The sequence below is a fragment of the Lepidochelys kempii genome, chromosome 3 (assembly GCF_965140285.1).
Source record: "Lepidochelys kempii isolate rLepKem1 chromosome 3, rLepKem1.hap1, whole genome shotgun sequence".
Lineage (NCBI taxonomy): Eukaryota > Metazoa > Chordata > Testudines > Cheloniidae > Lepidochelys > Lepidochelys kempii.
The window spans coordinates 121,321,775-121,379,732 of record NC_136382.1 but is presented as its reverse complement, the minus strand read 5'-3'; the positions used below and the strand labels follow the sequence as shown (position 1 = coordinate 121,379,732).

At 43.2% G+C, this 57,958-nt stretch overlaps 1 protein-coding gene across 3 annotated transcripts; it reads left to right on the top strand.

Annotated features, from left to right (window-relative positions):
- Window positions 1-19,998: 19,998 nt before the first annotated feature.
- RSPH3 (radial spoke head 3) lies at window positions 19,999-53,537 on the top strand. Of its 3 annotated transcripts, none has more exons than XR_012158104.2 (9): window positions 19,999-20,333; window positions 21,704-21,791; window positions 24,870-25,011; window positions 26,803-26,948; window positions 27,864-28,067; window positions 29,556-29,718; window positions 33,813-33,899; window positions 34,299-34,648; window positions 36,904-36,989. XR_012158104.2 is itself a non-coding variant. In XM_073337816.1 (9 exons), the coding sequence occupies exons 1-8, from the start codon at window positions 20,194-20,196 to the stop codon at window positions 37,056-37,058; spliced, it is 1,125 nt and encodes a 374-aa protein (XP_073193917.1). In that variant the 5' UTR covers window positions 19,999-20,193; the 3' UTR covers window positions 37,059-37,085; window positions 53,274-53,537. The 3 variants fall into 3 exon arrangements, 2 of the variants coding, with proteins under 2 accessions (XP_073193917.1, XP_073193918.1); XM_073337816.1 differs by lacking the exon at window positions 34,299-34,648 and adding an exon at window positions 53,274-53,537 and having other exon boundaries at window positions 36,904-37,085; XM_073337817.2 differs by lacking the exon at window positions 34,299-34,648 and adding an exon at window positions 50,119-53,267 and having other exon boundaries at window positions 36,904-37,085.
- Window positions 53,538-57,958: the final 4,421 nt, after the last annotated feature.

Here is a 57,958-nt window from a genome sequence, read left to right as displayed (position 1 = left end):
TGTCCCTATAAAATCGGGTCTTTTTCTTATATAGGCTCCTATTACCCCCCGCTCTGTCCCGATTTTTCACACTTGCTGGCTGGTCACCCTAGACAGAGCAGAGCACCACACTAGTGACGTCGGACGGCATTACTACTACCCAAGAACTACTACCCAAGTTTTATTCATGCTTGGTCCCCTCTGACCCTGACAACACTGACAAATAAGTTTCTTACTTTGATACATTTACCTTGCTTTGAAGATTGATTCTTTTGGATTTTGTCACTATTCAGTAATTAATTCCGAGAAGTAGGGCTTGCAAGTTTTTTACTTTACATGATATAATTTACATTACAAAAGAACTCTACATCCTGCACTGACAAACATCACTAGAGTTTTAAACAGGCTAGTATAGGAGACATTAACATCTTGCTGGCTTAACAAGGACTCTATCTCGGTAGGTCTACACTGCAGCTAAAAACCCACAGCTAGCCCATGCCAGCTGACTTGGGCTCACAGGGGGTTGAGTTAAGAGGCTGTTTAATTGTGGTGTCAACGTTGGTGCTCAGGCTCCAGCCTGAGCTTTGGGATCCTCCATCTCAGAGGGTGCTAGAGCCTGGGCTGCAGCCCAAGCCCAAATGTCTACACAGCAATTAAACAGCCCCCTTAGCACAAACCCAGGCCAGCTGGCATGGGTAAGCTGTGGGTTTTTAATTGTAGTGTAGACATACCCTCTGTGATGGGATCAGAGTACTTCATAGGCTAATATGCATTCCATCCAGCTGCAAACTAAAATGAAGCCACATGATTTCTCAAGATTTTTTTTTTAAGTGAGATTGAGGTCTCCATAAAATGTTGAATAAAAAGGAGTCTGAGAAACTAAGTTTTCCTCTAGGTCCAGACACAAATTTACCAAAAGTGCAAAACTATACTTACCCAGGGTTCCAGCTTAGGCTCATGTGTACGTCTGAAATTTGAAAAAGCCAAAGCTAAAATTACTAAGGGCACCTGTTTACATACACAAAACAGTTCCATACAGCATGCTTACTGCACAGAGTTCTCTCCTAAGCTAAGGCATCAAATACCTCCAATGCCAATATAAAGAAGTACAACATAAAACAAAAAAGATTTTAAACCCCAAAGGAAAACCCCAGTCTGTGTTATTTTTAGACAGACAGGGAGTTTCTGTTCTGTCTCCAATCAGTTCTGGTTTTTGCTACCTGACCTCTATATCACAGCTGTGCTTCCACTGTTTGATTGCACACCAGTACATGCTCATGCCACCCCCATGGGCTACAGATCACAATTTCAGGCAGCCTTCCAGTGCACCTGAGCAGAACTCTTGACTCAGAGAAGGAAACTCTTGTCCTGTTGAGTACTATGCCGCAAAGACACTCACATACCTCAATAATGAGCCCAATACAAAAGTCTAGACAGAAACTAGGCACCTGAGTGAAGTAGCAGGACCTATAAGAAAGGTTAAACATGAAGATATTTACATACTGGCCTCCAATGGCCTAGTTGTAAGTCACAGAGCTGCATTCTGAGGGCCTACCAGAACACACAAGGACAAAGAAGAATAATTCCTTTCCACCTCAGGGAACCAAAGATAGAATCATAGAATATCAGGGTTGGAAGGGACCTCAGGAGGTCATCTAGTCCAACCCCCTGCTCAAAGCAGGACCGATCCCCAACTAAATCATCCCAGCCAGGGCTTTGTCAAGCCTGACCTTAAAAATATCTAAAGAAGGAGATTCCACCACCTCCCTAGGTAATGCATTCCAGTGTTTCACCACCCTCCTAGTGAAAAAGTTTTTCCTAATATCCAACCTAAATCTCCCCCACTGCAACTTGAGACCATTACTCCTTGTTCTGTCATCTGCTATCACTGAGAACAGTCTAGAGCCATCCTCTGTGGAACCCCCTTTCAGGTAGTTGAAAGCAGCTATCAAATCCCCCCTCATTCTTCTCTTCTGCAGACTAAACAATCCCAGTTCCCTCAGCCTCTCCTCATAACTCATGTGTTCCAGTCCCCTAATCATTTTTGTTGCCCTTCACTGGACTCTCTCCAATTTATCCACATCCTTCTTGTAGTGTGGGGCCCAAAACTGGACACAGTACTCCAGATGAGGCCTCACCAATGTCGAATAGAGGGGAACGATCACATCCCTCGATCTGCTGGCAATGCCCCTACTTATACATCCCAAAATGCCATTGGCCTTCTTGGCAACAAGGGCACACTGCTGACTCATATCCAGCTTCTCGTCCACTGCCACCCCTAGGTCCTTTTCTGCAGAACTGCTGCCGAGCCATTCGGTCCCTAGTCTGTAACGGTGCATTGGATTCTTCCGTCCTAAGTGCAGGACTCTGCACTTGTCCTTGTTGAACCTCATCAGATTTCTTTTGGCCCAATCCTCCAATTTGTCTAGGTCCCTCTGTATCCTATCCCTACCCTCCAGAGTATCTACCACTCCTCCCAGTTTAGTGTCATCTGCAAACTTGCTGAGGGTGCAATCCACACCATCCTCCAGATCATTAATGAAGGTATTGAACAAAACCGGCCCCAGGACCGACCCCTGGGGCACTCCACTTGATACTGGCTGCCAAATAGACATCAAGCCATTGATCACTACCCGTTGAGCCCGACAATCTAGCCAGCTTTCTATTCACTTTATAGTCCATTCATCCAGCCCATACTTCTTTAATTTGCTGACAAGAATACTGTGGGAGATCATGTCAAAAGCTTTGCTGAAGTCAAGGAACAAAACGTCCACTGCTTTCCCTTCATCCACAGAGCCAGTTATCTCGTCATAGAAGGCAATTAGATTAGTCAGGCATGACTTGCCCTTGGTGAATCCATGCTGACCATTCCTGATCACTTTCCTCTCCTCCAAGTGCTTCAGAATTGATTCCTTGAGGACCTGCTCCATGATTTTTCCAGGGACTGAGGTGAGGCTGACTGGTCTGTAGTTCCCAGGATCCTCCTTCTTCCCTTTTTTAAAGATGGGCACTATATTAGCCTTTTTCTAGTTACCTGGGACCTCCCCCGATAGCCATGAGTTTTCAAAGATAATGGCCAATGGCTCTGCAATCACATCCGCCAACTCCTTTAGCACTCTCAGATGCAACGCATCCGGCCCGATGGACTTGTGCTCATCCAGCTTTTCTAAATAGTCCCGAACCACTTCTTTCTCCACAGAGGGCTGGTCACCTCCTCCCCATGCTGTGCTGCCCAGTGCAGTAGTCTGGGAGCTGACCTTGTTCGTGAAGACAGAAGCAAAAAAAGCATTGAGTACATTAGCTTTTTCCACATCCTCTGTCACTAGGTTGCCTCCCTCATTCAGTAAGGGGTCCACACTTTCCTTGACTTTCTTCTTGGAAATGCCACAGAGATTTGGGACAAAAGGGGAATGGAAAGTAGCATGCTCACTCTTCACTCATATCTCATACACAGATGAAGGCTTGAACGGAATGAAATAGAAAAATTCTCTGAACTGCAGAGGATTTAAAACTGAAACAAAGGGTCCTGGGGAAAAGAAAAGGGAACTCCTACTCTCCTTTTCCAGGAGCTCCAATCTCAACCATTCCCTAGAGAAAAACATGACTACATAAGGGCTGTCAGGCACCTTATGTCTCTATCAAATCTATTGGATTTCTCTTGAGAACCTCCTTTCCACAGGATCCTCAGGAAAAAAAAAGCCACCTACATCAAACTAACAGACAGACACACAAAACCAACACACAAAAGAAATTTGAGTAGATCACACTGCCAAAGCCTCCAAAGCAAAAATACTATTCTCTCCAATAAATCTCTCCTCTCCAATAAACCCTTAATCCATTCCCTCTAATGGAAAGAAAATTAGAGAGAGAAAAATGAAAAACTGTGATTCAATTGTAACCCTTCTGCCCGTCAGAGTTGGCAGCAACAAGGGCCGGGTTCAATATCTAGGGGATCCATTCCAATAACACAATGCAAACCGGCTCAAGCCCCCACCCAGTGACCTGGGACAAATATATACCACCCCTGCTGGGTGCCTCCAAGAGGCAATACTTCCCGTCTCGCAAGCACATAGTCTGAGTGTAGCAAAAAGCCTTTTAATAACAGAGAGAAACAATGTGGCATTATGTTGTGGAAACACCACCAACAGGATTCCTAACACAACCCATGAGCAAAAAACCCACCCCAAGCAAATTGGGGCATGCCCTTTCCCTTTGGTTCTTGAGTCCAGCAACCCCAAATCACCCAAAGTCCCAAAAGTCCAACAACCCAAAAGTCTCTGTCCCTGGTCAGGGCAGCCCCAGAGTTCGAGAGTTTATCTGCAGAGCTTTACCTCCCAACCTGGGTGGAGATGGGGGCGGGGGTAAGAGGCACCTTACATGATCTGAAGCTGACCGCCCCATAGCTCCATAGGCCTTCGCTCCGCTCTGCTCCGCCAGCTGCCCCATAAACTGCTTTGCTCCACTTTGCAGCCCACAAGCAGCTCCCGCCATCCGTCCCGCAAACTGCTCCACAATATATCTTCAGGCTCCCCCACTACTTAACACAACGCTCAGTGATTTCAGCTTGTAGTAGGGGAGCCTCAGTGCTGGTGCACCATTAGCCCAAAGCGAGCTCAGCAGCCTGTAACTAGACTCCTAATGAAATCAAAATTAACTCTGATATTCTACAGTGGAGAGAGAAGGCAGTGCAATTAGCATGTAAGGCCCTCACCAAGGGGCCCATGCCACCAAGTATTAATACTTGTCCCCAACCTTTCTCAATTCACAGAGTTTTGGAACCCATGACCCTTGCCTAGCGAGTGCTACTTAGTTGATGGTGAGTCCCTCCATCATAACAAAAGGCCCAGTACAGTTCCAAGCACAATTCCCATAATCAGGGTAATAACAATTTATTCTTCCTGCCCCAATAACAGAGACACTGGGGATCCCACAGCAGCCAAAGTGACCATTTGGGCAGCTATGGCCTCATTCTAGGCAGGGTGGGTGTGCCTACGCAAATGAGATCGGCCCCTGAAGTTCTTTTCCACAACTTGCCACACCTCACCACCAGATGTAAGGGTGAAGCTCATCCTGACACTGCTTACACAATATAATTCAACGTTTTTATTCAATATAAATCACGTTGCCAAGTAATATGCACTCCAATCATTCCACCTCTCTACTAATGCTGCAAAATGGATTCTGTTAATAGAACTACTTCCCCACTGCTTTCACCTCATGTGGTCACTTAGACCTGTGCAAAGTGGGTGGCAAATGCTATCACTCTGCTCCAGTACTATTTTTGCACTCTCTTTGCAAGTGACTACATGAGGTGCAAGGAAGTCAAGAAACCAACCCTCAGGTCAGGGCCTACTACAGCAGAGTCAGTCTGCAGGCAATCTAAGGAGCACATCTGGCCTGCAGTAGGCTGTCTGATTGGTTAGAAGAATTAGCAGACTGGCTCTTAAGCCCAGCAGCTGTTCAATGGCAGCTCAAAGCATTTGACCATGGCTGTGATTTTTCATGTGCCAGTTTACCCCTAGCCTTTGGTTCTAACCCTTGGCTCTGATTCCTAATTACCAACTCCTGTGCTAACCACTAGGCATGACTCCTGCTCCAACCAGTGGGAATGATCACCCATGTCCTTGCCACTGACACAGTGACTCATTTAGATATTCTGATCTCACAAGTGTTTCAAACCTATAAATCACAAAGTCCAGGTGCAGATCACATGCAACTATTACACATAGTATCTCCATTAATTTTTGTTAGCAACAGTAACTCCTAATTCTATCGTATACATCTCCAGCAGGGCTAATTTTGACTAAAAGGAAACAGGAAACCCACAGTACTCTCTGGTTTCTTAGAATTTTGTTCAGTCAGTGTTTATCTCCTGTGTCATCAGAACAATGTGTGACTACTCTCTAGCAGAACTTGTTAAAAACCTAAAATTCAGGAGGGGTGATTACAGTTTAAATAATAACAATAATCTACTTGGTTTACAGACGCTATCGTTTGAAAATCAGGATAATCCTCCTTGTGCATTCCTCTCTCATCCACACACACCCAGTTTCAACTCTCCCTGGATTTGTCCTCTGGTTAGACTACTGGATAGATAGCCTACTGGGGACTCAGAAATAGAAATTATCTAATTATCATTGGTTTCAGAGTAACAGCCGTGTTAGTCTGTATTTGCAAAAAGAAAAGGAGTACTTGTGGCACCTTAGAGACTAACCAATTTATTTGAGCATAAGCTTTCGTGAGCTGTAGCTCATGAAAGCTTATGCTCAAATAAATTGGTTAGTCTCTTAGGTGCCACAAGTACTCCTTTTCTTTTTGCTAATTATCATTGTGTTTTTTCTATAGAGCTTATACCTATGCTTCACTGCTGTTTAAAACTAACCTCTCAGTTGCTATGGTAAGTGTTCTGATTCACATTTCCTGTTCACTTTGGGTGCAGCCAGTTCTAGATTTTTCATGCTCTTCCACAAAGGCGAGAGAAGGCATAGTTCCAGGCTATAGGACTGCAGAAGGGTGGTCTTGTGGTTCAGGTCCTGGATAGTACTAAGCATATAGGAGTTCAATTTCTGCTTCAGCCATAGACTTTCTGTGTGATCTGGGGCATGTTATTTACTTTCTCTATGCCTTGGTACCACATATCTAAAACAAAGATTATATTCCTCTGACTTCCAAAGGACTTGTAAAGATACATTCATTAGAAGCTTGTTAGGCAATCACATTACGGAGACAGGTTTCAGAGTAGCAGCCATGTTAGTCTGTATTCGCAAAAAGAAAAGGAGGACTTGTGGCACCTTAGCGACTAATACATTTATTTGAGCATAAGCTTTCGTAAGCTACGGCTCACTTCATCGGACGCACTGAATGCATCCGATGAAGTGAGCTGTAGCTCACGAAAGCTTATGCTCAAATAAATTTGTTAGTCATTACGGAGACAGGAGTCATATAAACTGATATTCAGGTCTCATTCCCAGCCTACAGACAGAGGGATAAGCAAGGCTGATGCTGTACAAATTTATCACTAGATAATGCAGGTGAACAATGACTATATACTCCTGAGGGCATTCTGTGCCAAAAAATTAAAAATTCTGTGCATAATATTTTAAAATTCTGCAAGTTTTATTTGTCAATAAATAAATGTCGAGGCTCCAGCATGACAGTGGGGAGCACAGGCCACTAGCTGCACAGAGGTGGGAGATCACCCTGCAATGCCTCCACGCCTTGGGACACTGACTCAGCAGTGAGGCTGCACCCAACCCTAACACAGCCCAAATCCTGGACCTGTCCCAGAAACATGTTGGGGCCCTGCCTCTCTGCACCAGGCACACCAGGTGTGGGGCAGGCAGGCTCAACCAGGCAGGATCCAAGTGTGGAGAGGCTCAGTGTGGGGGGATTGAGGTGTGGGGTGAGAGGGTTCTGTGTGGGGCAATCTGGGTGCAGGCAGCTCAATGGGGGAATCTAGATGTGGGGGGATCTGGATGCACAGAGGCTCGTTTGGGGGGTGTTCCAGGATCAGGGCAATGGGACTCTGCAGGGGCTTCTAGGTGAAAGTGGTTGGGGCTCAGTAGAGGGGTCTGGGTGTGGGGGTCTCAGCGGGGAAGTCTGGGTGCTGAAGGAGTGGGACTTGGTGGGAGTCTGGATGCAGCTGGTTGGGGGTCAGTGGCATGGGGGTCTGGATGTGGGGGCTCAGGATGGTGCAGGGGGTGGGATTCATCAGGGTGGGGGGTTGAGTGCAGGAAACTCAGTGAGGGGTGGTCTGGGTGCAGGGGTAGGGTTTAGAGGCAGGAGGTCTGGATGCAGGGGGCTCCAGATGCAGGGGTTGAGATTCAGTGGGGTGGGATTTGGGTATGGAGGGCTAGGGGGGTTCTAGATGTACAGGGTGAGACTTGGAGGGGGTGTCTGGGTATGGCAAGTCAGGATGCACCAGGGTTGGGCAGATGGGGGAGCAGCTCCCCATACAATGATCCTCCCTCCCACTCACAGCTGAGGAGCAATGGGGGCAGGAAGCAGGGGAGGATGCTGAGCTTCCTGCAGCTGGAGGAGGTTTCTGAGGGTGGATCTGACACAGCCCCAGGCACTCCTTGCAGGGGAAGAGGAAGTCCCATCCTCTCCTGCCTCCAGCCCAGCTGGGACTAGCAGCTGATCCCGGCTCAGGGTAGGAGCCACTAGCTTGGGTGTCCCCAGCAGCATGGTGATTTACCTCTCCATCGGCTGCTCCAGTTGTCTGATGTACCTGCACTGCTAGGGAGTGGTGCATGACTGCTCTTGCAGCTTCTCTGTCAGAAAATCATTTTTCTGTGGGGAAGCAAAGAAATCTGAAGGGAAAATGAATTCTGAGCATGTGCAGTGGTGCACAATTCCCCCAGGAGTAACTATAGATGCAGTGGAATTGAAAGGAAGGGGAAAAGGTAGCTGGAATACAAATTTGAGGCTTCCTTAATGGCAGAAGAAAACTGAGAGTGTTTCAGTGGGGAAATGAAAATGTCCTTCTTGTCAGGGTTGAGAAGAGGGTGGACAGGGAGATTCAGTGTCATTTGCACTTTAAGGATCAGGGACCAAACTGAGACCTAGCACTAAGCAATGCCCTACTCTTTTTTCCCCCACTATTTTCTGAAACACACACACACCATTCCTCACTCTTCTGCATTCTAGATCATGCTGTTTCTTATTTCCTTTCACTGCCTGGGTACCAGCAAATGGGTCATTGAAAGCATAAGAAAAACAGTCTCCTTGCTTAGTTCAGGTGCCAGGAACCACAGTGGGGTAAAAGTCCTGCTAAGCTACTACAGCTCCAGGAGAGAGCATGCTCAGCTGCTCTGGAGAGATGGTGCATGCACAGTCTGATGACACAGGAGAGAAGAGGGGCTGGTGCATGCTCAGTACAGACAGAATCTTTGGAGAATTCAGTGGCCAAACCCTGACAAGTCTCTACTGAGGATATACAAACTGTGATTATTTTAAAAAGGCTCATAACTCTGTGTGACAGTTACAGTATCCAATCAGATCTACTAACCAGACACTCAAAGTCTGGTTACTCTGGGCATAGGAGGCAGGGAGGCACCAGGTCATCACCCGTGCCATGCCAGCCCCTACTCCACCAGGGCTGCCTCCTACCTGCATCAGGTGGCTGCAGCTCCCAGCCCCGGCTCCACATGAGTCCCTCCTGACCTGGGCAGAGGGGAAGGGAAGGAGAGGGGAAAAGCAGCAAGCAACAGAGAGACGGGGGAAGAGGAGTGAATGGGGAAAGGGGTGGGGCAGGGGTGGGGCCCAGGGAAAGGGTGGGCCAGGGGAAGGGCCTTGGGGGAAGAGGCAAGGCAAGGGTGGGGCTTCAAGGAAGAGGGGTAGCTCAAGAGGGAAGAGGTGGGGTGGGGGAGGTTCTGGTACTCCTGTTGGAGTGTATGTTTTTTAAATACAGTAGAACCTCGAAGATACGAACACCAGAGTTATGGACTGACTGGTCAACCAGACACCACATGAAAGGGAAAGGGACACACAAACCCCTGCCCAGAGGGAGACAAGCTTGCAAATTCATGCTGGGGCTGAGGAGGGAGCTTAGCTGTTGCTGAAGCCTGGCCTGGAGTGTCAGCTGGTGGATCTGGAGCCCGAACTGCACTTTGCTCAGAGTTACGAACATTTCAGAGTTATGGGCAATCTCCATTCCCGAGGTGTCCATACCTCTGAGGTTCTACTGTATTTCAAAATTGGCAACCCTAGTAGTCAACTCTCTCAGATTAAGAGTACAGTGATCTGGCTGCTGCAACTGGAGCTCTCGCAGGCTGGTTGATGAGCTTCCAGCTTCTTCCCAAATCCCAAAATTTTAATTAATTAATTCTGTGCCCCTGTCAAGGCTGATTCCCCACTCTGGCACTTCGAGTGCAGAAGGTGGAGGCTCACAAGGACTCTAAAAATTAATACTTGCCACTCCGGGCTTGTATTAAACTCCCACGGTTACAGCTTTTCTCTGACCTTGGATTGGTAGATGCTGCCACCACCCAAGTGCAAAACCCCTTTGAGAACCCAGGAAGGTGCACTTGGTAATTCCTTCCTGTGGGCTACCCTCAAGCCCTTTCACCACCACCACTCCCTCCAGGGTAGAGCTGAGAAAGAAAGAAAAAAGGAAATCAGCTGTTGCTACCAGCTAATTAAACAATATGTGCACAAACCTCTTAGGACACAAAAATCCAATTCTGTTTTTTAAAAAGGTAAATTTTATTAATTTAAAAAAAGAAGAAAATACATCTGGGAATTTAGGCTTTTGCTAGATTAAAAAAAAAACTACAAGGATTAAGCATCAAGAATAGCTCTCTTGAGGTCCATCTAAAAGGTTACGAGCAAAACAAAAGCACCTGGGGTTAGCACAGGGGAATCCACAAGCCATAAAGAAATAAGAGGGATAAATCTAATCATGTCTTCCTAGACATGTCCTGATCTACTTATATATCTAGAGTTTTAGATGAGTAGTTTCTAGGTATGATACATATGATTTTTCATACCTGGTCCAAGCTTCTCACAGCATAACTGCTCCCTGTCTGCCTCTCCCCGAGAACAACAACTGACAGACAAAAGGGGAGTCTCGTTTCGATTTTTAAAAATTCTAGCCTTCCCATTGGCTCTTTTGGCCAGGTGCCCACTCACTTCCTTTTACCTATGCATAGCAATGAGACTTTTTAATGTTTTACAGGTAGAGCAAGTAGAGAACAGCTACTAAGAGGGATTTTATAGCTACTAGCTGGCTGAGTGTCCATAAACGGGAGCTCCCCCCAGTTTCATTTATCACAGCTCCACCAGCCCAGAAATAATTATGCACTCCCAGTCCTCTATCTGTCCATCCCTCAGCCCATCAATTTATTATGCACTCAATCTGCCCCTTGAAGCACCTCCACTCCCTCTGCAGCTGCAAGGTTTCTTCACTACCACCACCCCAAGTCTGTTGTTGCGGGAATGGAGATGGGAAGGATGAACAGACTGACCCATTGTTCACGGGAGGAGAGGGAGAGGATGGAGCAGAGCCAGCCTAAGGAGCTATTTCTGCTCCCACACTTCTCCTGTGAGAATGGTAACTGTCCCCTTTGACTCCTCCCCTCCCAAAAATCTCCTCTGGGCTTCTAAGGGGGAGCTCTGCCCACCTCTTGTAGCAGCCCAGTTTAGCTGCTTTTCCCCAGGAGGCTGGGAAGTGGGGAAGGCAGCCAATCAGAGGGAGTTTTTCCCCAGGGAGGGGTTGGAACTCATGTGGAGGCTGGAACTTCTGGCATCATTGAGAGACTGGCTCAAGTAGGGTCCAGAAACACATTATTGGTGATGAAATCATGAGAACTGGCAATGCTGCACTGTTTCTCCAAAAAATTCTTACAACCAATTCATTAATATGGGCAAAACAACTTATTTTCCCAATTCTGTTCTCTGAAATGGATGAACCGTTTTTGCTGAAACCTTCCAAACAACTTCAGCCTGGGGAAGACACCGGTCATGGAAATTTTTAGTCTGAATGGTTAAAGTTTGGCAAAATTATAAGCAATTTAAACTAGGATCTTATAATAGGAAGAGTCAGGTAAGCTTTTTCATAGAGTCATGGAGTTTTAAGGCCAAAAGTCTGATCTCATGTATAACATAGGCAATTAAATTACACCAAGTTACCCCTGTATTGAGCCCAGTAATTTCTGTTTGGCTAAAGCATAGCTTCCAGAAAGGCACCTAGTCTTGATGTGAGACATCAACAGATGGAGAATCCACCATTTCCCTTGGTAGTTTGTTCCAGTGCTTAACTAACCTCACCGTTAAACATTTGTGCCTAATTTCTAAAATGAATTTCTCTGGCTACAGCTTCCAGACACTGGTTCTTTTTATGCCTTTCTCTCCTGGATTAGAGAGCCCTCCCAGTATTTTCTCCACAAGAAAGTACACATATACTGTAATCAAGTCACCTTTCTGTCTTCTTTTTGATACATTAAACAGATTGAGCTCCTTGAGACCTTCAAGGTAAGGGATTTGCCTGTAAAATAAGACAAAAGAATTACAGTGACACCTTGTGGTGAAAATATCTTTTTACATCCGTTAAGATATTCTTGAGACTTGTCTGAGAACATGCTGCTGATACTGGTGCTTCTAAAACAGTATTTATTCTGCTCCATAGAAGTTTTCTAAAAAAAAACCACACAAGATACAGTATTGTAAGTATAAGTATATCCACTAAAAAGATTATTTTTCAAAAAAATCTAAGCAGCCAACTGGCCCAGGAGTTTGAACCAAAAGCATAACTAGAAGTGTAGCTTCTACTTAATATTTCAACATGACTAATAAAATAAATAAATTAAACATATAAAAATTACCACTTATTCGCACTGAATGGAATCATATGTTTCTTCATTCATCCATCATTTGGAGAGGCAGCTGGATCTAGTGGATTGATTTCAGGAGTTTGTGTTAATATTTATATGTGCAACTGTCTGAATTTGCTCACAAATCAGATTGTTAAGTACCAAAATCAATCCTTTAATGTTAGCTTCTATATTATATTATGTTGTTAGTGAATTTGATTTGGAAGTGGTCTCATAAATTTGGCAGAGATGGAGCCAAGCAATGAATCTGAATCTGGGCCTGAACTTTCCTAAAGTTCAAATAAGCTAACTCATTCTAGCAAGGAGAATCATGTATGAACAGATCCTGCTCCTCTATTTTCTGGTTAGATTTTAATAATCATAATTTTATTTGTATACAGTGTGACAAAGTTGCTCCTCTACTTTGGTGGGTATTGTGCTAATTGGCGGATTTGCTCACCTTGGAGCTTCACGGCAGCCCTCAGTTTGGCCGTTTTCATGAATCCACAATCCAGGTCAACTCCTCCTGTGTCTGACCAGGAGTTGGGAGGTTTGGGGGAACCCGGGCCCGCCTTCTACTCCGAGTTCCAGCCCAGGGCCCTGTGGAATGCAGCTGTCTAGAGTGCCTCCTGGAACAGCTGTGCAACAGCTACAACTCCCTGGGCTACTTCCCCATGGCCTCCTCCCAACACCTTCTTTATCCTCACCATAGGACCTTCCTCCTGGTGTCCGATAATGCTTGTACTCCTCAGTCCTCCAACAGTCTGCATTCTCACTCTCAGCTCCTAGCGCCTCTTGCTCCCAGAGGCACCTTACACACACACCACAAACTGAAGTGAGCTCCTTTTTAAAACCCAGGTGCTCTGATTAGCCTGCCTTAATTGATTCTAGCAGCTTCTTGATTGGCCGCAGGTGTTCTAATCAGTCTGTCTGTCTTAATTGTCTCCAGAAGGTTCCTGATTGTTCTGAAACCTTCCCTGTTACCTTACCCAGGGAAAAGGGACCTACTTAACCTGGGGCTAATATATCTATTACTCTCCTGTAGCCATCTGGCTGGACCCTGTCACAACAGACAATTTTTCAATTCCTTTGAATGTTTTACTTGTATGTGTTTTCCGATCATTTTTGGATTACATATGTGTTTCTTCTGTAACTAATATAAAAGACAAGAAATAATGTATTAATTCTAAAGTATCAAAGCAATTGGAAAAATATTTGAAACACTTTTAGAAGAAAGTAATATTAATATTATGTTCTTAAGATTGTAATAAAGTTGGTAAGATTATATACATATATTAGAGCTATTAATTTCTAACATACATATACATATGGGAGTTGTTGACCTATTATTTTTAAAAGTCGTTGTGAAAATTCTACAATGCTAGATAATATATGAAAGTCTATAACAGATATGTAAACACTGGGCTTTTCCATCTTAGCATTGTTCCAGTGCTGATATCATAAGAAAAAAGTTACTTCATAAAAGTACATGATGAAATGAAAAGTCATTCGTCTTTTGTGATATATAGAAAAATTGTCGATGTATGAATGAATAGAAAACTGTCAGTTAATGAGGGGACCAGAAACAAGTGAGTGTATGTATGACAAGGCTGTTAAAATACACAGTAAATTCCCAGTCCTTTAAACACTTACTCGTGTGCTTAACTTTACTGCCATGAATAACCCTACTGAAAGCAAGCTTGATGTTCACCGGATCAGATACTAAGGGTACGTCTGCATTGCAATGACATGGCTGCAGCTGACCCAGGTCAGCTGATTCAGGCTCACGGGCTTGTGCTGCCAGGCTATAAAATTGCAGTGTAGATGTTCAGGCTCAAGCTGGAGACCAGGATCTATGATCCAGCATGGGGGCACACACTGTTATTTTTAGCCCAGCAAGCCAGTCAATTGACCCAGGCTCTGAGGCCCCTGGAAGGTGGGAGGGTCCCAGAGCTTTGGCTGCAGCCCGAGCCCCAACAGGACCACAGTTAAACAGTCTCTTAGCCCATGGCCCTGGAACCTGAGTCAGCTGACACGGGCCTCCACCAGGTTTGTAATTGCAGTGTAGACGTAAGTGGGTTTGACCTACAGCAGGGGTTCTGAAACTGGGGGTCAGGACCCCTTAGGGGATTGCGAGGGGATTGCATTGGGGGTCACAAGCTGTCAGTCTCCACCCCAATCCCCACTTTGCCTCCAGCATTTAAAATGGTGTTAAATATATTAAAAAGTGTTTTTAATTTATAAGGAGGGGGTCACACTCAGAGACTTCCTATGTGAAAGGGATCACCAGTACAAAATTTTGAGAACTACTGACCTACAGAAATAGGGAGTGGAAGAAAAGAATGTGACAAGGAGATCTATTTTACTGTACAACTTCATTAATTTGCAAAACCCATCATGATTTACTGAATTCTGAGCATAAGCGAACAAACATTTAAAAAAACAAAGATAATGCATCACAACACATATTTTGTTATTTTGACAATTGTTCAGTTCAATTTATGATCATACTTCACAATATACTATATATTTTGTAAATGTAGTAGTGAAGCTATAATAATAAGAGCCCTTAAACATGTGATGAGAAAGGGTGGAAGATTGCAATTTTTGTGTGCAAATTATATGGATTAGTGTGGTTTCTATTGCATATTAGACGATCTACCAGTACTTCAGATATGCATATTTAGGCCAGTGGGCATCTAGCAATATGAACAAGCCACTCAAGGTTTCATCTTATTGCTTATGTCAAGGACACCATAACTCCTCAGAAGAAATGCAGTATTACAGAAACAAATTTTTCAAGGGGACTCTTATCCAGCTTCCACTTTTGTGCACATTTTTGTGCTTTGCTATAACAGAAAAAATATATTTGATTTTGGCACAAAACTTGTTTTGATTGTAGTTAATGAAACAAGCCGAAAAAGCCCCAGAAGCTGCTCACAGGAGAGCAATGGAGGCAAAGGACAAAGTAAGGGAGGCAGTGAAAGAGGCAGAACAACACCAAGCGGCTGCTCACAGGAGAGCTATGGAAGCAAGGGACAAAGAAATGGAGGCAAGGGCCGAAGAACTGGAGGAGAAGGAAAAAGAGAGGAAGCATGTGGAGGAGGAGAAGGAAAAAGAGAGGAAGCATAACTTGGAGATGGAGAAGGTAAAGGCTCAGCAGAATATACCAACAAACCGTAGCAATCCTTCTCCAGGTACCACTTCCCATCCCAGAAAGTTCCCCACCTACAAGGCAGTCGATGATACTGAGGCCTTCTTAGAAAACTTCGGAAGGGCCTGCCTTGGGTACGGCATCTCTACAGACCAATACATGGTAGAGCTGAGGCCACAGCTCAGTGGACCCTTAGCTGAGGTGGCGGCTGAAATGCCTAAGGACCACATGAACAAGTATGAACTGTTTAAAACCAAGGCGAGAGTCAGAATGGGGCTAACACCCAAGCATTCTCGTCGGAGGTTCAGAACCCTAAGGTGGAAACCAGACATGTCATTTACCCGACATGTCTACCACGTTGTGAAACATTGGGATGCCTGGATATCAGGAGCAAGTGTTGAATCTCCAATAGATTTGCCCTTCCTAATGCAAATGGAACAATTCTTAGAGGGTGCTCCTGAGGAAATAGAAAGATACATCCTAGATGGGAAGCCCAGAACTGTAATCGAGGCAGGAGAGATTGGAGCCAGATGGGTGGAGGTGGCAGAGAAGAAGAAAACTGGTCGCAGTTGGAGCAGAGACCAGAAGGGACAACCCAGACCACACCCTATTACCGGGGGCTGCCCAAGGCCCCACCTACCCCCCAAAGAACCCTCCAGACACCTTATCGTCCCACCACACCATTCTCCAGCAACCCACCTCGCCCCAGTGACCCGTCAGCTGGACGATGTTTTAAATGTAACGAGCTGGGGCATGTAAAGGCCAACTGCCCCAAGAACCCCAATAGATTACAGTTCATTGCACTGGAATCACACCAGAGGTCCGCAGGCCCAGATACCTCCCAGATACCCTTGGAGCGGAGGGAAACTGTGCGTGTGGGCGGGAAGAAGGTCACCGCGTGGAGGGACATCGGAGCACAAGTGTCAGCTATCCATGCTTCCTTAGTGGACCCCAATTTAATCAACCCAGAGATCCAAGTGACGATTCAACCCTTCAAGTCCAACTCTTTCAATTTGCCGACAACCAAGTTGCCTGTCCAGTACAAGGGCTGGTCAGGAATGTGGACTTTTGCAGTCTATGATGATTATCCCATCCCCATGCTGTTGGGGGAAGACTTGGCCAATCATGTGAAGCGGGCCAAGAGGGTGGGAATGGTCACCCGCAGCCAGACTAAACCAACAGTCACGCCTAGCGCTGTTCTGGAAACTTCTACCAGGACCTGGTCAGAGGTGATGGACCCGGACCCCAGGCCAATGTCTGCAACAGCAGTAGTGGATCCAGTCCCAGAGACCCAGACAGAACCAGTCCCAGGACCGGAACCGGCGGAACAACCAGCACCAGACCCATTGCCGGCACGGAATCCAGTACTTGCAACCCCAACACCAGAGGGCGCCACCGAACCTGAACCGACAGCAGCCCATAATCCTACACAAGAGGCTCAGCCGGAGCCTAAACCCCAACATAGTGTCCCAGCAGAGAGCGGTTCACAGTTAACGGAAACAGCCCCATCCCCTACATCGCTTCCAGAGGGACCAAGCATAGGTCCACAATCCAATGAGGAACTGATGTCTCCAGCATCAAGGGAACAGTTCCAGACCGAAAAGAAAGCAGATGAAAGCCTCCAGAGAGCTTGGACGGTGGCACGGAGCAACCCACCACCACTCAGCTCTTCTAATCGATCCAGGTTTGTTGTAGAAAGAGGACTTTTGCGCTGACGTTCTCAGCCACCCCAGGACTGACTGAACGGGCATACCACTCCATTGACACAGATCATGCTCACCCAATTAAAGTCCGACCTTACCGGGTGTCTCCTCAAGCTAAAACTGCTATAGAACGGGAGATCCAGGATATGTTACAGATGGGTGTAATCCGCCCCTCTGGCAGTGCATGGGCATCTCCAGTGGTTCTAGTTCCCAAACCAGATGGGGAGATATGTTTTTGTGTGGACTACCATAAGCTAAATGCTGTAACTTGCCCAGACAACTGTCCAATGGCACTCACAGATGAACTATTAGAGAAACTGGGACAGGCCCAGTTCATCTCTACCTTGGACTTAACCAAGGGGTACTGGCAGGTACCGCTAGATGAATCCGCCAAGAAAAGGTCAGCCTTCACCACACATGTCAGACTGTATGAATTTAATGTACTCCCTTTCAGGCTGTGAAATGCACTTGCCATCTTCCAAAGACCTGTAGATGGTCTCCTAGCGGGATTAGGAGAATATGCAGTTACCTACCTTGACAATGTGGCCATATTTTCGGATTCCTGGGCATAACACCTGGAACATCTACAAAAAGTCTTTGTGCGCATAAGGGAGGCAGGACTAACTGTTAAGACTAAGAAGTGTCAAATAGGCCTAAACAGAGTGACTTACCTTGGACACCAGGTGGGTCAAGGAACTATCAACCGCCTACAGGCCAAAGTGGATGCTATCCAAAAGTGGCCTGTCCCAAGGTCAAAGAAACAGGTTCAATCCTTCTTAGGCGTGGCCGGTTATTACAGGCGATTTGTACCGCAATACAGCCAAATCGCCGCCCCACTGACAGACCTAACCAAAAGAAACGCCAAATGCCGTTCAGTGGACCGAAGAGTGTCAGAAGGCCTTTAACCAGCTTAAAGAAACACTCATGTCTGACCCTGTACTAAGGGCCCCAGACTTTGACAAACCGTTCCTAGTAACCACAGATGCATCCGAGCGTGGTGTGGGAGGAGTTTTAATGCAGAAAGGACCGGATCAAGAATTCCACCCTGTAGTGTTTCTCAGCAAAAAACTGTCTGAGAGGGAAAGCAACTGGCCAGTCAGTGAAAAAGAATGTTACGGCATTGTCTACGCTCTGGAAAAGCTATGCCCATATGTTTGGGGACGGCGTTTCCACCTGCAAACCGACCATGCTGCGCTACGGTGGCTTCATACTGCCACGGGAAATAACAAAAAACTTATTTGGTGGAGTTTAGCTCTCCAAGATTTTGATTTCGACATCCAACACATCTCAGGAGCTTCTAACAAAGTGGCTGATGCACTCTCCCATGAAAGTTTCCCAGAATCAACTGGTTAAAATCGTCCTTGAGATGTGGAAAATATTGTTAGTCTTTATGTACTTGGTAGTATATTTAGAGGTGCATGTGTCTTGTTAACTCTGTTTTTCCTAGCGCTCCAGGAAGAAATCCCAGCCAGCGTTTCACCCTAGCTGTGATTTGGGGGGGTGTGTCATAAACATAAAGGGAAGGGTAATCACCTTTAAAATCCCTCCTGGCCAGAGGAAAAATCCTTTCATCTGTAAAGGGTTAAGAAGCTAAAGGTAACCTCACTGGCACCTGACCAAAATGACCAATGAGGAGACAAGATACTTTCAAAAGCTGGGAGGAGGGAGAAAAACAAAGGGTCTGGGTCTGTCTGTGTGATGCTTTTGCCGGGGACAGAACAGGAATGGAGTCTTAGAACTTAGTAAGTAATCTAGCTAGGTATGTGTTAGATTATGATTTCTTTAAATGGCTGAGAAAATAGCTGTGCTGAATAGAATCAATATTCCTGTCTGTGTGTCTTTTTTGTAACTTAAGGTTTTACCTAGAGGGATTCTCTGTGTTTTGAATCTAATTACCCTGTAAGGTATTTACCATCCTGATTTTACAGGGGTGATTCTTTTTTACTTCTATTAAAAGTCTTCTTGTAAGAAAACTGAATGCTTTTTCATTGTTCTTAAGTTCCAAGGGTTTGGGTCTGTGGTCACCTATGCAAATTGGTGAGGATTTTTATCAAACCTTCCCCAGGAAGTGGGGTGCAAGGGTTGGGAGGATTTTGGGGGGGAAAGACGTTTCCAAACGACGCTTTCCTAATAAAAATAAATCCAGATAAATGTTTGGTGGTGGCAGTCGAAGTCCAAGGGCAAAGGGTAAAATAGTTTGTACCTTGGGGAAGTTTTAACCTAAGCTGGTAAAAGTCAGCTTAGGAGGTTTTCATGCAGGTCCCCACATCTTTACCCTAGAGTTCAGAGAGGGGAAGGAACCTTGACAAGGACAAACCTACTTCTACTAGCTCCAAGAAAACATGTTTTTGTGGCAACCCAAGAAGGCCTTCCTCATACCAAATGGGTTTCTGTGTAAGTGATGAAGCACAGACAGGATCATTAGCCTGAGGTGCAGACAGAGGAGTAGACACTGGAGAATCAGACAAATATTTTTCTTAATGCCCAGCTCCTGGATTTAGGTGTTTATATGAGCCTCAGCTTTTATTTTTTTATGTACGTTTCTAGCCGTCCTGAGAAAAGCTTGAAACCCCTAAAGATGGGGGGAAAATCAGCATACGTACGAAAAGCACCAACAATTTATTCTTTGTTAAATCTAATATTTGAGCCTATTTTGTGATTTTTAAAGGCCCTGACTCATAATCTTTGTACCGTGGGGACAGGCTGCATCTCTCTCCCTCGCACACCCGCCCGCGTGCCCCACGTGTAAGGAGCCGGACAGACAGAGCTGCGCGCGGGCGCGGGCAGTTGAAAGAGCAGGAACAGCAGGGACACGCGACCCACCCGCCCCCATCAGCTGCCCAGTGCAGCGTGACGGGCGGAGTGCGCATGTGCGCCACGCTGGGCTTGCCTCCCGAACCGGAAGTGCCCCGGTCCGGCCGAGTCGCAGTTTATCCTGGAGACCGTTGTCAAGGAGCGAACGCCGCGTCGCTGGGCAACAACAGAGCGCGGATTGTTCCGGGGGCCCTGAGGCGGCTGGGCTGAGCCCCGCGCCCCGGCAGCGGCCATGGCCACGGCCTCCATGCTCCCCGCGCGCACCCAGGAGGCGGTGGCGGCAGCAGCCAGCGGCACCTACAGCTACTGCAGCCGCCCCCGGACCCTGCCCGCCCGGCGGAGATACCGGGGCGCCCCGGGACACAGCGAGCAGTGAGTCCGGCCCGCAGCCCCGCTACAGCCCGCACTGGCCAGCCCGGCTCCGACCGCGCCCCGGGAGCCCCGTCCCTCCCCCGCGCCCCCTGCCCCTCGTCCCCCCATCCCGTCCATGCTCCTCCTCCCGACCCAGCCCCCAGCCCCCCCTCGTCCCGCCCCATCCCGTCCCCTCGCGCCCCCTGCCCCTCGTCCCGACCCATCCCCCAGCGCCCCCTGCCCCTCGTCCCCCCATCCCGTCCCGTCCGTGCCCCCTGCCCCTCCTCCCGTCCCATCCCCCAGCTCCTCCTCCCCCTGGGCCCCCTGCCTCCCGTCCCCCGGTCCCGCCCTATGCCCCGAAGCACCCCCTGTCCCCGTCCCGTCCCCCAGCGGCCCCTGGCTCAGCACCCCCGGCCCCCTCATCCTGTCCCCCAATGCCCCCATCCCATGCCCCAGCGTCCCCCTGTCACTTGTCCCCACAGAATCCTCCATCCTATCCCCCAGCGCCCCCCTGCCCACCCCCCTGCCCCATCCTCCAGCATCCCCCTGTTCTGTCCCACAGTGTCCCCTGCCCCAGCACCCCTGGTCCCCTCAGCCTGTCCCATCCTGTCTCTCAGTGCCCCTGTCCAGTCCCCCAGCACCTCCTGACAACCCCTGCCTGCCCTCTTACCCCCAGCATACCCCAACCCCCCCAGTACTCCCTGCCCCCCAGCATCCCCGCCCTCACACCGCACCCTGTCCCTTCCTGCCCAAGGCACATCCTGTCACTAAGCCTGGCCTGGGGAGGTGCCAGGACCGTGGGACTAGGGTGCATCAGCTCTGCAGTGTGAGAGGCCGCCTGCCTAGTGAATAGCTGAGATGGGCATGTACAAGAAGGGGGATACAGGGGCTAATTTCTTTAAGTAGCATCCCTGTTGTTGGTGTGGTTTGTTCTTTAGGCCTTTATTGACACCCAGCTGGGTCTCACTCATCAGAGATAATAATTTTATTAAGATAATGTTGAAATAAGAAACAGTACAGAGTTCAAGCATAGAAGTTTCTGGTTGTCGGGGATAAGGTACAGATTATCAAGGGGTGTAAAATTCGATTTAGGAGCTGGTGGAGTAAGGATTACATAATAATCTGCAATCTCCCTGACTAGGGGTAAAAGTTTAACCGGTCAGCGTACAGACATTGAGATATGGGGTAAGTTATCCACACAACGGCTATGTTCAGTATGCGGAGTATAGTGAGTGGATACGATGGTGGGGGTGGGTCTACCCTCATTTGGTGGGATTTAATGTTCAGTGGGTTTATGGTTCCAGTTCATACGGTCCGATGGGGAAAACAATGTGACACTATCCATAACCAGCTCTGTTGATTTTGTTTCTTTATGCTGTGATGTACTACAGAGAGGAAGAACCTGTTCGCTATGCGAACCTCATGTATGATAGGAGAGTGGTACGAGGAAACACTTATGCACTTCATGCATTACCTTGGGTAGGTTCTGTTTACATAAATCTTATTATAACTTTGTGAAAAACTAAGAGTTAATAGAACTATTATAGAATAATAATTTTTACCCATTTGTACTTTAATTTTACATAAAGCACAATCATGGATTCTCCACTTGGATTAATATGTGGGTTTTTTCAGTTTTAGTTTCTAGGAATGCTGTAATATATTTTCATGTGAACTTCCACTCTTCAGATTTTTTTTAACAGTGTTGGGAAAACTTTAGACTAAGAAGTTTTCTCCTTTTTCATTTCCTTTTTGTGTATATGCTATTGAGTATAAGCCAGCACAACTTTATTTACTTCCTGGTTTGTTCATCAGCATCTCAGTGATATTAGCACCACTCTGGGAATATTTGTTTCTAAGTTAACTTGTGCTCACTTATCCTGTAGATGCAGGATTATTCCAGTAAGTGAGCAGCAGACACTTAGTACATCCTCTCCTCACACATGCACATCATACATCATTTGAAAGCTTATGTCAATGTTAAGATGAGATATGATGTGGAGCTGTGAAGTGGTGCCATTACCATAGAAATCGGGATAAACAGTGACACTATCAACATGTTAAAATGACCACTTTGGGACAGTTCCTCAGATTTGTCACCTAAAAAGAGTGGCTCAGGTTTGGGAATCTCCCTCACACCTTCAGTCATGAAGACTGATGCAAAAAATTCATTTAGTTTCTCCACAACGGCCTTATCGTTCTTGAGTGCTCCTTTAGCATCTTGATCGTCTAGTGGCCCCACTGGTTGTTTTGCAGGCTTCCTGCTTCTGATGTACTTAAAAAAAATTTTTTTTTTTTTTTTTTTGCGATTACTTTTTGAGTCTTTGTCTAGCTGTTCTTCAAATTCTTTTTTGGCCTTACTAATTATATTTTTACACTTCACTTACCAGAGTTTATGCTTCTTTCTATTTTCCTCACTAGGATTTAACTTCCACTTTTTAAATTATGCCTCTTTGCCCCTCACTGCTTCTTTTACTTTGTTGTGTAGCCAGGGTGGCAATTTTTTGGTTCTCTTACTATGTTTTTTAATTTGGGTATACATTTAAGTTGAGCCTCTATTATGGTGTCTTTAAAAAGTTTCCATACAGCTTGCAGGGATTTCACTTTTGGCACTGTATCTTTTAATTTCCATTTAACTAACTTCCTCATTTTTGTGTAGTCCCCCTTTCTGAAATTAAATGCTACCATGTTGGGCTGCTGTTGTGTTTTTCCTGCCACAGGGATGTTACATTTAATTATATTATGGGCACTATTACCAAGTGATCCAGCTATATTCACATGTTGGACCAGATCCTGTGCTCCACTTAGAACTAAATCAAGAATTGCCTCTACTCGTGTGGATTCCGGGACTAGCTGCTCCAAGAAGCAGTCATTTAAGGTGTCAAGAAACTTTATCTCTGCATCCCATCCTGATTTGACATGTACCCAGTCAATATGGGGATAGTTGAAATCCCCCATTATTATTGAGTTTTTTATTTTTATAGCCTCTCTAATCTCTCTGAGCATTTCGCATCACTACCACTATCCTGGTCAGGTGGTCAGTAGTGTATCCCTACTGCTATATTCTTATTATTCAAGCACGGAATTACTATCCCTAGAAATTCTATGGTACAGTTTGGTTCATTTAAGATTTTTACTTCATTTGATTCTATGCTTTCTTTCACATATAGTGCAACTCCCCCACCAGCATGACCTGTTCTGTCCTTCTGATATATTTTGTACCCTGGTATTATTGTGTCCCATTGATTATCCTCATTCCACCAAGTTTCTGTGATGCCTATTAAATCAATATCCTCATTTAATATGAGGCACTCTAATTCGCCCATTTCTAGCATTTGTATATAAGCACTTTAAAAACTTGTCACTTTTTAGCTGTCTGCCATTACGTGATGTGATTGAATGGGTCTCTCTTTCAGTTGACTGTTTCTCATTAGATCCTACCCATATTTTATCATCTTCCATCCTCTCCTCCTTACTAGGACATAGAGAATCTCCATTAATAGATCCTCCCCTAAGGGATGTCTCTGTCTGAGCCACATGTTCCTCCGCACCTGTCGGCTTTCCCCCAGCCCTTAGTTTAAAAACTGCTCTATGACCTTTTTAATTTTAAGTACAAGCAATCTGGTTCCATTTGGTTTAGGTGGAAATGTTCTAGCCCTTTATAGAGAATTGTCGCATGCCTACAGGGCCTAGTGTTCACAAGCAATGCCTATTTGAAGCAGAGGCATTCAAGGTCTTGTGATATTTCTGATTAATATTTTAGAGATATTTAGTTTCCAGAGAATGTTCTCCAACAGATCACTTTTAAGAGTAGATCAACTTTTGGATTTAAAGGACCACTGTACTCAAAAGTGACTTTGTGAAAATGGTTCCATGGTTATTATCTCTTTCTGATTACATATCAAATTTGCTTTGTTTATAAAGTTTAAAAAATGATTTCCTAACTGACAATTCTGCAAATGCAATATTGAATCTAAAAATCATGGGTACCTTCTGGCTCACCCTTCACCAACAATAAAGATTCGGAAATCAGAAGTTAGTAAACAATTCTGTTGACAATATGCAACCTAGAACAGAATCCTTTTCACCCTCATAGCTGTCTAGGCTATGCTCTGCTAACTAGAGTAAAGACTTGCTTTAGACAGTAAAGTAAGCTGGCAGGCATGATTGAAAAATTTCAGAGAGCAGGTCTGTCAGTAAACTCATGCCATTTTTACACAGCTTATTTTTCAAAATAGAACCACACTTTAAGCTATTGGATATTTCCAAATAGCAATTTAGTGTAGCTAGCACACTACTTCCTTAGCCCCCTATCCTGCAAAGATTTACACACCCGTTTAATTTTATGCACTGAAGTCCATGGGACTACTCACAGTATGTAAAGTTAAGAAGCTGTGGAAGTCTTTGCAGGGGCCATATCTTACAGCTGATCTATATTATTTGATTTGTAGAAATTTTTAAAAATCACTTATTTAGAAATTTAGTAGTAACTTTTTGTACAATTTGTGCTGGAATTTTTCCCTGCAAAACTAAGAAACTTTTTGTATCAAACCTCAGACTGCTCAGCCTGACCCTCTTGAGATCCAGAGACAGCGAGAGGCTCACAGGAAAGCACTTGCCAGAAAACGAGCAAAAGAGCAGCTTCACTCAAGAACTCCAGAGCCTGTAGAGGGGAGAAAGCATGTTGATGTGCAGACAGGTAAAATGTTGAAAAAATCTTGATCTAATATTAAAAACAAAAAACTTTTCATTGATTGATATTAACATACTTAGTTTAATTCACTTTGTTATTAGTATTGTAGGAGGAGCTGATAGTAAAATCTGTAGTTAAGATTGTCCGTCCCTTCCGATTATAACATCCTGTTTTCAATTGTTTACAACTTTAACAAATTTATCCATTCAGGCTGACATTTTCCATGTTTGGTATCTGGCTCAGGGAGAATTTTTTTTTTTTTGAAAGTTTGGGCAAAAATGGTGGAGCCATTTCCAAAAATAAGGTTACTGTTAGGAAAATACATAAAGAAAAACTACATCTTTTTTTAGTCCTCAGTGGTTTGGAGCAGGAACTTAAAATTTGGCAAGAGAATAGCTTTCAGGTCAGTGCAGTGCCTTTCGCTGCCTCTGAAAATCTGTTCAGATTTGGCTTAGCTGTACACTTTGGGAAAAATGCCATTTGCACATGCTCACAGGACACTTTTTCTTAATTTTCTGAATTTTCCAGCTGCAGTGAACATGCTCCCAGGCTCAAGTGAGCATCCTGCCCTCCTGTTTCCCAATTGCAGCAGAAATGGCTTTTCCCCCATTTAAATTCCTTTTGACCCACGGGAAAGTGCCCTGATCTGAAAGCCGTGACACTATTAGTTCTAATCTCTTACTTTATCCACTGAATAGTGTTAATAACCTTGTACACTTCCCAGCCCTTATTACTGAGCAAGGTCTTGTATCTCCGCCCTTCCCTGCCACACACACATTTTACAGATGTGAAACTGCTCAGATTCTCATTTATCTGAAGGTTATTTCTGAAAAGCTAGAAGGAGAACTCAGGTCTCAATACAGCAGACCTAGTCTCATCCACTTAGCCAGTGCCTCTCAGAATGAACATACCATGGAGAATTAAAACACACACACATTTTAAACATAGCTGTTAGTAGAAAGCTATCTGTGGCCTCTCTTTTAACTTGCTTTATCAGAATTAACTCCACCTGGAACAGTATTTCACAAAGTGAGCTAAAACCTGATAGTCTACACTTTATCAAAATCACCTCATCAACTTCTGAAATCTGACAAATGAAATATCAGTTTATGAATCATATCCCATTAAATATATCAGACACTATGGACAATATGATAATGGTAGTTCCTACACAGAAAAATGGGTGTAAATATTACATTGAGTCTTTAACTTTGTAGTAATCATAGAATCATAGAATCATAGAATATCAGGGTTGGAAGGGACCCCAGAAGGTCATCTAGTCCAACCCCCTGCTCAAAGCAGGACCAATTCCCAGTTAAATCATCCCAGCCAGGGCTTTGTCAAGCCTGACCTTAAAAACCTCTAAGGAAGGAGATTCTACCACCTCCCTAGGTAACGCATTCCAGTGTTTCACCACCCTCTTAGTGAAAAAGTTTTTCCTAATATCCAATCTAAACCTCCCCCACTGCAACTTGAGACCATTACTCCTCGTTCTGTCATCTGCTACCATTGAGAACAGTCTAGAGCCATCCTCTTTGGAACCCCCTTTCAGGTAGTTGAAAGCAGCTATCAAATCCCCCCTCATTCTTCTCTTCTGCAGGCTAAACAATCCCAGCTCCCTCAGCCTCTCCTCATAACTCATGTGTTTCAGTCCCCTAATCATTTTTGTTGCCTAATCATTTTATTGTACATTATTTTGATATGATAATTTACCTCTGTTAACAATTAGTTTGCCACCTTGGCTTTTTGTGCAAAACAGAACCTACATACAGTATTCATCATACTATTGCTTCATAGAGTTGTATCTGGAAGAGCTTGGTGACCGCATAATAGAGGTTGATGTGGAGTGTCAAACAGATGCTTTTCTGGACAGACCACCTACTCCACTCTTCATCCCAGCCAAAACAGGGAAAGATGTGGCCACACAGATAGAAGAAGGAGAGGTACAAATGCAAATTTTGGTCTGCAACCATAGCAAGATTTCTTATGTATGAAATAAGTTTGTGATACAAAATGAAGAGTTGAACTCAGTTGAGTAACAATTCAGAAACATGGAGGACCTACTCTTGGTAGAGAGATTAAAAATTCCCTATAATGTCTAAAGTACTTTACTGTGAGGATAATGATAATGTTAAGGAAAATGCCTCTCCCCGAATGCTATTATTTTACTTATTTGCAGTAAAAATGAAAACATTCAGAAATTCTCTGCATGTCTGAATAATAAAATGCAGCATGAGGGGACTAGGGATGTGTATGTGAGCATGGTTTGGGTCCAGTCTAGCCTTCTGCCTCTGACTGGGGGCCCCAAAAGTGACTGTGTTTTGAACTGGTCTGTTAATTACGCCCACCAGACAGACTTAGACCTATTGCATGTTGCTATGGATGCTTTCTTAAAGAGAGAGGAGCCTAAAAGGGTTTCAGACAGAGAGAGAGGCTGAGCTGCTGAGGTGGCAGGAACTACCATTAGAGGAGGGGAGTGAATGACAGAACTACCAGTATTCATGTTTACTGGTATTTAGTCTGGATCATACACATCACTTAGTGAGGACTGGAGGAAAGCTTTTGTTAAACCTGTGAACTAACCTAAGTCCTCCATATGATCTGGTACTTCCCATCTCCCAAATAGCACCTTATCCTTTCCTTCTCTTTTTGCCCCATTCTGAGTTCAGAGTTTCACACATTCCTTGCCACAGCTGGTAACATTACAACTGTACAAAACTGTCTTCCCAGCCCTGTGTTAGACACCAGCAACCTTGCCAGCTATTGCAGATGTAAGCATTTCTGTTCACCTTGGTAAGACTTTAAATTGATTGGGACCTGGATGCATAAATCTCTGTTTAATTTGCTTTCATCCTCAGCTGTTTGACTTTGACATTGAAGTCAAACCAATGCTAGAAGTTTTGATTGGAAAAATCATTGAACAAGCTTTGCTAGAAGTCATGGAAGAAGAGGAGCTGGCCAATCTGCGGGCACATCAGTATGCATATGAGGAATTACGCAATGCCGAGCTTGCTGAAGTACAACGCCTTGAGGAGCAGGAGAGGCGACACAGAGAGGAAAAGGTATCGATACAATAGCGCAGTCCAGCGATGTCTAAGACTCAGTGTCTTGACCTTTGGTCTTCTGCAAGCTTGTATTCATTTGGCTTTACACCACTGGAAGACAAAGACAAAACCTAAAATAAATTTGATTAACTTAAAGGGGCAATGTCAGGTTAGACAATTATAAAAATAGCTCGATTTAATGCCTTTACTGCTGCTTTTTTTAGTAGTTTCCATATATCAGCATAATGTTGTGGTTTCTGTAAAGTACTGATATTCAAACTGGAATGTAACCACTTAACAGAAACGTACCTCATACATAGTACAGAACCTGACTTCATTTTGCCTTATGTATCTGATAAAATAATTATTCAAGCAGTTAACTGGAGGTTTCCACAACAATACCTCTTAAATGAATGCTTGCAGTGCTCTAAAATGAAAAAGAAAACATCCAACTTCTTAATACACAAAATCCTGAGTGTGCAAACACTTCTTTCGTGGTCTTTCAAATGAGGTATATTAAAGTGCCCAGTCATCAGAATGTTTAACTTCTCAGCAATAAGCATTTTTTGGAAACAAAGGACAATATTTGGAAAATTACACCATATATCGTAGTAAAATTTTTTAGACCTAATCTTTTTTAAAATGCTTAGATCCTCTAGCTGCAAGCAAAAGAGCCAGAGATCCTCAGACAGCCCAAAGTGGCAGCGATAGTCATGGTTGCAGGACTAGCTGCATCTCTTTTTCCTTCTCTGGTCTCCCTGAGTGCACCCCATAAGATGTCAATTCTCATGCCCTTACTGTCTCTTGGGTGGAATTCCACAGTTCTTCCACTTATAGACAAAGTCCTCATCTACAGTACCCCTGTGTATTGATTGTGCTTACCCAGCATGTCCACCTGGACTTTGCCTGTGGTTCTTCCCTTGGGGAGCTCTGATCAATAGTGACTGTTTTTGTTTAACATTCAGCAGTTTTATTTGTATTTTTAATACTGTTATTTTATACTAAATAGAACAGAAAATGAGAACGCTGAAAACTTTAGAAAATCTTTAAGTAAAACCAGATTTGCCTTTCCCCACCCCAAAAGCAGACTCCCTGCTTTATCAACAAGAGGGATTTTCATGTCATTAGCCCAGTTCATGCTGAGGTACCAGAGAAGGGCATGAAGCCAGCAAATGCAAAATCACAGATGTACCAAATATAAAAAAAGTAAGAACAAAGGGAACCATTTTGCTGAAATGGCTGTGAATAATGTGGTTTTAGGCATTAGCAGTTTTGAATATAATTTGTCCATTTTAAAAAACATTTTTGTCCACCTGAAAGGTCTGTGTACACACAGGTGGACCCCATATGAGTCATGTGTACTTATCAAAGGAACAATTGACCTCCCCCAGTTTATATGCCTGTTTTGTGTTTTAAAAATTCAAATTTTATTAATATTCTCTTTTTTGGATTTTGTAATTAACAGCTAAAAGGCTGGAAATTTTACATATAATGTTCTTTTGACAGGAACGTCGCAAAAATCAACAGTCACAATTGCTTCAAAAGCATAAGGAGACTTCAGAGAAAATTGCAGCAAGGGCATTTGCTCAGCGTTACCTGGCTGATCTCATTCCTTCAGTCTTCAGTAGTCTTCGTGAGAGTGGATATTTCTATGATCCTGTAGAAAGAGGTTTGTACTATTTTTTTTTTTCTTTACAGGAAGCATGTAATCTAACTAGGGCTGTCAAGCGATTAAAAAATTAATTGCAATAAATTGTGCAATTAAAAACATTAATAGCGATTAATCATATGGTTAATCGCATTGTTAAACAAAATAGAATACTATTTATTTAAATATTTTCAAATACACTGATTTCAATTACAACACAGAATACAAAGTGTACCGTGCTCGCTTTATATTTATTTTTGATTACAAGTATTTGTACTGTATAAAAACAAAATAAATAGTATTTTTCAGGTCACCTAATACAAGTACTGTCGTGCAATCTCTTTTGCATGTAAGCTGAACTTACGTAGAATTATGTACAAAAAAACTACATTCAAAAATAAAACAATGTAAAATTTTACAGCCTGCAAATCCACTCAGTTTTACTTCTTGTTTAGCCAATCGCTCAAACAAGTTTGTTTATGTTTGCAGAAGATAATGCTGCCCACTTGTTCACAGTGTCACCTGAAAGTGAGAATAGGTGTTCTCATAGCACTGTTGTAGCCAGCGTCGTAAGATATTTTCGTGTCAGTTGTGCTATAGATTCATATGTCCCTTCATGCCTCAACCACCATTCTGCAGGACATGCGTCCATGCTGATGTTGGGTTCTCCTTGATAACAATCCAAAGCAGTGCAGACCGATGCATGTTCGTTTTCATTATCTGAGTCCGATACCACCAGCAGGAGGTTGATTTTCTTTTTTGGTGGTTTGGGTTCTGTAGTTTCCGCATCGGAGTGCTGCTCTTTTAAAACTTCTGAAAGCATGCTCCACACCTCATCCCTCTCAGATTTTGGAAGGCACTTCAGATTCTTAAACCTTTAGTCGAGTGCTGTAGCTATCTTTAGAAATCTCACATTGGTACCTTCTTTGCACTTTGTCAAATCTGCAGTGAAAGTGTTCTTAAAATGAACAACATGTACTTGGTCATCATACGAGACTGCTATAACATGAAATATATGGCAAAATGCGGGTAAAGCAGAACAGGGGACATACAATTCTCCCTCAAGGAGTTCAGTCACAAATTTAATTACCGCATTATTTTTTTAATGAGCGTCGTCAGCATGGAAGCATGTCCTCTGGAATGGTGGCCGAAGCATGAGGGGCCTACAAATGTTTAGCGTACCTGGCACATAAATAACTTGCAATGCCAGCTGCAGAAGTATCATGCAAATGCCTGTTCTCGCTTTCAGGTGATATTGTAAATAAGAAGTGGGCAGCATTATCTCCCGTAAATGTAAACAAACGTATTTGTCTTAGTGATTGGCTGAACAAGAAGTGGGACTGAGTGGACTTGTAGGCTCTGAAGTTTTACATTGTTTTGTTTTTGAGTGCAGTTACATAACACAAAAAAACCTACATTTGTAAGTTGAACTGTCACAACAAAGAGATTGCACAACAGTACTTGTATGAGGTGAACTGAAAAATACTATTTCTTTCATTTATCATTTTTATAGTGCAAATAGTTGTAATAAAAATATACACTTTGATTTCAATTACAACACAGGATACTATATGAAAATGTAGAAAAACATTCAAAATATATCATTTCAATTGGTATTCTATTGTTTGACAGTGTGATTAAAACTGCGATTTAATCACAATTAATTTTTTTGAGTTAATCGCATGAGTTAACTGCGATTAATAGACAGCCCTAAATCTAAAACATAAAATAACCATAAAATTCACAATAACTTAAGAAGTTTACAATCCTTCTATCATTTAGTATTGGTTATCCAGATGTAAACAATAAAACTACATTTCATTCATTATTTACATTTGTGACTGGGCATATTTGGTATTGTTTTTAAAAAGTCAATTTTAAAACTAACATAGCTGGTCATTCATATGCAACTAGATCCTATTTGTGACAACAATAGCTAATAATTATGTTTTATTGAAAAGAGCTAAATTCAATGCATTAAAAACTTGCAACTTAATTTAAATGGAAAGTGAAAGTTAATGGGGACACAGACAAACATAGGCGTGAGCTGTAGGTGTGATAAAGTGGGACATTCAAAGAGTTCAGATTTTTTGAGAATCATTTAAAAACCCTGTTAAAGTTTGTTTGCTGTGTTGCTTATAGCCATGCTGGTCCCAGGATATAATAGAGACAAGATAGATGAGGTAATATCTATTATTGGACCAACTTCTGTTGGTAGAAGGTACAAGCTTTTGAGCTCCACAGAGGTCTTCTTCAAGTCTGGGGAAGGAAATCAGAGTGTCTGAGCAAAATACAAGGTGGGACAGATTGTTAAGCATAAGGGGTAACACATGTTGTAGGTGGTCATTTGAAATGAAGTGTGCAATTGAGGGTTAGATTGTTATGCATAAGGATGGGGTTTGAAGTGGGCAATTAAGGGTAGCAGGCAGTGTGGTGTGTTACAGATTATTGTAATGAGCCATAAAACCAGTGTCCTTGTTGAGTCTATGGTTTTTGAGTTATGAATTTCAGTTCCCAGGCTAGCCTTTTGAAGGTGGTTATGCTGGTTTCCTTTGAGAAGGAGTATTGAACAATCAAATATAGAGTGACTGCTTTGTGAAAAGTGTTCACCTACAGGAGATATGGTGTTTTTGTCTTTTATCATTTTTCTGAGGGAATTCATTCAAGAGCATAGTGATTGTCTGGTCCCCGCCCCGCCCCTAAAAGCCAGAGGGATCTGCCGGGGGGTGAGGTGGGGACTCCCAGTGGTGCTTACCTGGGGCGGCTCCCAGAAAGCATCCGGCAGGTCCCTCTGGCTCCTAGGGGCCGGGTAGCAAGGCTAGGGGGGGAGCAGGGGGAGCGGCCTCTCCCCCCACTGATCACATCAAAAGTGACACCTTAGGCACCGACTCTGTGGGTGCTCTGGGGCTGGAGCCCCCACCGGGAAAATTTGGTGGGTGCAGAGCACCCATCGGCAGCTCCGCACCTGGCCCCAGCTCACCTCCGCTCCGCCTCTGCTTCTCCACCCACCCCACCCCCGATTCCCACAAATCAGCTGTTCACGCGGGAAGCCGGGAGGGCTGAGAAGCAGGCGGTGGCTTCGAGCTCAGGCACAGGGAGGCGGAGGTGAGCTGGGGTGGGGAGCAGTTCCCCTGTGGGCCCACCAGGTTACCTGCTGCGGTGCAGGCAGCCCTCCTCGCGCCCCTCCGCCCCAGCTCACCTCCTCTCCACCTCCATCTCCCTGGGCCTGAGCGCGAAGCCGCCGCTTGCTTCTCAGCCCCACCCCTGGCTTTCCGCGCAAAACAGCTGATTCGCGGGAAACTGGAGTGGGGGATGGAGAAGCAGAGCAGGGCGGCGCATTCAGGGGAGGAGGCGGAGCGGAAGTACGCTGAGGCCGGGCATGGGGTGAGGAGCTGCCGGTGGGTGCTCTGCACCCACCAAATTTTCCCCGTGGGTGCTCCAGCCCTGGCACCACTTTTGGCTGGTTGCTAAATTTCGAAGCCCTTTTAGAACCGGTTGTCCCGTGGGACAACTGTTTTTTTTTTTTTCATAGATTTTAGATCAGAAGGGACCATTATGATCATCTAGTCTGACCTCCTGCACAACGCAGGCCAAAGAATTTCACCCACCACTCCTGCAGAAAACCTCACACCTATATCTGTGCTATTGAAGTCCTCAAATCGTAGTTTAAAGACTTCAAGGAGCAGAGAATCCTCCAGCAAGTGACCCGTGCCCCATGCTACAGAGGAAGGCGAAAAACCACCAGGGCCTCTTCCAATCTGCCCTGGAGGAAAATTCCTTCCCGACCCCAAATATGGCGATCAGCTAAACCCTGAGGTTCTAAAAGGGCTTCTAAATGTAACAGCTGGTTCCAGCTCACCACTGCTAACTGGCTCCAGCTCACCACTGCCTACACATAGGAGCCGAAGTGGGGACATGATGCTGCTTCTGGGAGCTGTGCAGAGCCATGGCACACATGGAGCAGGACAAGCCCCGGACCCTGGCTGGAGCTCGAGGGCCAGATTAAAACGTCTGAAGGGCTGGATGTGGCCCCCAGGCCGTAGTTTGCCCACTCCTGTTATAACACATCATTAATAAAAATACTTTGTCTTGCTTTCTCTCCACAAATCTTACAGATGTTGAGAAAGAATTTCTTCCATGGGTGATGGCAGAAGTAGATCAGACATTGGAGAAGAAGATTCTGGGAAGGACAATGCTTGACAGTAAGTTACAAAGTCATGGAATATAATATACCCTGCTTAACTTTTTTCAGTCAAAACTGCAGGATTATCGTGAAATAAAGAAGCAGAGGATATTTTAACAACATTTGCAATTGTCCAAATGGGGATGTATTTTACCATTTTCTTTTTTTTAATCACCTGACTGTTGGACAATTCCCAGACCCATTTTATATTGTTGTTTTGTAATTATTGGTCAAGTGAAAAAAATAGAAATACCAGGCGTGTTTCAGCAGCACATCTCTACTGGTAGTACAAAACATATGTGGAATGTCTCTGACAGAGAGGTTCCTGTTATGTTCAGGAGAAGTGGAGTGGTTAATGAATATTAATTTTGTTTTCTTTTTTCATTTACATAGTTTATATTCCTCATTTATTTCACAGACAATGAAACTATGTTCTTGTACAGTAGAAGCTGTGTTACCAACCGGAAAGCTCTCGAAACTGGCTTTTAATGGATATCAGAAATGTCCAGTTGGCGTGGGGCTGGCAGGCTCCCTACCTGTCTCCGTGTGGCTCCCCAGAAGTAGCTACATGTCCCTGCTGCTCTTAGGTGGATGAATGGCCACAGAGGCTCCGTGCACTGCCCCAAGCACTGGCTCCACATCTCCCATTGGCCAGGAACCAGCTGCAGGGGTGAAACCTACGGGTGGAGGCAGCGTGCGGAGCCACCTTGCCGCCCCTCTGCCTAGGAGCAGGAGAGACATGTCACCACTTGTGGAGAGCTGCCCAAGGTGAGCGCCGACAGATCCAGCACCCTGAAACCCCTCCTGTGCCCCAACCCCCACCCCGAGCTCCCTTGCAACCCAAACCCCCTCCCAGAGCCCACGCCCTGCACCCTCTCCCACACCCCAACCCCCAGCCCTGAGCCCACTCCTGCAGCCAAACTCCCTCCCTCTTAGTTAACCAAAATTTTTGACTTACTGGCACCTCCCATTTTCCCAACATGCTGGATACCAAAGCTTTTACTGTATTTAGTTTTCCATTGAACAAACTGAAGGCTCTTTTGTTCCTCAAATTGAAAAGCATATACATTGTTTAAGGCCTCCTGTACATAACACAAGGCCTGGTGGCCTCACATGTATAAGTTATCCCAACCATGTAGCAATGTGGTCATTCTAAATGAAATAATAAGAACAGAAGAAAAATTCTTGGTCATGATTGGTTGAAAAGTCATGTGGCTAGTAACTTTCCACTATTAATTTTAGACATAAACAATATGGCAGTCTGGAACAGTGTAAATCAATCAGATTTTTCATGGAGACATCTGCTTGGCTCCTTAGCAATCAATAATACTGGACTTTCCCCTGAACTAAAACAGTAATTAATCAGATAAATGAACCAGTCTCTGATTCTTGATTGGCTCATCAGAGCTTAACAGTATTTTTTAAAATGTCTACCTTTACAGGTTGCAGTTAAAGCACCAATCTTAAACCAGGCAATAATCTTACAGTTATAATTAATGCATCTCAGTGTGTGGTCCCAGATTAGATTAAAATTATTTTTAAACACACATTCATCCTTTTTTGCATATGTTTCATCCTTATGGTGTCACTGCAAGTCAGACTTAAGAAGGTTGTTTGAGTACCCTAACTGTGCATTTCTATACCTTGACTTTTGATTTAAAATTTAGTTGAATTCTGAATTTCTTCGGTCTATGATATAGACCTTATTTCTTTGATAGTTACAACTTTCCTCTTATGTATTTTACCCTAAATTACCGATATGTATTTCTCAAACTTATCCCTTTACTAATGAAATTTTGAATGGGGAATTTTTTTTATTAAAAAGTTCATCCATGAACACTCAACAAGCACCCCAAAGAGAATGTTGCCATGTGATATACTAATGACTGGAAGATATGTAGTATCCATCTTAATTTTTTTTTTTTTAATTTGCTTTTAAATTTGGTGGATCTGGCCCGAAATGTGTTCTAGCTGCTTTGCACCACCTTACAGCAGTGCAAAGTAGCTGGAGCATGCTGACCGGTTAACAGTTACTTTGCCCTCCTGCCCTCTACATTCTGTTGCACCACCCTAGTTTTTCTCCACCTGCCTTCAGTGTTTAGTAGGTCTGTTGTTTTCAAAAATTACCCATTGCATCAGATCTACTAAAAATCATCTGTCTCCCGGTTTTTGTGCAGATAGATAATGCATGAGCTGAGACCATTTGGGACAAAAATAAAAGATCAAATAGAGTGCTTCATTTCTCATGGGATTCATTTTTTAAATTAATTTTAAGTTGGAAATTATTTAATGGATTTACTTCTAAATTCAAAGAAAATTTATTCTGTACTCACAGAGTAAGTGCTACAGTTTTGGGGAGGATACATAACAGAGAGGGTGAATCTTCTTTAAGTGCAACACTCAACTCAGTCATAACTATGGAGCTGTTATTGGCACCTCTATATTGTTCCATTTTCTGTATTATTTTAAAAATAAAAACCTTTTATGGTTAATTTTTGGGTTATTTTCATTTGTTACATTTATTATTCAATTTTTTTTAAAGTGGGATCCCACAGTTTGTGATATTTATTGATCTTTAAGGGAATAAACAGTATTATTTTGCTGCTGCTTTTGTTTCAGTGAAAGTGATCTTCAACTGCACTGCTCTCCAGACATATATGTTAGATTCTTCTTGCTTTGGAGGGATCCCTTGCCTTCAATATTTACTGTCCCCTCACTAGCACTGGTTCCTGGCATTGTGACCTGCTCCAGCAGTCATGAAGGAACAGAGATAAGAGAAGGGGGATAATGAAACAGCTGAACAGAACCTTTTAAAATAATTACCTTGAGGTAACTAGAACTAATTTGGCTAAGCATATATCACAATCTCAGGTAAAATTTTGTGCATTTACTATTACATTTCACTGTTGCCCTGTGAGTCAATCAATAATATAATAATGTATAAAATCATCTCTAAATATTGCATTTTTTTTATCCATAAAAATTTCTGTTCTGCCCTATAGTAACTACATTTGTCATTTCAGCACTGATTCGTGAGGTGGTTAACAAGAGGTTAGATGCATTTGATCAGCCAGAAGCATCTGGCCAGCCTGCTGGGCAAACAGAAACATCTCATCGAGGCTCTGTTCAGACAGAAGCATTACATCAAACAGAAACTCAGGAGCGTGAAGCTAAGTGAAGACTAAACCAAACATCTAGTAATCAGGTAATGGCCGATAAACAGTTGGCCTAGTCAAAAGATGTGTTCATAGCTATTTACAAATCTCATACACTAGCCTTGGTGAAGGATACCAAACAATAAGATTAGCAAAGCCTAAAATAATTTTTTAAAGTATTGACATAGCTTACTTGACTAAAGAAAAATGCAGAGAGGTTACTACTAACAAACTACAGAAGGGTGTGAGTGAAATTCTGTACAGTGTTCAGTTCAGCATTGGGGTTGCATTTCTATATAACCAGCCCAAGTGCAGGTCTTTTAAATTGAAAAAGTACTGCTGCCTGACACCTTGTACAAGGGGCTGTGATTGGGGGAGGAGGGACAGGACTATATTAACTTCACACTAATAGACAGAAACATTTGCTAAAACTAACTTGCATGTTTTCATTCCGCAATACAGTATACTATTATCCTAATATTTTTAATCTCAGAACAGGAATGTAAATTCCTCACATCTTAATCCCTCCACATTTATTTCACTTTAAGACTCAGCATGGCTATCAAGACAAAGTCAGACCTGTGTCTTGTCTCTCTCACCAACAGAAGTTGGTTCAATAAAAGAGATTACCTCACCCACCTTGTCTTTCTAAGTCAGACCTGATGGTCTGGAACGGGGCATGTATATCGGTCTTAGAATGGCTAAAGCCCTGTTTTCTGTGAACTGAAAGAGGTTACCTCAGGTTAATTATGGACATCTGAGGCTAATTAAGGGCAGCCTGTGACCTTTCAAAACCTCTTCCAGTGAGAGAGAGGATAGGAGGGAAGGAAAAGGAATCAAGTTGTAGGAAGGTTGTGCAGAGCATGGGGAAAAGGCTTCTAGGTAAAGAGCTGTTTGTCTCTATAAGGGAAATCTTGTGTGTATTTCTGTTTGGGGAGGGGCCAGCATAAGACGAGGCAGTATCCCAGTGGAAGTTGGGTGGGGGGATTTGTTTTCGTTTTTTCATTTAAAAAAACTCCCAGGGTCTACTCTGTAAATATTGTAAATAAACCAACATGAAGAACTATATCTCCAGAGTACGACTGATTTACCCCCAGCCCTCCCAACACCGGTGCCTTGGTGTGATGTCCCTATCTAATCCTGTTTGTTTTGAAGGATAATATGTCAGAACATCTTAAGAGTAACCTCTAGGGAAATGAAGATCAAATTTTAAAATGCTAACTTGCAAAATATTATTTTTCATTTGGTTTTGATAGATGCACAGTGCTAAAATTATAGGAATTAATAATTTATGTAGAGAGCAATCTAATTTCATTAAAAAGAAAAGGAATACTTGTGGCATCTTAGAGACTAACAAATTTATTTGAGCATAAGCTTTCGTGAGCTACAGCTCACTTCATTGGATGCATGCAGTGGAAAATACAGTGGGGAGATTTATATACACAGAGAACATGAAACAATGGGTGTTACCATTCACACTGTAACAAGAGTGATCAGGTAAGGTGAGCTATTACCAGCAGGAAAGCAGGGGGGAAAAAACCTTTTGTAGTGATAATCAAGGTGGGCCATTTCCAGCAGTTGACAAGAACATCTGAGGAACAGTGGGTGGGTGGACGGGGGGTGGGGGGGGAATAAACATGGGGAAATAGTTTTACTTTGGGTAATGACACATCCTCTCCCAGTCTTTATTCAAGCCTAAATTAATTGTATCCAGTTTGCAAATTCAATCCAATTCAGCAGTCTCTCGTTGGAGTCTGTTTTTGAAATTTCTTTGTTGAAGAATTACCACTGGTTTTTTAATGTTATAATTCTTGACGTCTGATTTGTGTCCATTGATGCTTTTACGTAGAGACTGCCCAGTTTGGCCAATGTACATGGCAGAGGGGCATTGCTGGCACATGATGGCATATATCACATTGGTAGATGTGCAGGTGAACGAGCCTCTGACAGTGTGGCTGATGTGATTAGGTCCTGTGATGGTGTCCCCTGAATAGCCACTATGGATGGAGACGCCCTCTACACCAACATTCCACACAAAGATGCACTACAAGCTGTCAAGAACAGTATCCCCGGTAATGTCACGGCAAACCTGGTGGCTGAACTTTGTGACTTTGTCCTCACCCATAACTATTTCACATCTGGGGACAATGTATACCTTCAAATCAGCGGCACTGCTATGGGTACCCACATGGCCCCACAGTATACCAACATTTTTATGGCTGACTTAGAACAACGCTTCCTCAGCTCTTGTCCCCTAATGCCCCTACTCTGCTTGCGCTACATTGATGGACATCTTCATCATCTGGACCCATGGAAAAGAAGCCCTTGAGGAATTCCACCATGATTTCAACAATTTCCATCCCACCATCAACCTCAGCCTGGACCAGTCCACACAAGAGATCCACTTCCTGGGCACTATGGTGCTAATAAGCAATGATCACATAAATACCACCCTATACCGGAAACCTACTGACCACTATGCCTATCTACATGCCTCCAGCTTTCATCCAGACCACACCACATGATCCATCCAGACCACACCACATGATCCATTGTCTACAGCCAAGCTCTACGATACAACCACATTTGCTCTAACCCCTCAGACAGAGACAAACACCTACAAGATCTCTATCAAGATTTCTTACAACTACAATACCCACCTGCTGAAGTGAAGAAACAGATTGACAGAGCCAGAAGAGTACCCAGAAGTTACCTACTACAGGACAGGCCCAACAAAGAAAATAACAGAACGCCACTAGCCATCACCTTCAGCCCCCAACTAAAACCTCTCCAACACATCATCAACACATCATGTCCTTCAGGATAGGTTGTAGATCGACCCATCACTCTCACAGATCTTGGGAGACAGGCCAGTCCTTGCTTACAGACAGCCCCCCAACCTGAAGCAAATACTCACCAGCAACCACACAACAAAAACATTAACCCAGGAACCTATCCTTGCAACAAAGCTCATTGCCAACTGTGTCCACCTATCTATTCAAGGGACATCATCATAGGGCCTAATCACATCAGACACACTGTCAGAGGCTCCTTCACCTGCACATCTACCAATGTGATATATGCCATCATGTGCCAGCAATGCCCCTCTGCCATGTACATTAGCCAAACTGGACAGTCTCTCCGTAAAAGAATCCATGGACACAAATCAGAAGTCAAGAATTAGAACATTCAAAAACCCAATCAGAGAACACTTCAATCTCTTTGGTCACTCGATTACAGACCTAAAAGTGGCAATTCTTCAACAAAGAAACTTCAAAAACAGACTCCAACGAGAGACTGCTGAATTGGAATGAATTTGCAAACTGGATACAATTAATTTAGGCTTGAATAAAGACTGGGAGAGGATGTGTCATTACCCAAAGTAAAACTATTTCCCCATGTTTATTCCCCCACCCACCGTTCCGCAGACGTTCTTGTCAACTGCTGGAAATGGCCCACCTTGATTGTCACTACAAAAGGTTTTTTCCCCCCTGCTTTCCTGCTGGTAATAGCTCACCTTACCTGATCACTCTTGTTACAGTGTGTATGGTAAGACCCACTGTTTCATGTTCTGTGTGTATATAAATCTCCCCACTGTATTTTCCACTGCATGCATCCGATAAAGTGAGCTGTTATTCACAGAAGCTTACGCTCTAATAAACTTGTTAGTCTCTAAGGTGCCACAAGTACTCCTTTTCTTTTTGCGGATACAGACTAACACGGCTGCTACTCTGAAACCTAATTTAATTGGTGATTCTTCAAGACAGGTAGAAAACAAAAGTATTTTTCAGCCAGTGTTAAAATAATAAGGAAGAGTAATGTGTTTGTCACAAACAAAGGTTATGAAACTGTAAATGCTGTCATATCATTTAATTAGGTATTAGCGATTTAATACATACCTTTTAAAAAGCTTAAACATCTTTGCTGAAAGTTACTATGTTTTACCATTAGATGTCAGTAGTACCATTGAAACTAAAATAAATTTTACCTCTTGTTAAAAATTATTCTCTTATACACACACTCCCATCAATTCTGTTTTCCATGAGTGGCTGAGGCTGCATGCACATTATCGTAGAATCCTAGAATATCAGGGTTGGAAGGGACCTCAGGAGGTCATCTAGTCCAACATCCCTGCTTAAAGCAGGACCAATCCCCAACTAAATCATCCCAGCCAGGGCTTTGTCAAGCCTGACCTTAAAAACCTCTGAGGAAGACTATTCCACCACCTCCCTAGGTAACGCATTCCAGTGCTTCACCACCGTCTTTGTGAAAAAGTTTTTCCTAACATCCAACCTAAACCTCTCCCACTGCAACTTGAGACCATTACTCCTCGTTCTGTCTTCTGCTACCACTGAGAACAGTCTGCATCCATCCTCTTTGGAATCTACTGCCTAGCCATTCAGTCCCTAGTCTGTAGCAGTGCATGGGATTCTTCCGTTCAAAGTGCAGGACTTTGCACTTGTCCTTGTTGAACCTCATCAGATTTCTTTTGACCCAATCCTCTAATTTGTCTAGGTCCCTCTGTATCCTCTCCCTACCCTCCAGCATATCTACTGCTCCTCCCAGTTTAGTGTCATCTGCAAACTTGCTGAGGGTGCAATCCTCTAGATCATTAATGAAGATACTGAACAAAACCGGCCCCAAGACCAACCCTTGGAGCACTCTGCTTGATACCGGCTGCCAACTAGACATGGAGCCATTGATCGCTACCCATCGAGCCCGACGATCTAGCCAGCTTTCTATCCACCTTATAGTCCATTCATCCAGCCCATACTTTCTTTAACTTTCTGGCAAGAATACTGTGGGAGACCCTGTCAAAAGCTTTGCTAAAGTCGAGGAATAACACGTCCACTGCTTTCCCCTCATTCACAGAGCCAGTCACGTAGTCATAGAAGGCAAATAATTTAGCAATTGTAATTTGCAGCCTATTTCAGGATAAAATCCTTCATAGCATTGTTCCTGATTGTCATATATTTTGAGTTGCGTGACAGTTTTGCTAGAATCTCCCCAGACTTAGCTAACATTGGTTTATAAACTAGACTTTCACTAAATAGGTAAGCGATTACTTAAAGAACCACTGTCAGATTTATTAGTGTTCCCCTTAGGTATGAGGTAGTATCTTCTGAGTACCTTTTCTAATACAAAATCCTAACATTGAAATCTCAATCAAAATTGCTGCATTCCAAACCTGACCAATCAAATATGACCTGCAGAGGGACTGTGGGAGACTTAAGCCTATTACAGGGTGCATCTGGCACCCTAAGTACAATTCTGGCCTTTACATTCCTGCTGCATAAGGACCATGGCAGTCTAGCATGAAAAACAGTATTAGACGCCACATGAGCAGCGCAGATTTGGTGGGCAGAATTCTGGGAGAGAGAACGTGCTGCACCTTGGAAAAGTGACTATTTTTGGGTACATTTCCTGAGTTCTCAGAGAGTCTTTGTCTCTTTTTGAGAGCGTCTGCCAATGAAAAACCTTGCTTCATTCTCCTCACCCACACAGTACTGTCAGAGACTTAAAGCCACAGTCTTGTCTTGGGTTTTCTTTTTAGTTATGCAGGTGATTGGACTAGAAGACCCCTCAAGGTCCCTTCCAGTCCTACAGTTCTGTGATTCTGTACTTTCTTATTGATTCAGTGTTAAACGTACCAGGCACTGATGGCAAAAAGCACCTGCAACTGCTGCCCCACATACCTGGTACATATTGACATTCCAAGTAGAACATTGCCTCTTAAAAAAACACCTCTACATTCCACTGCATCAAAGCAGTTTAATAATTAACTATGCTGATGAAGATAGCCCCACCTTGTCAAAACTCTCTCCTCTTGTTCCTCCTTTCTGTGGTACTGTGTGCAGTAGTCGGCATGTTAGGCCCAGATCTTAAAGTGGGATCTTAAAAATTCAACACTAATGGAAAAATCGGTATTGCATATTATATATTCTAAATGAGGGTTTCCCAAAGTGTTTCATAGTGTGAAGTACCATTTCATGCAAATATTGCCTCATGGACCACTTGCTTCTACCATCAATGGCACATGCTACCTTCCCTCCCATTTGGAAACATAATATTCTTATGGCAACCAGATAATTGCTTAACATGGAAAAGTCATACTGGAAAGTGTTTATTGTAGTTTAGCTGTCTTTTAATTAAATTTAGAAGTTGAAAATAAGGAGGAGCCAACCAGCCAATTCTCCAGGACCCACCAACCACAGTTTGAGCTACTGCATGTTTGAATGCATGCTGCTTAACTGACTGCTCAATAGTTGAGAAAAACACTGATGTATGTACAGTATTGGATATTTGAGTTCAAAACCAGGACAGCAGAATCTTGAGTAGTTTTTTAAAGATTGTCTATGCTGTAAAAACCCCTTTGTTTGTTAAGCTTTAACAACAATCAACAGACAGTATTCCATTTTAGTCTTTTGATAGATTACCATCGTTTTATCACCTAGGGATTGGGAACTGTACCTTTAAGTGGTTTAGCTTCAGAGATAGGAAGACATAGGAAGGGGTCTGCAGAATTCCATGTTCGGTTATGCAGATACTCTTTATTCAAGGACAAGTTCCAACTGTATCTCTTTCCAGTATGTTGGGCCAAGAGTGATTCCTGGACACCATGAGTCAATAGAAATTAAAGAAAATAACCTGATATCTGCTGGGAGAGCAATACAGCAGTGCACAGACAATCCAGAAAGTTTTTGGAAAGTGTAGGGGACAATTTCCTGGTGCAAATGCTGGAGGAATCAACTGGGGCAAAGCTCTTTTTGACTTGCTGCTCACAAACAGGGAAGAATTAGTAGGGGAAGCAAAAGTGGATGGGAACCTGGGAGGCAGTGACCATGAGTTGGTTGAGTTCAGGATCCTGACAAAAGGAAGAAAGGAGAGCAGCAGAATACTGACCCTGGACTTCAGAAAAGCAGACTTTGACTCCCTCAAGGAACTGATGGGCAGGATCCCCTGGGAGAATAACATGAAGGGGAAAAGAGTCCAGGAGAGCTGGTTATATTTTAAAGAATCCTTATTGAGGTTGCAGGAACAAACCATCCGGATGTGTAGAAAGAATAGTAAATATGGCAGGTGACCAGCTTGGCTTAACAGTGAAATCCTTGCTGATCTTAAACACAAAAAGGAAGCTTACAAGAAGTGGAAGATTGGACAAATGACCGGGGAGGAGTTTAAAAATATTGCTCAGGCATGCAGGAGTGAAATCAGGAAGGCCAAATCACAATTGGAGTTGCAGCTAGCAAGGGATGTTAAGAGTAACAAGAAGGGTTTCTACAGATATGTTAGCAACAAGAAGAAGGTCAGGGAAAGTGTGGGCCCTTTACTGAATGGGGAAGGCAATCTAGTGACAGAGGATGTGGAAAAAGCTAATGTGCTCAATGCTTTTTTGCCTCTGTCTTCACGAACAAGGTCAGCTCCCAGACTAATGCACTGGGCAGCACACTATGGGAAGGAGGTGACCAGCCCTCTGTGGAGAAATAAGTGGTTCAGGACTATTTAGAAAAGCTGGATGAGCACAAGTCCATGGGGCCGGAAGCACTGCATCCGAGGGTGCTAAAGGAGTTGGCGGATGTGATTGCAGAGCCATTGGCCATTATCTTTGAAAACTCATGGCGATTGGGGGAGGTCCCAGATGACTGAAAAAAGGCTAATGTAGTGCCCATCTTTAAAAAAAAGAAGGAGGATTCTGGGAACTACAGGCCAGTCAGCCTCACCTCAGTCCCTGGAAAAATCATGGAACAGGTCCTCAAGGAATCAATTTTGAAGCACTTCATGGAGAGGAAAGTGATCAGGAACAGTCAGCATGGATTCACCAAGGGCAAGTCATGCCTGACTAACCTAATTGCCTTCTATGATGAGATCACTGCTTTCCCCTCATCCACAGTTGACGTGTTATTCCTTGACTTTAGTAAAGCTTTGTTACAGTCTCCCACAGTATTCTTGCCAGCAAGTTAAAGAAGTATGGGCTGGATGAATGGACTATAAAGTGGATAGAAAGCTGGCTAGATCATCGGGCTCAACAGGCAGTGATCAATGGCTCCATGTCTAGTTGGCAGCCGGTATCAAGTGGAGTGCCCTAAGGGTCCGTCCTGAGGCCGGTTTTGTTCAATATCTTCATTAATGATTTGGAGGATGGCGTGGATTGCACCCTCTGCAAGTTTGCAGATGACACTAAACTGGGAGGAGTGGTAGATACACTGGAGGGGAGGGATAGGATACAGAGGGACCTAGACAAATTAGAGGATTGGGCCAAAAGAAATCTGATGTGGTTCAACAAGGACAAGTGCAGAGTCCTGCACTTAGAACGGAAGAATCCCATGCACTGCTACAGACTAGGGACCGAATGGCTAGGCAGCAGTTCTGCAGAATAGGACCTAGGGGTTACAGTGGACGAGAAGCTGGATATGAGTCAACAGTGTGCCCTTGTTACCAAGAAGGCTAACAGCATTTTGGGCTGTATAAGTAGGAGCATTGCCAGCAGATCAAGGGACGTGATCATTCCCCTCTGTTCGGCATTGGTAAGGCCTCATCTGGAGTACTGTGTCCAGTTTTGGGTCCCACACTACAAGAAGGATGTGGAAAAATGAGAGTCCAGCAGAGGGCAACAAAAATGATTAGGGGGCTGGAGCACATGATTTATGAGGAGAGGCTGAGGGAACTGGGATTATTTAGTCTGCAGAAGAGAAGAATAAGGGGGGATTTGATAGCTGCTGTCAACTACCTGAAAGGGGGCTCCAAAGAGGATGGATCTATGCTGTTCTCAGTGATAGCAGATGACAGAACAAGGAGTAATGTTCTCAAGTTGCAGTGGGGGAGATTTAGGTTGGATATTAGGAAAAACTTTTTCACAAGGAGGGTGGTGAAGCACTGGAATGCGTTACCTAGGAAGGTGGTGGAATCTCCGTCCTCAGAGGTTTTTAAGGACAGGCTTGACAAAGCCCTGGCTGGGATGATTTAGTTGGAGATTGGTCCTGCTTTGAGCAGGGGGTTGGACTAGATGACCTACTGAAGTCCCTTCCTGATATTCTATGATTCTGTTATTCTAATGGAGCATCTAAAACCTCCATAAGAGATGAAATTTGCTGAAATGTGGAAAATAATTGAAAGAAATTTAAACAGAACTTCACTCTGTATCTGCAAGCAATGTGTGCAATTGATAAGGAAGACATTCAGAAGGTAGTCTTTTTTTTCTGACAATAGCAGGTTCCAATGCACTTGATGTGTTCAACAGTTTTCAATTAACTCAGGCACAGAAAGCTTACAATGAAACTGTATTACAAAAATGTGAACTGTTTTGCACTCCACATAACAATGAAACATATGAGGAAAATTTTTCACCTGAGAATACAAAAGGAAAGTGAAACTATTAAAAAAAGTTTGACTGCTCTAAGGCAGTAGTTTTCAAACTGCAGGTTGTGACTTGGCACTGGATCATGGCAGCTCTGGTCAGCACCAACTACCGGGCCATTAAGTCCCATCATTGGTGCTGCCTGGCTAAGGAAGGCTAGCCCCTACCTGTTCTGACACCACGCTGCACCCCAGAAGCGGCCAGCAGCAGGTCCAGCCTGGGGTGGGGGGGGGGCCACAGGGCTCCGCGCACTGCCCCCTCCCCAAGCACTGGCTCTGTGCTCCTATTGATCAGGAACTGGCCAATGGGAGCTGGGGTGGGGGGGGCAGTGCCTGCGGGTGAGAGCCACACAGAGCCGCTTGCGCTCCTCCGCCTAGGAGCCGGACCTGCTGCTGGCCATTTCCAGGGCGCAATGCGGTCCACGGTGCCAGGACAGACAGGAAGCCTGACTTAGCACTCCTGCTGCGCCACTGACCAGGAGCCACCCAAGGTAAGCCCACGCCCCAATCCCCTGCCCCAGCCCTGAGGCCCCCCCCAAACCCAGAGCCCCTTCCTGCACCCCAAACACCTCATTCCTGACCCTACCCCAGAGCCTGCACCACCAGCCCAGAGCCCTGACTCTCTCCTGCACCCCAACCCCCTGCCCCAGTCCTGAGCCCCACAAACCTGGATCCCCCTCTTGCACCCTAAACCACTCATCCCCGGCCCCACCCCACAGCTCTCACCCCCAAACCCTTTTCCCCAGCCCTGAGCCCCTCCTACATCTCAAACCCCTCATCCCCAACTCCGTTGGGTCACAGGCATCAACAATTCTCTTCAACTGGGTCGCCAGAAAAAAAGTTTTAAAACCACTGCTCTAAGAGTTTATCTACATAGCACAAGATGTGCAAAGGCAAGCCTATCCTAGCTAGCTTGAATCTAACTAGTACAGGTAGCATTAGCAGTGACAACAGACCAGTGCGAGCTTCAGAGCAGGCCAGCAAGCCAAGTATATACTAAGGCTCTGTGCCAGGCTTGTGCTCTCCACCCTGAAGCTTGCACTGCACTGTCTTCATTGCTACTGTTATTCACAGCAGCTAGATTCAGCCCATCTTGGGTGGGCTAGTCTTTGCACAGCTTTTGCTGTGTAGACATATCCTAAGTCTGAAGAGCCAATATTGCAATTCTGTCCCCAATAAGAGACCAGATTGAGATTGGAATCTGGAACGAAAATCTCAGAGAGAGAGACTACTGGGAGAAGCAGAATTAACCCTTGACAAGGCCATTAGAATTTGCCAAGCAACATAAGTCACCCAGTCCAGAATGAACCTTATGGAGGATGTACAGTGCTCTGACAATGTAGACATGATAGAGAATCCAAAACACCACAAAAAAAGAGACCTGAGGCAAAAAGTCACATAGAACTGAAAGTCAGAATCATGCAAAAACAATAGCACATGGAGCAACACATGTTGTAACAAACAGCACAAGCCGGGACAATGCTCAGCATATGGGAAAAGATGCAAGAATTGCAGTTGGCTTCATCACTTTGCAAGAGTTTGCAAGCACCAGATGGCTGATACCAAGTACTTTTATCTGCTGATGTGTCAGCAGGGTTTTGGCAGGTGCCCTTAGAAAAAACAGAGTACACATTTGTCCTCTTTCAGCACTTCTTCTGGGAGCCACTATTTCCGCATACTGCCATTTGGGTTGTGTTCAGCACGCAAGGTAGATACAAGATGGAAGATACAAGATGTTTACAGTAGAAGAGTATGACCAAAGGGCTCCAGGCATTTCTAGGAAGAGCCAGAGCTGCTGGGCTAATGCTAAAACAAACAAAAATGTAAACTCCATATTATGGAAATAGCATACCTGAAAGATACATTAACACAGCAACATGTATAGGTAGATCACAGTAATGTTGAGTGAGGCCATTACCAACACATCTGTCCCAAAAGAACAGGAAAGGGTACAAAGATTCCTTGGAATGGAGTACTATGTAGGGAAATTTTTGCCTCATATAACTACTCAAACCAGCAACCTGGAAGTGCTACTGTGCAAAGATGTCCAATGGACATGGAATGAAATTTTAATAGTGAGTTTGAGAAACTGAAGGAGTTAATTAAAGATGACTCAGTCAGGAGATATTATGACAGTAAGCACAAGACTAAGTTGTCCATCGGTGCCTCCAGAAAGGGTAGTGGCACAGTCCTCTTATAACAGTGTAGTCAACTGGAGATGAGTGGCTTATGCATCATACATGCTAACAAAAACGGAGTGTCAGTATACTCATAAAGAAAGAGGCTTTGCCTTTAGTACTTTGTTGTAAAAAGTTTCGGGTCCTTTTTTTTAGTTGAAATTAACCATAAATGATTTATTACTATTGCCAAAATGGAGCTGGCAAACACCCTCTCCTACCCCCAAGAATACAGATATTATATTTTCAATTACAAATGTATGATTTGCAAATTGACTAGAAAGGGTAAAGATAAAAGGGGGAAACACTGGGGTGACATCATTGTAGGGGTTTACTATAGACTACCAAATCAGAAAGAAGAGGTGGATGAGCCATTTTTAGAACAAACAACAAAAATATCCAAAATACAAGATCTTGTAGTAATGCAGGAATTTAAATACCCAGACATCTGTTGGAAAAGTAATACAGTAAAGCACAAAATTCCAGTAAGTCCTTGAAATTCAGGACAACTTTTGTTTCAGAAAGTGGAGGAATAACAAGGAGGACAGCCATTTTAGATTTGATCGTGAGTGACCAACAGGAAGGAATTGGTTGTGAATCTGAAGGTGTAAGGCAGTTTGGATGAAAGTGACCATGAAATCATAGATGTTATAATTCTAAGGACAGGAAGGAGTGAGAGCAGCAGAATAAGGATAACTGATTTCAGAAAAGCAGATTTTAATGAACTTAGAGAACTGGATTGTAAGCTCCCATGGGAATTAAAATCTAAGGAATAAAGGAGTTCAGGAGAGCTGGCAGTTTCTCAAGGAGACAGTTGTTACATGCACAACTGTAAACTATCCCAATGCGAAGGAAAGATCAGAAGAATAGTAAGATGCCAATATGCTCCATCAAGAGCTTTTTAATGACCTGAAAAATGAAAAGGAATCCTCAAAAAAAAAAAAAAAGGTCCTTAACAATTTGTCCATATTTCCTATCTTTTAAAAAGAGAAACAGAGGACACAGAGAAGTATAGACCTATCAGCCTAACTTTGATACTTGGAAAGTGTGATGTTATTGAATTGAACTGGGACCATATAGAACATTGTTGCAACAAAGGTACTGTAGTGGCACCAATCTTGTATAAAGGGGATCAAATAAGGTGTCTCAGACAAGGTTATGGTTCGCTGGTTATGATTATTCTATGTGTATCATTTTTGTAGTTAAAGTTATGAAAATATTGGCTCTATACTGTCTGTAGTTCAAACTTGTGCTATGCTTCTGGGTGACACCCCAGACAAGTTGGTGTCAGCTCTGCCTAGCCTGCTTGACGGCCCATTAAGGACCATCAGCTATACAATTTCAGAGTAGCAGCCGTGTTAGTCTGTATCTGCAAAAAGAAAAGGAGTACTTGTGGCACCTTAGAGACTAACAAATTTATTTGAGCATAAGCTTTCGTGAGCTACAATTGACCCATTGAGAGAAGGGAGACGTGCCTTGGGACTCAACAAGGCATGCAGGGACATGCCTATGGACAGAACTCTGAGGTTTTTCCATGCCATGTGATGAACAGCTTGTCTTTGGAACAAAGAAAGACCACCTGGCAACAGAATATAAAAAGCTGCTGCAGCTCCTCCATCTTGTCTTCAATCCTGCTTCATACCTCTGGAGGGACTTTGCTACACTGAAGCTTTGAACCAAGGACTGAAAGACCCATCCCAGCTGCGGATATACTCCAGAGACTTGATTTGAACCTGCAGTTTATTCTACCACTGCTGCAAGCCTGATCCAAGAACTTTGCCATTACTGTATGTAATTGATTCCATTTAACCAATTCTAGCTCTCATCTGTATCTTTTTCCTTTTATGAATAAACCTTTAGATTTTAGATTCTAAAGGATTGGCAACAGCGTGATTTGTAGGTAAGATCTAACTTGTTTATTGACCTGGGTCTGGGGCTTGGTCCTTTGGGATCGAGAGAACATTTTTTCTTTTACTGGGGTACTGGTTTTCATAACCATTTGTCCCCATAACGAGTGGCACTGGTGGTGATACTGGGAAACTGGAGTGTCTAAGGGAATTGCTTGTATGACTTTTATGGTTAACCAGTGGGGTAAAACTAAAGTCTTCTCTGTTTGGCTGGTTTGGTTTGCCTTGGTGTGCATAGAAGCCCCAGCCTTGGGCTGTAACTGCCCTGCTCTAAGCAATTTGTCCTGAATTGGCACTCTCAGTTGGGTCCCGCCAGAACCAGCATCGTTACAGAAAGCTACTGAATAAATGATTAAACCATCAGTTTGTAAGCACCGAAAGGATAATAGGGTTATAAATAATAGCCAGCATGGATCTGGGGATGATAGTGGATCATAAATTGAATATGAGCCAATGTGATGCAATTGGGAAAAAGGCTAATATTATTCTGGGGTGTATTAACAGAAATGTCACATGTAAGACATGGGAGATAACTGTCCTGCTCTACTCAGCACTGGTGAGGCCTCAGCTGGAGTGCTGTGTCCAATTCTAGATGTCACACTTTAGGAAATATATGGATAACTTGGAGAGAGTCCAGAGGAGAGCAATAAAAATTATAAAATTATTAGAAAAACTGACCTATGAAGAAAGGTTAAAAAAAAACCTGGCATCTTTAGTCTTGAGAAAAGAAGACTGAGGGTGGGACAGCATGCTAACAGCATGTTAAGTGCTGTTATAAAGAGTCTAGGTTTACTTGGTTCTGCCTCAGTGCAAGGAGCTAGATTTGAAGGCCTCGAGTTCCCTTTCAGCCCTACATTTCTGTGAAACCTGGGAGAGATTTGGGGGTTGCAGACATACCCTCTAGAGCATTTGACAAAAATACAGTGGAGCAAAATCCAGAGCTAGACATTGTTCATCTCAGTTTGATTTAAAAGAAAGAAAAAAAGAAAAAAGAAACACTGTTCAGTCTCAGACAAAATGTGGACTGTGATTGCCAGAGCAACAGCTCTACCGTGTGGCCAGGACAGCATGTTCCCAGCCCCTGTCACCAATTCATGGAGGAGCACTCAGTCCTAGATGGGATTTTGTTTAAAGATACCAGGATGGTGGTCCCTAAGGTGTTAGAAAAAAAATATTTTTAAAAGGATACATGAAGGTCATTTAGGGACTGAAAAATCTAAGAGAAGGCCTAGAGACATTTTATAGTAGCCTCAAATGAACAGCAGCATTGAGGAAACTGTCAAGGCTTGTTCCATATACCAGAAATACAGGCCACACCAAGCAAATGAACCCCCATGTTAATGGCATAGGAAAAAATGCCCCATGGGAGCAAAGTAGTTATAGATATACGTTTATATTGGTTGGAAAAAATAATGTATTTGTTTTAAACTTACTCTAATTTCATTGAGATTGTTTTACTATTATGATTATTATTTATTATCTGTATTATTGTAGCACCTAGTACTAGAAGATACTACAGCTAAACAGGTGATTGTTCACGTCAAATCTGTTTTTGCTAGGCATAGTATTTTTGACATAATAACGTCAGACAGTGGACCACAGCTTACTGGGCATAGGTTTAAGCAGTTTACAGTACAGTTTGGGTTAGACATGTAATCAGTAGTCCCCATTATCCCCAATCCAACAGGTTGGTGGAAAGTGGTGTTAAAATCATAAAATAGCAACTGAAAAAGGCTGCAGAGTCAGACTCTGATCGGTACTTAGCACTGTTAAGTTGCAGGATGGCAGCAATAAAATATGGTTTGTTAGCTGTAGAAATATTGTTTATCAGAAACTGAGAACTTGACTCCCTGTAATGGTAGAAGCTGATGTCAGAGGAAGTGGGGACTTGCAGAAGTATGAAGAGACAGATAAAGCTAAACATAAAAACGCAACCTGGTTTGGGGGTCTGGGAACTGCCACCACTTCCTGAAAATGATGTCGTGTTCATCTGTGATGGAGATCAGTGACAGTGGTGTCACGTGAGGTTGCCCCACAGTCTTAATGTTTGTCACACGAGACAGACACATGCTGAGGAGTAGGCAACACCTTTTCCAATTTCCAGAAGGGAGGGAGATATGAAGCAGTGAGTTGAGATAATACAACAGGTTGAGACAGCCAAACCCTAGGACATAACACTATCAGAACAAATTACCATCTCCTGTCAACAGTAGTACTGATATTTCAAGGGAGATTTCCACACGTCCAAGGAACAGTGCAAGGCACCTCAGATTAATTGAACATTGTTAATAAGTTTTGTTAGCAGGTGGGCTATACATTTTGGAATTGTGTGTTGTATCACATTAAGTGTTGTTATAATTAAGTTTGTCTGGGAAAGGAAGATGTGATTTGAGGACTGTATCTTTTAGTGGCATAGCTTCACAGACAGGAAGTTCTAGCTGCAGAAGCCATGTTCTTTTATGCAGAGGCAGTGGAACTGGTCAGTGAATTGAGTATTTCTTTCAAGCCCTTTGGGCCCAAAGTGATTCCTGAACGCTACAGGCCACTGACTTCAATGGGGCAAGGATTTCTCCCCTGGTTTCTATTACTGGTTTTGATACTGCCTTCCTCAGTGACCCTGAATAAGTCATTCTCTGTGTGTTTCTTTGTGTTTAAAAAATGGTGTCATTTCCAAACTTCTTGGGATTGTTGAGGCTTGGTTCATTAAAATGTATAAATTATTTTTAGATCCTTTGGTGGAACATTATATGTCAGTGCAAAGTATAATTTATTATTAAATGTGATTTTTATGTCTTTACAGGGGGCTTACTATAGCTAAGAAGATTGCTCTTGATCATTTGTGAAAAGAAGATTCAATTTGTTTAGGAAATCGTCCCAAAAAGGGAGCAATAAACTGAAGATTTTTATTTTTGCAAATTTTTAACAGGCTTTATGCTTTATTTCATATCAAATTTACTTAAAGAAAGAGTGGCTGCATGATTATATGTGTAAATAGTGTTTAGTATTAATCCTTTTCACACTTGGATTACTATACAAAGAGTTTCAGAGTAGCAGCTGTGTTAGTCTGTATTCGCAAAAAGAAAAGGAGTACTTGTGGCACCTTAGAGACTAACCAATTTATCTGAGCATAAGCTTTTGTGAACTACAGCTCACTTCATGGAAATGGAAAGTACAGTGAAGAGATTATATATATATACACACAGACCATGAAAAAATATATATTGTATATACAAAGAGTTAATGAATTCACTATATGCATTGCAGTAATATAGGAATATTGGCTTAAGAAGGTTCTATAGTACCCTTTTTGTTAAGAAATCCAAATCAAGTATCCATTGCAGATATATTACATTTTATCCTTGAAGTCCATTCTGCATTTGCTCTGTTACTTAATAAAATCCTGGAGTGTGTACATGCATATGAGGAAAATAAAGCAAGTTCACTCAACTCTAAAAAGATGTATTGCCAACTTCAGTTGAAATGAATGGCATTTTTAAAAAAGAAATGTAACTGAGTGTGCTTGTTTATGGTTTCAGAGTAACAGCCGTGTTAGTCTGTATTCGCAAAAAGAAAAGGAGTACTTGTGGCACCTTAGAGACTAACCAATTTATTTGAGCATAAGCTTTCGTGAGCTACAGCTCACTTCCTCAGATGCATATCGTGGAAACTGCAGCAGGCTTTATATATACACAGAGAATATGAAACAATACCTACTCCCACCCCACTGTCCTGCTGGTAATAGCTTATCTAAAGTGATCATCAGGTGGGCCATTTCCAGCACAAATCCAGGTTTTCTCACCCTCCACCCCCCCACACAAATTCACTCTCCTGCTGGTGATAGCCCATCCAAAGTGACAACTCTTTACACAATGTGCATGAATAGCAGCAGGAGAGTGAGTTTGTGTGTGTATGGGGGTGGGGGGGATGTGAGAAAACCTGGATTTGTGCAGGAAATAGCCCAACTTGATTGTCATGCACATTGTGTAAAGAGTTGTCACTTTGGATGGGCTATCACCAGCAGGAGAGTGAATTTGTGTGGGGGGGTGGAGGGTGAGAAAACCTGGATTTGTGCTGGAAATGGCCCACCTGATGATCACTTTAGATAAGCTATTACCAGCAGGACAGTGGGGTGGGAGTAGGTATTGTTTCATATTCTCTGTGTATATATAAAGCCTGCTGCAGTTTCCACGATATGCATCTGAGGAAGTGAGCTGTAGCTCACGAAAGCTTATGCTCAAATAAATTGGTTAGTCTCTAAGGTGCCACAAGTACTCCTTTTCTTCTTGTTTATGGTGTTGCAAAACTAACAAATTATCAGTAAAGTTAGCCTCAGATGTTTCTCTACCCAACTGCGCTTGGCTTTTTCCCCTTTAATGAGGGTTGAAAATAATTTTGGAAAGTTACTAAAAAATTGCAATCCATCCATTTTTCCTAGAAGGTCAGTTATATGATACAGTGACATTTCTGCTTAATTAGTGTTTGTGAATACAGTGCAAGCTTGTAATCATATTTATACTTTTCAGATTGTATTAGTGAAAAAAAAGTCATGATGATATGTTGCAAAAATTCTCCCACGATAAAACTTCCACAGTGCAATATAACAGGAGTGTCCCTTCTCTTTGATCCTGAAGTATGAGTGATAAGTGTTCTGTTATCAACGGCTAATAGTTCAGTTAGTGCCCAATGTTTAAGATAAACCAGATTCCATCCTATTTAAATGCAGTACTAGTTTAAAGATAACCACAGAATGAATCCTATGAAAGTTCACATAATGAAAAAATCTCAATACCTGTATATGCTATATTTAAAGTAAAAAAAAAAAAAAAAATTTATAGCATCCATTTCTGATTCTCTTCTTTTGAGTGGCTGTAGCGTGGAAGAGGAACATAATTTGTCCAGCCAGCCAGCTTTCCCTGTTTGAATGAGAATGTTCTAAGTTAACACTTTCTAGGAAGAACACTGACATTTATGTAAAAACTTGCTTTCCACAAACACGTGTCAATAAAATATCATTGAACTTTAATACAACAGATGCATGATTATGACTGAAATAAATTCATCTGAACATTTAAACGAATAGGATTTTAACACTATTTCCCCAGATCGACTGACCACACACTTTCTGGACTTCATGATCTATATTATGCATCTTCAATTGACTGATTAGGCATTAGACAAATTGTACTACATTTCCTTTCCTCTGCCCCAAACATAAAATAACCAATAATCTTGGAAATATGCAGAAGGGGACAGTTAAGAAGTAGCCTGGTGTATTTGGGTGGAGTAGTTTGGTAAAGGCCAAACTGGAAGGTTGGCATACCTGGGTGGGAAAAGAGTTACAGTTTACTTGTAGTATATGATGTACAATAGTTGTGGTAGTGATAGGTGGAGAAGAAGATATATGCTGTTAGGCGACTAAACTTGTAATTTTCTTGGGTTTGTGTCAGGCATAGTAGATGTGGGGCAACCTTAACTAATGCACAAGAGAGATTTTGTGTATGAATATACTGTAGATTAGGCTGGTAGCATCACATGTTACTAAGGTTGTCTGACACTTCCCATTCTAAGACCCTGTTTTCAGTTGCTTATATCTTTGCCAGACTTGAACTGTTCAGGCTGAAATTCTACATGTCATGTCTACCTCAGGCTCCCTTTTTTTCTTTTTTTTAAATTTTCAGCCAAAACGGTTCAGCTACATCTGAGAATGAGGCTACTGAAATAGATATGGTTTTGCCCATATTAAAAATGGTGACAACTTTTTATTTTAGAAACTCTAGTATCCCCATACTTTGAAGCAAGGCCTTGAAATTTGGCAGGGGGTGGCCTTTGTGTCAGGGAGGGATCTTTCTCTGTTCCTGTGAAAGTCTGTTCCTATAAAAGTCTGCCCAAATTTGGCCAAGTTATAAGCCTATGAAAAACAGCAGTTTGCACATGCTCAGGAACGTGCTACAGCTTGGCAACTAAAAACACCAAAGATTTGGTCATCACTGAGCATGATACAGCCCAGAGCTAAGCTGAACTTTCCCTGCAATTGCAGCCCTAGGCTGGATCCAGGCACTGGAATTGAGAGCACAGATTCTCTCTCTACTGTGTTCTCCCTTCTGGGCCCAAGCAACACAGTGAAGGAAGCTGCCTGATTTGAGCACAGAGGACAAAACAGCCAGACCTGGGGTTGTCGAGAGAATAGATTGGGACAAGGAGTCCTGAAGAGGGGAAAAAGATGATAAAGTCATATCATGTGATGATGATATCACCCTTTTTCATTCCATTTCCATCTCACGAGGATGTTAAATAGTAGCTACTAGAGTCAGACATTTTTAAATCAGCAGGTCCATATAACTTGCATCCAAGAGTTTTAAAAGAGCTGGCTAAGGAGCTCACTGGACCATTAATGTTGATTTTCAATAAATCTTGGAACACTGTGGAAGTTCCAGAAGACTATAAGAAAGCTAATGGTGTGCCAGTATTTAAAAGGGGTGAATGGAATCACCTGGGTAATTATAGCCCTGTCAGTCTGACATTGCTCCTGGCAAGATAACGAAGTGGCTGATACAGCACCTGATTAATATAGAATTAAAGGAGGGAAATATAATTAATGCAAACCAATGTGGGTTAGTGGCAAATAGATCCTATCAAATTAACTTAATATCTTTATTTGATGAGATAACAAGTTTGGTTATAAAGGTAATAGTGTTGATATAATACACTTGGCCTTCTGCAAGGCCTTTGACTTGGTATCACATGACATCTTGATTAAAAAACTAGAACGATATAAAATTAATATGGCACACATTCAGTGGATTTAAATGATAGGTCTAAAAATGTGATTGTAAACGGGGAAATATCACTGAGTGTGTTTCTAATGGGTCCCACAGGGATTGGTTCTTGGCCTCACGCTATTGAACATTTTTATTAGGGACCTGGAAAAAAAACCTTCAAATTATCTCTGATAAAGGTTGCAGATGATACAAAACTTGAGGGAGTGGTAAATAATGAAGAGGACAGGTCACTGAGTCAGAGTGATCTGGATCACTCGGTAAGCAGTGCCCCAACAAACAATATGCATTTTAATATGGGTTATATGTAAATGTACACATTAGGAACAAAGAATGTAGGCCTTACTTACAGGCCGAGGGACTTTAGCCTAGGAAGCAGTGACTCTGAAAAAGATTTGGGGGTCATGATGGACAATCAGCTGAACATGAGCTCCCAGTGTCACACTCTGGCCAAAAGAGCTAATCCAATCCTGGGATGTATAAATAGGGGTATCTTGAGTAGGAATAGAGGTTATTTTACCTCTATATTTGGCACTAGAGCAACTGCTGCTGGACTACTGTGTCCAGTTCAGGTACCCACAATTCAAGAAGGATGTTGAAAAAATTGGAGAGGCTTCAGTGTAGAGTTATGATAATGATTAAAGAATTAGGGGAAAAAAGCCTATAGTGATAGGCTCAAGGAGTTCAGTCTATTTAGCTTAACAAAAAA

Excerpts from the sequence above, each read along its gene's own strand:
- RSPH3 (XM_073337816.1), top strand. The coding sequence starts at position 20,194 with ATGGCCACGGCCTCCATGCTCCCCGCGCGCACCCAGGAGGCGGTGGCG. Across the intron at positions 25,012-26,802 it reads GCATGTTGATGTGCAGACAG|AGTTGTATCTGGAAGAGCTT; the intron begins GTAAAATGTTGA and ends ATTGCTTCATAG. Across the intron at positions 33,900-36,903 it reads GGGAAGGACAATGCTTGACA|CACTGATTCGTGAGGTGGTT; the intron begins GTAAGTTACAAA and ends TTGTCATTTCAG.